This window comes from Ruditapes philippinarum, unplaced genomic scaffold, assembly GCF_026571515.1.
Source record: "Ruditapes philippinarum isolate M1 unplaced genomic scaffold, ASM2657151v2 ctg1388_1_1_1_1, whole genome shotgun sequence".
Taxonomy (NCBI): Eukaryota; Metazoa; Mollusca; class Bivalvia; order Venerida; family Veneridae; genus Ruditapes; species Ruditapes philippinarum.
This window is the reverse complement of record NW_026853097.1, coordinates 147,050-208,812: the sequence shown is the minus strand read 5'-3', so window position 1 is coordinate 208,812 and position 61,763 is coordinate 147,050. Positions and strand designations below refer to the sequence as shown.

At 31.7% G+C, this 61,763-nt stretch overlaps 4 protein-coding genes across 4 annotated transcripts; 2 read left to right on the top strand and 2 right to left on the bottom strand.

The window, feature by feature from the left end:
* Positions 1-1,966: 1,966 nt before the first annotated feature.
* Positions 1,967-8,806, top strand: LOC132733877 (uncharacterized; the record flags this gene model as incomplete). Its single annotated transcript, XM_060720606.1, is given in 5 exon segments — positions 1,967-2,067; positions 3,542-3,649; positions 5,247-5,414; positions 6,101-6,219; positions 8,549-8,806. Coding segments are annotated over 5 exon segments (661 nt in total), but the record flags the coding sequence as incomplete, so codon positions are not given.
* Positions 8,807-9,058: 252 nt separating this feature from the next.
* LOC132733940 (uncharacterized) lies at positions 9,059-29,528 on the top strand. The gene is made up of 21 exons (XM_060720638.1): positions 9,059-9,095; positions 9,624-9,632; positions 10,418-10,584; positions 11,001-11,131; positions 11,755-11,893; positions 16,916-16,993; positions 18,228-18,626; positions 19,593-19,640; positions 20,222-20,266; positions 22,408-22,521; positions 22,859-23,191; positions 23,657-24,400; positions 24,587-24,709; positions 24,875-25,009; positions 25,407-25,502; positions 26,229-26,375; positions 26,671-26,875; positions 27,200-27,267; positions 27,575-27,670; positions 27,988-28,300; positions 28,741-29,528. Exons 1-21 carry the CDS (start codon positions 9,059-9,061, stop codon positions 29,058-29,060), a joined length of 3,747 nt encoding a protein of 1,248 aa, XP_060576621.1. The 3' UTR covers positions 29,061-29,528.
* A 16,043-nt stretch (positions 29,529-45,571) lies between these two features.
* Positions 45,572-51,998, bottom strand: LOC132733835 (uncharacterized). Its single transcript, XM_060720554.1, has 7 exons — positions 51,749-51,998; positions 49,588-49,768; positions 49,179-49,285; positions 48,181-48,285; positions 47,510-47,683; positions 46,362-46,477; positions 45,572-45,768 (listed from the first exon to the last, which is right to left on the bottom strand). The coding sequence occupies exons 1-7, from the start codon at positions 51,801-51,803 to the stop codon at positions 45,634-45,636; spliced, it is 873 nt and encodes a 290-aa protein (XP_060576537.1). The 5' UTR covers positions 51,804-51,998; the 3' UTR covers positions 45,572-45,633.
* A 536-nt stretch (positions 51,999-52,534) lies between these two features.
* On the bottom strand, positions 52,535-55,241 carry LOC132733927 (uncharacterized). The gene is made up of 5 exons (XM_060720630.1): positions 55,219-55,241; positions 54,810-54,913; positions 53,714-53,824; positions 52,936-53,121; positions 52,535-52,566 (listed from the first exon to the last, which is right to left on the bottom strand). Exons 1-5 carry the CDS (start codon positions 55,239-55,241, stop codon positions 52,535-52,537), a joined length of 456 nt encoding a protein of 151 aa, XP_060576613.1.
* Between the last annotated feature and the right edge of the window lie 6,522 nt (positions 55,242-61,763).

Sequence of the window (61,763 nt, the reverse complement as noted above, 5' to 3'; positions counted from 1 at the left end):
CCCCTTGATCGGGACCCATGCTTTTCGTTAAGCCCCTTAAAAAGAAAAGAAACTGAACGAAAGATGGATCCTGATCAGACTGCTCGGATGCGATCCATGCTGGTCGCAAACCCATTATGTTGGTTTTGTCGTGACGCGGCTCATATCATTTATATTAATCTTTCACATTACAATGCAAACTTCTTATCTAAGTGAAAAAAAAACTTGACAAAAAAGTCTTTAAAATAGGCACCATTGTAATCATCTTCCACCGATTTGAATTCGATCTTTTCGCAGACTAGGTCCAAAATGTGAAACCTAACTATTTACCGGAAACATTCGCGCTTTCTCTTTTCACGGAATTGCATGGAATAGTGTCCCGTTGAGTTTCCATGATAGCCACCGAATGACACAGTCACCAACGTACTTCTGAATGTTCATATGATCAATGATCCTTATTTCAGTGTTGATTTTTTTTCCAAGCCGGTGCTAGGGTGCCATCGCTTTGCAATCATTTATTATTTTCATCAAGGCTCACTCAAATCGTGTCTTCTACATTTGTTGTTATGACAACACTTGCTCTTTCCAATTAACTATCTTAAATATAAGTTTTTCTTTTTTAAAATTCAATATAATGGTATGCAATGTTAGAAAAATTAGTTCTGAACTTAACGCAAAAATGTTAGAAAAATTAGTTCTGAACTTAACGCAAAGTTTGACAGAAAATGATTTATTGAATAAGGTATTATTCAACATCTCCTGAAATTTAAAATATATTTAAAGCTGGCTACAACCAACACATTTGAATCGATAACAAATGACTTCCAATGTAAATACTGTCCTTTTATAAGAAATACAAGATATATGGGAAAAAGGTTAATATATAAGAATGTATTAAATAAATATATAATTTCAGAATAATATGGAGGCTATCTTGACAAAACGCATAATGTTTAAATGCCTAGTTTATTTAAAATTCTATTCAATTTTTTTTACAGCCTGACAAATAAACTCAATAGCATTGATTTCAGACGTGAAAGGAATATAATCGATAAGTTTATATAAAAAAACAAAATGTAAATTTTAACTTTTACAGTTGAAAAAGGACAGTAGACACCAGTATAATGTATGCATTGTAATTGAAAAACCAAATAGATTTGTGACTCATTTATATAGTGTGCATTGCAAAAAAAAACCCCGTCTATTGCCACTTTATAATTTTGATAAGTCCATATTATGCTATAAGAAAAGTTCAACATTTAAATCAGCAAAGAATGAATCCTTTTGTCACCGAGGTGAGCAAAATATTGCAAGCTCCTACCGTCCACGCCTAACTCCCCTAACCGCACCCCTGCACCGGCTAACGCAAAATTCAATATCTGAATTTTGTTTAAAGGTATAATTGAAAACATATGAAACATTTGAAGATGTATAGATACAGTGGTAATGATAGAACTGTCTATAAGATAAATAAAATAACGATGTTAAGTTATGTGCAATCTATAAACAATTGCAAATAGACAGCAATTATGCAAAAATGTTTTGCCTTGATATGTATATTAAACAGAACATTTTAACCTTCTACATTAAAATTCTCAAAGGTCGATGAAGGGTGGCAAAATTGAAAATGTCTGTGCCTGATCGGTTTGATTCAGCCTTTTTAGTGTCTAAAGAGGCTTGTTCAAGGTACCACCCATCGCCTTGAATGAAATTACAAATTAAAATTTAATTTAGTAGAATTATAAAAAAGCATCATCATATTTTTATACGGTGGTTAATTGTCATAGAACTTTCATGTTGACAATTTTGTGTCAGATTGTAATTAGGAATTAACAGAATATGTGTACCTAAAACAATAAACGCTTGAAAAGAATATTAAAAGTGTGCCAGAGGATATGCTGTATGTACAGTGTGTTTATTCAACACTCTAACTGATCTACCATTTCCACTAGCCATATATTCATTGACTTTTTTTGTACATTTTCAGATCGGAAGAATTAATTATAGTCGGTGGTCAAAGGTCGTTATATACATGCATAGATATCAGACAAACAACTGACAACAAACTTGTCTACTACCAAGCAACACGTAATTTAACTTTTTATATTATCCAAATATAAATATAGTTTTAATGTGTATCATCCAAAGTATTTTTTCAACTTTTTATCCATTTTAAAGCATTTTAATATGAATTGCCAATGCGACATTAGAATACATGCCTATTTCTTTTGATTTTTTGAATCTTAAAATCAAGCATTTCTTTGCTTCTATTCTATTTGCAATTGTGATCTCACAAAATTAAGGAAAAGAAAGAGCATCGAAACACGAGGTACGAGGGGGCGTAGCCCTCGAGTATAAATCAGATTACCAAGTGTTTTGATGTTCTTTCTCTTTTGTATCATAGTCAAACATAAAAACACGTTCCTATTGTCACAATATGAAACCCCGGGAAAAAGTAACCAATGAACGAGCATCTGAATATGATATTTCTGTCGCTTTCCCTTTCTCTTCCGTCACAATAAATAAACCCCAGCCAAAAAGAGCCAATAAATGGGCATGCTCTGAAGTGCGGGTAACTTATACCTGCACTCCAGTTAACGCACTGTGCATGTATATGTATACGATTTAACCCTGACACATTTTCAACAGAAAGGCCCCCAAACTATGATACAATTAAAAAAAATTACTTGTATGTTGCTTGTTGTTTTGTTTTACCTTATGCATACAAAACAACTTCTTGCGTATTGGGCGTAACATGTGTTAAGTTTTTTTTATGAAAGGAACAGAGTAAAAAAAAATGTTTATCAAGTATCAGGTACATAATAATTATTTATTTGTACATATATTGTACATGTTAATACATAAATAGTACATATTATAAATCTTGACATTGGAAAAATAAGCACATTATCGCAAATTCTTATTTGCGAGGATAACTGTTTTTTTAATTATAAGCAATATGAAATATCAAATTAAGCAAAGTTTTCTCATCCAATCTTCACAGCTTCATTTTGAAATAGCTCAATAATATCGTTTTTGTCCCAAGTAACTATGATTACTACTGTTCAGGTAATATAACCGATGGTTTTCTGTTCAGGTAATATAACCGATGTTTTTCTGTACAGATTATATAATCGATGGGTTTCTATTCAGGTTATATAACCGATGATTTTCTGTTCAGGTTATATTACCGATGATTTTCTATTAAGGTAATATAACTGATGGTTTCTGTACAGGTTATATAACCGATGGGTTTCTTTTCAGGTTATATAACCGATGATTTTCTGTTCAGGTAATATAACCGATGGTTTCTGTACAGGTTCTATAACCGATGTGTTTCTATTCAGGTTATATAACCGATGATTCTGTACAGGTTATATAATAACCGATGATTTCTGTTCAGGTAATATAACCGATGGGCTTCTATGCAAGTTATATAACCGATGATTTTCTGTTCAGGTTATATAACCGATGATTTTCTGTTCATGTTATATAACCGATGGTTTTCTGTTCAGGTAATATGCTTACTACACCATTAAATTGCTTTGTTCTGTTATTGCAGAGGCGGACCGGTCCGGTTTTCAGTTTACAATACAATCTGTGTATGACAATGTATGCAACACTGACTCTTATGTACAGCCATACAATTACCATATCGCTCTAAAATCAGGTAAGATAAGACAAACAAAAATATATGCTATGTTTATTTTCATTTTATAATGATGCATTGACACCTGAAAGTAAAAAACAGCACTGTCTATTAACGACATAATGAGAATGAAATAAGATAAAAGTCAGACAAATTTTATTTGTTCAGTATAACAATAATAACAGAGTAATATAATCCGCGTTGAGAGCATCTATATATAAACTTACATGGATTATAATGTATTTCAATAGGTTATAATGATAATATTAATCCTTAGCATTTAAAGGAAAGTTTGCATTTCGGAAGGCTATGTCGTTCGCATCTTTTTAACTGCATATATATACACACAGTATAATATAAAGTGAGCTTATCTAAATGTGATTAAATCTGACAAAAACAGAACATTGCATTACATTTCATTACATTACATTACATTACATTACATTACATTACATTGCATTGCATTACATTACATTGCATTACATTACATTACACTGCATTACATTACATTACATTACATTACATTGCATTACATTACATTGCATTACATTACATTGCATTACATTACATAACATTACACTGCATTGCATTACATTACACTGCATTACATTAAATTGCATTACATTAAATTACATTACATTGCATTGCATTGCATTACATTACATTACATTGCACTACATTACGATGTCCTTGAATGATTGGTATACGCGCATGTATTCAAACATACAACATTCACGTTTACGTTGAGATAAAATTCAGATTAGTGTGTTAAATTTTAGACAAGTTTGGATTAAAATATCAATCGGAAAAAAGCAAATATTTGCATCGATTCCATAACAAGAAAATATATGCTTCAATAAATAAGAATGTAATTATGCATACGTATTATTTAGGATACTGTATTGTATGTTCACGTTATAAATCGATTATAGATTGTACGTTTACCCAAATGGTATAAAATAGGAAATCGGATATTACAATTATGTTTGTATTTAGAGCTGCTATCGATTTTGTAATATTTAGTTAAAATAAATTTGTACATACCACTTTATAAAGTCTTTATTTGATTTTATTGCTCTTTAAGTTTTTATAGTATGGTTCTACCAATTCTAATATATAGCTCTGAGGTATAGGGTGTTTATAAGGCACCTGACATTAAAAAGAAACATTCATTTGAAAAATTTGAAACAAAATTTGGTGCACGCCAAGCCTACAGACAGTTGCAGTTGTTGTTGATTTATCATTCTTTGATTGATTCGCCAAAATGTTACAAAGCGATGATTATGAAACTTACGTTTTTTGCCAATAAAATATTCCACTTAATTTGGCTGCCTAGCTCGGATAACTAATATCATTTGGCACACAATAATTATTGGAGAGAAAAACAAAACAAAACATAAAAGCACATGTCATGCAGTTGACCAAAAACGAAGTTAGGTAAGTTATGTATCCAAACCAAAATTCCACAAACCATTATATTAAATGGACAACGAACATATAGATCAATTTGCAAATAAAGGTTTCTGATTTTAGTCTCTCTCACTCATTTCTTTTTCTATTGCTTGAAGTACAACAAAACAGACCTAGATGAGTGATGTTATCCATTATTTTATTCTAGGTTCGGAGACAAGTGCGCTGCAAAACTGTCCAGCTGATTTGTTTGGGTCATACAATTATGACACGTGCATTGATGTTAATTCCAACAGCACGAGTTTAAACGTTTGTGACACGAGGCAACAACTTATCTTTAATTACACGTTATGCAACACACCGCAGATGTTTACATGTAAGTAAAAGTGTCTTAAACATATATATTTATCTTATTACTATTGAATATTTGAATGAATTTGGCACTGTTCATTAAAAGTTAAGGAGTTTAACCATCTAAATACATGTAGTCACCACAGGCATGTTTGATTTTTGTCGTTGCCTGTGCTCGCTAGTATATCAAGCTTCGACGAATTAGCAATATTTTAAATACTGCAGTCAAACCTTTTTTTTGTATTTAAGACCACTTTTCTGTAAATAAAAACACTGTTCGACAAACCCATAAAAGCCATGTATGGTCTATCCTTTGGATTGTCTTGATTCACAGGTTTGACTGTATATTGAAATGTTGATATGAATCCTCGGTTTCTACATTTCAATTCCACGAGAGAATACTGCATGCATTTATTTCTTAGACACTTATTGTATTTCAAGCAAATTTATATTCCTGTAACAGTTTTGTGTACGTTTTGTCCGGATGTATCTGAAAACAGCCAACCATGCGATTCATATATAGTTCATATTGCTTTCTTATTAAATTTTAAGACATGTAATAATCTAAGTTTGAAGATAGAACTCAACTCTAGTTTAAATTCAAAAATGTATTGTTTTATTTGAAATAAAAAGAAAACACAACGTTTCGACTTAAAAGTCTTCATCAGGTATACTTAGAATAGAAATTTAACACGTATATGTATATTTTAGTGGAAGGTGTGTTAGACTGCGTACATCATGAGGAAAGTGGATCTATCTCCTATCTGACACTATACAACAGAGACAGTACTGCACCGGATAATAACAATTACTACCGATTTGTATGTTTGGTAGGTATACAAATCTATCTGTTTTTTATTGTATTTTTGAATCCGTGTTTTAAATCAGTGTTAGGGGGGGGGGGGGGTTGCATTTCCTATTTCCTTTATAACATCCAGTCTACAATTTTCAACTAAATGTTTTTTTTCCTTTTCGCAGCCTTCAATTCCATGACTTATCTGAAATTACTGCGCCCAACACCGTTAAAGGTTGTTTTTTTGCGCATAAACACGTTCACATAATGATGAGAAGCATATTCTGCTCGCATTTTCTCGTGGGAGGCTGTGTACAGCACGACGAGGTTTAGAATAAGTTGTATTTCTGTATCATTTTTTTCTAGTCCGTTATCATATAGAAAAGGAAAGATACGAGGTATGATCAAAAAGTTCTCGGCCCGATATACTTCTAGCCACTACACTGACATTTACACACGATACGTCGATACCGATATCTTATTGAAGATTACTGACCGAGTTACACGGTTTTACACAGATTAAGTAACATAAAACACACTTTGATCAGTAGAGGGGTGTGTCATTTAGACCAAATGGAGAAAGTTGAAATCAGAGCCGTCATTAAGTACCTCTGTAAGAAAGGGATGTCCCCCAAGGAAATCCATGAAGACTTCATGGATACACTTGGGAAAGAGTCCCCTTCCTATAGCACTATGAAAAATGGGCTACTGAATTTAAGAGGGACAGGGAGAGCATTGGAGAAGATGAGCGACCTGGGCGGCCAAAAAAGGCCACCGAGGAAACTGCCGAAGCTGTGCAAGATCCGATCTGGTCATGTGCGACAGGAAGGCGAGACCTGCAATGCTTTGCTCTAGGGAAGTGAGTATAAGCAATTCTGACTGGTGTCTATGGCATGTCAAAGGTTTCCACTAGATGGGTCCACAGACAGTTTACTGACGACCAGAAACGGAACAGGCTTGACATTTCAAGATATCTTTTGTCTCGCTATGAGAATGAATCAGATTTTATCTACTGGATCGTAACTTAGGATGAAACATGGGTTCATCACTTCGATCCATAATATAAAAAACAGAACATGCAGTGGATGCACCCTGGCTCACCCCCTCCGAAGAAATTCAAGAGGGTGTCATCAGCAGGGAAGATGATGGCTTCATTTATTTGGGATAGTCAGGGGATAATCATGATTGACTATCTTAAGCAAGGTCATACCATAAACGGTACGTACTATGCAGACGAACCGACACATCTGCGTCAATAAATGACGCGTAAACGGAGGGGCAAATTGACTCAAGGCGTTCTGCTCATGCTGGGCAATGCACCAGTTCACACATCCCAAGTTGGTTTTGATGGCTGCTGCAACTGACTGCGGCTTTGAAATTCTTCCCCATACCTCATATTCTTCGGACTTGGCCCCCTCTGACTTCTACCTGTTTCCAAAAATGAAAACCAAGCTTCGTGGTAGACGTTTTGGAAGCAATGAAGGCGTGATGGAGGCGGTCAATGAGTTCTTTGAGGACCAAAAAAGAGAGTTCTATTTTGAAGGGTTAAACAAGTTGGAGCACAGGTGGGCAAAGTGCATTGATGTAGAGGGCGATTACATTAAAAAGTAAGACCATTAGTTGGGTTCTCTGACTACTGGAAGAACATCGGGCCAAAAACGTTTTGATCAATTTGATCAATCCTCGTATTATTATATCTTTGTTATTGGGTCACTCATAAAACCTTCCCAACTTTATGCATAGACAGATTATTTTCTCTCAAAAAAAGGTACCAGAAGTGTTTTATTAAACTTCAACTAATGATTTAAACTCACTACACACATTACCCCTTCAAACCATAACCTGCTGGGGCTGAAAGTGATCAGCAGGTGTCATCAGTATAGAGCCAGGTCAAAATACTTCTCCAAACAGTGTACCAAAGCCTTACAATATTTGTAGCCTTTTTAAAGATTTGCCTTCGAACTCCCTTAAACTGTGCAGTAACAGTTCATAGTTTAAAGCAATGAACGTTTACCAGATTAGTAGTTAAATTATAAGGTCACCATTTAAATTAAGAGACTTTTCTGACATGCAAGAAATGAAATAATAACATTCTTTTACACCCTTTTTTTAATTTTTTCATACGTTTGAAATTGATTCTGAATATAAAAACATGTTTGCAAGTTTGGTCTTGTAACAATTTATTGTCGCCCCATTTGATTTAACTTACCGTAAGTTTGACTTAATGCTCATGTTTTCTCTTACTTGACAGATGTAATGTTATCGTGTTGGTTTATTGTAGGCTGTTGTGCTGTCTGTAGGTGTTGTGTACGTGACACCTAGTCCTAATTGAGCTAGTTTGCTTAACTTGTGTTGATAATTTTCAGGCTGTTGTGTTGTCTGGCGGTGTTGTGTACGTGACAGCTAGTCCTAATAGATGTAATGATAACCAGAACGCTACTGCAATAGCTAGTCCGGGAGAGACGCTGCAACTTACGTCATACTGTAAGCTTATTATAAAAATATTTCTATGCAGGCTTCATAACCTCTGATCCTTTTTCAAATTCCATTTTGTTTAGTTCAGCCCATTGTTTTCTCGTTCAGTGCAAACGCTTTCTATTACTTGGGGATCATACGCCACTTTTCATTTGGAATGGCACTTGGTGTAACATTAAAGGTTCATTGATAATCGCCGTATGATTACATCTGCGAATGTTTCGAAAATCAAAATTTCACCATTTTCATGTTTAAATGTTGAATTTTGCATAATCCGGTGCTAGAGGGCGTGAACGGTAGTTTACACTTGACAGTACCGTCCATGAACAGGTTCAATCAAACCGAACCTGCATCATTTTCAATTTTGCCCGTTTGGACTTTCTTTAGGTCTTTATTCGATTATGCTTTACAAGGAATTCGTTTCATGTGTGGATACAGGTCGATCTAATCATTTTACTTACTATTTATCTTATTGCAGAAGTTCATAGTGAGTCGGAGGAACATTTTAACGATGCAATTTATAAATGGAAGACTTGCGTTTCAGCAAAAAAAGAACAAAACAAAAAAAAAGAAAGAAAAAAAAACATATCCTGTGTAAAATTGATATAATTATACTTGTGTTCTACTTTGAAATCTTTCAATGATTGATCACTTTATCTAAAAACGTTATATTTCTTGAAAAATTACTTCTAATTTATAGTTGGCAGTAATCGTCTTGATCTTTTTACTTATTTAGTAGTAACTATGAATCGTTTCTGGGCATATCGGACTCTTATTACACATTTTCTTTAAAATGTATTCAGATAATTGCCAATTCGATAGCTTCATAATACTGTTATATGTTTAATGAACGAGCTTTTTACATTATATTGAGCATTAAATTTGTATTTATTTTATTAGGACTCATTGTTTTTGTTTTAGCCATCTACAAAATTACTAATATATCCTCTTTTTCTTCAATTTCAGACCTATGCCGTGAGTACAGTTGCCTTATTTGCCATATAGTTATTTTAAAATGCAACTTTTAGCAACCTTTAAAAATATAATGAAAATTTATCATCTTTTGGCATTTACTTGTTTCATTTTACTGACTTATGTCTATGGTATGTATCTATCATAATAAGTAGTTTTATTATATATTGACTTTTAAGTAGAGGTGCACATTGTTTTCTAAAAAGACACCTCGCATATAAAAGTTAACGAAATTTTACAAAGAACATCGTTGTGAAAGTGAGTGCAAATAATCATACATTAAAAAAGATCATTACCTGTACCCCAGAACTAATGACATTTACTCACGTTGAGTTTCATTGTCAAAAGAACAAATGAATTCATGTGGAGAGCCTTTTCAACAAGCTTAAGCAGAAGTCTTAGGTCACAGAAAAGAAATCTTCATAAGTCTTTGGCTTCCTTTTCAATCCTGTTTTATAATTATATTTTGTATAATCTTGTTGTATAATAATTGTATATGTCTGCATTGTATGAAATAAATACTATTTAAACCCAGTTTTAGGTCGATATACCCGAAATTGTTGCCTCTCTTGTCTCTATTATACAATACAGTGTCCATATCCAACCTCAATCGTTAAAAGTGGAAAATATCCTTAAGATCACGTGGTCCATGACAGATCATGTTAGGTTAATGCTCATTCAGTGTTATAACTCTTGCACAGGACATTTCATATACAGTATCCAACCTCAATCGGTAAAAATGGAAAATATTCTTAAGATCACGTGGTCCATGACAGATCATGTTTGAGTTGATGCTCATCCATTTTACTCAAATATTTCAGCTATTACCACAGAAGAATCATCAAGTACGAACATACTGCCTATTATAATTGGTGTTATTGTGGCATTGCTCATTCTCGCACTCATCGCCCTGATAATCTACTGCTGCTGCAGACGCAGGTGCAAGAAGAAAAAGGTAAGATGAATTTTATATTCACCATTCTAACACGCTTCTAACTAATCCTCTATCAAACAGATGGAGCAATCAAGTGCATTATAACACGATATATATCATAAAAGTCATTACTTACAGACTATATATCGTCATTTGGTTTATTCATGAAAATTGCTTTTACGCTCAATGTAGTTCAACATATTTTTTATCAATTCTCCTTTTAATATTTTTGCATGTAAGACTGGAAAAAGATACTATTCTTTGCATTATAGTATGATAATGCACGGTTTATCGTTCAAATGTTGTCGGACTTCGTGTATTTAGCGCAAATCATGGCATTTTCCTTTTGCTGGGTAATATATACACACGTACTGCCTGCTTATTTATACTTCACACGTACAGTAAAAAACAGATTAAACACTATTTATTTACAACAGACTGACGAAGAACAAGCGCTGTCAGACTCCGAGAGTGAAGATGAAGACCAGAAGAAACAAGATAGCCGAAGATCTTCTAAGTCTAGTCAAGACCAAGATGAAGAAAACAAATCCATCGACTCTGGCATAAGGTATTAACAAGATAAAATAATTTCTAGTATGATTGTTAACACTGCGCATTGAATGGTTCGCCGATTATAGTTACAGGGGAAATAATCGACATGCAGTCGATTGGGAAAGAAACTTTAATTTATTCCCTTGCTTTTGAAATCGATTTGTTTCTCCGAGTTAAGATATTTTGCGTTTATTCTATTATTATACATCAAGAGATAGGTAAGATAAGTGATATAGCAGCAACATTTTAACGATTATTATAGGTATATCATGTAGATGGATTCATAGACTTGTTGGTCAAAACAAGACGGTAAGGAAAAGAATTGTATACACAGTGCTTCGGATGAACCCCAGATTATATCACTTGTGCTTGACAACATAATTATATAAGAAGGTGTAACGAATTCTCTCGACGTTAGAATTTATATATAGACTTTGCGGCAGCTAATAAGATTGTCCGTGAAAACAAAATTTTACATATCCATAAGAAAATGCATGATTTTTTTTATCTATTTGATATATTTGTTGATTAAAACACATAATTTATTACAATTTAGACAAACGGAATGATATTTATTATTTTATATCGTACGACTTTGCCTTGTCGATCTTTATTCTCGGTTGTTGTTTTTTTTTACAGTGAACCACCTGTTACTGGAAGGACTGATTATAACAATGAGTTTGATGGTGATACAAAGGACGAGGAAAGAGAATTGGTAATAAATGCTGAGGGTGATAAGGAAGTTGAAGATAAAAATTCGAGACCATGTTCAGGACAGGTACTTAAACGAATGCAATGCAGTGGTTTAATATGCGCGGTATTGAATCAGTAAATTTTTTTTAAAAAATCATATGCGGAATCAATGTATTTTGTTTCAATTGGAAGTTTCAATACCGCGCGAACCAAGTTTTAGCTAACCCTTTTAGCACTGTTTTGAAGAAATCTTGTTTTAGTTTGGCTTGCAATGGAGTGTTTTTTTCTAATGCATCTTAATGCTTTCTTGTATCATATTGATTTTTTAACTTTGTAACCAATCCCCACCATTCAGTTTATCTACCTATTTTGTGTCTTTGTTATTATTATTTTTCATAAATTTTTCCTACATTAAACAAGCATTAAAAATATGTAATTGGTCATGTTTGAAAGGGATATTTTTGTAAAATCTATTTGATAGTGTTTTTTGCAATTCTGTTGATTTAATTAATTGATCGATATCTAAATCAATAACGATACTACGCAGTACATTGTACAATGTTTCTTTTTTATCCAAACCGAAAGAGGTGGATCCACCATGCTAACCGTACAATTATAATTCTTACAATTTGATGAGAAAGAGCCATATGTTTTACTAATTCTCTTCCAAACATGACCAAGCAAATTTTAATTAAGGATCCGAATAAGAGGAAAAAGAAAATAACGAAAATATCTTTTTTGAAAGCCAATAAAAGTTAAGTTTTATTTCAATTACTTTTCAGCGGCAAACTGATGTAGGTAGCATGTCTAAAATATACATGTACATTTGGCACTTATAATAAGATATTTTATATGTAGAAGTCGGAATTATTTATGTTTAGTTTTATGTGTTATTCGTTTTTTTTATATTTACAATGCATGTTATAGATAATGTTTGCTAACTGTTTTAACCAGAAAATAACAATAATTGCAATTGATAGGTTTTTAGTTTTCTATCTTTATAGTTTCCCGGATAACATATGGAAAAACTTACATATTTTTGAAACCATTGTCACCTTTTAACAAACTTTTAAAAAATGATATAACTTAAATTATTTTCAAATATAAATATAAATTTTACTTATCCACCCAGAAATATCATTATCTGACACAAATCCCAATATATAATAATTGCACGTATTAATTTTACAATTGTCATAATAAAGTGCAATTAATTAAACTACAAATCAAAACATATTAGCCATTTCATGAAATGTCAATGTCACTTTTCTACAATATAAAATGAACTTAGAAATATGAAGACCACTCAAAAGATTACCACGGCTCTTTCCTGGGATAGTTTAGGCAAATGCAAGAAGGTCAAATATTTTTTCTGGAATATCAAAGTTACTACATAGAATATCTTGGACATTTTCTATATGACCAATTGATATCTCTTTCTAAATGAATCAGTCACAATCCTGAATGGTGTTATTGCAAAAGGGAAAAATTGCCATAACTCTTAAGAATAAGACTTCCTACCAATCAAATTAGAGACTATTTCTAGCTTGTTTCCGGTGGGTAAACTTAGGAAGATATAAAAGAGTATATGTTTCCATAGCTGGCCCAAATGATGCTTTGAAGATTTTGACAAGTTTGTTGAAAAAAACAGCCCGATAAATCAAAAGTGTAAAATTATCTTTTATGTCAATGTATGATTTTAATGATATTAAAAACTAAACAAACGATGTCTTGCAAACCTTACATTTTTACTTTGTTTCTTGTCGTTAAGTTTGATATCATTTCTAATTGATTTTTTAACTACACACATTTATGCATAGCTTTATATCTTGCCATGTTAATGTTTTCTTCCAGCAAGATAGCTTTTTTACACTTAATACAATATGTATACTTGTTAACATTTTTCATATTGTTTTTTTAGTATAATTGCTTGTTGTATATTCATAATTGCATGGTATGTACATGTATATTTGCATTGCACATTTTTTGTTACACTGTAACCCATTTTGCACTTGCATCATACATGTATTTGATTTGATTTTGATTTTCGTGTGTATTATATTTTGAATGTATAATTTGTTTTGCTGTGTTACATAAACTATAATATACGCCTTTTTATCATATACTTATAAATGAAATATTTAGAGATAATAATGAAATAATGTGCGTATTACCATTTTCCGTATTTTCACTGTAAAAATTATTTTTCACTGCAGTGAATCATATTTTCCGTATTTTCACTGGTGTCTTCTGGGACTGTTTTCTTCTAAATTCAGTCAGAATACAGATTTCAGGGAAGTCTATCAAAATTGTAATATCAAAAAAAAAAACAAAAACAAAAAAAAACAGAAAAATGTATACAATAAAAATAAGTATTTTCTATAAAAAAAAAGATTTATATTAATCTTGTAGTATGAAAAATATGATATTTTACTCGTGGTTACCACCACTCATGAAATATTTATTTTCATGCCACTCGATGAAAATAAATCCTGTATTTATAGAAAAAAATCTTGAATATCCACTATGTATTGCTTTGTATTATAACTTTCTGTATTGAAAAGCCATACATTATAATATACATGTATATATGATCAATATTTTTACAAAATGTTTAGAAAAAAGAAAATTGAACGCCAAATAGATATATGCAACATTCAAAATAGTTCATATGCTCGACATTTATTTGTTCAGGGAATATTTCTTTTGAAAGCATAACTTTGCAACAACAATTTTGACAATTTATGATTACAAATATGATAGATAATGATTGATGAATGCCACAAATAAATCATTTTAAAATCATAATACTCAAATTAAATTAATGTCTACTAAAAATATAACAAGAAATCTTAAAATCTTAGTATTTAGTGAAAGATAAATACTCTGCATTATTTATTTATTTATCTATTTAAGTACTGTAACACACCAAACCTACCGAAAATAAACTGATTTTTAAAATTCTTATCTTTCTTCAGTAGGTACTTATAACTATTTGATTATACTACTTTCAACGGTTGGAAGGTATCGATGCATGATATCATGCGATTAATATCCGATTGCCGACCGCAATCAATGGGAATTGGGGACAGTTTGTTTAAATAGTTACAAAATAGCAATATCGATAATGTTTATCTAAATAGTTTAACAGGTGTATATATCTAAATTGAAAAAAAAAATGAAAACGAGAATTGATCTTGTGTTAATACTAAATCATCTGTGTTTTTATTTGTCAAGCACGTTGATATGCTTTATTTGTTTTTGGTTTTCATTTTCGATTTCTTTGGCCTACTCGAAAATTCATATTGTTTCACTTGCGTACATTGTCGTATTCTCTAGGTGTTAAATTATTTCCTATTTAATAGAAGACTTTTGATGTAGACTTTAAGATATTAGCCCTAGTTATGCAGTCATTATGATTATGTAAACGTAAGGAAAAACACAATTTTTAAGTATCAAAGGCTTCCGAACTTTTGTTTAACGTTTATTATCATAAAATAACTTAATTGTATGCAAGTAAATAACACATTGAATTTGAAAAACAAATCAGTTTATGATTAAATTAGATTTTATTAGCGAGAACAAATGTGTCCACGTGCATTGTGCGAAAAAAATAGTGATTCCGTCCGAGGGATTAAATTTTGTCCAGATTTTTATTGACATGTTTCGCATTGAATGAAATATTAAATTAAGATATTCTAATAAATCTTTCCTTGTTGGCAATAATTCATTCGGCTCCATACGACCAGTTTATACCAAGGTCAGCCGCCACATCCATGTCGTCTGATGATGATCTGTATTTTCGCTACTCAGTCAGTACAATTGTTTCAGTCAGCCTGTACTACGGAAAAATTCTGTCTAATAATGCACCAATGAATGTCAACTCTTTTTTTATGGCGATCTTAAAAGGCATTTTAATCAGCAAAGAAAGTTTCTTGATTAAAAAAAACCTTAACAAGTCCGCACCTTTACATCAGAAGTGTGTTAGTCCGGGTATACTTTAAAGTTGTAAATTGTTGCCTTCGTAAATATATAATGAAACATTATATCTATACTATGGTTTCAGACGCAAATAGTCATTATTGAAAAGCTCATGAATATCGTAAATAAACAAGATTTAAGTGGTCCCTAACGTTTACAATGTTCCCTAAAATATTTCGTTTCAATTCTAAGTGAGATAAGTGATAAATTAGAGGATATTCCACAAGAATTTACAAAAACCGTACACACATCATTATCTCAGGCAGTAAATATATTTAAAATACAAAATGTTAACCTTTCAATTTCAGACAGTGGAAATATAGCTTTATACCTTTTAACATATTAGAAGTATTTGTATATTTAACATGTTTAAAGTACTTGTGCTTTTGTTTTATATTCACTTAATTTATCTCAATAGCCTAAGCAAATGTCGTGTCGGTAAACGTGGAGACGACACGCATCTAATATTTATTGATACCAAATATTTAGAATTTAATTGACGGTTAGACAGGTTTACAATTTTCATATATTCCCTATAACAACGGGGTAATTTCTTTACAATTCGATTTTTATTATTATGCTTTATGATTTCAAGGTTTCTAAATATGCCATTTATGAGATCGATTGATTTATCTTTATCATAGATCCCGTCTATATATATTTGCTCTGGAGTAGTGAATTGAATTAAATTTTCAATAGTGCAGTACATTTTTTCATTGAAATACAGAATACCTAGTATACCCTCATCTATTATCATTATTAAAACCCGGTTCAAGTGGCGCTCACTATATTTTCACTACATATTGAACGTACGTACTTGGGTGTTTTCGAATAAATTTCAATACCGTTTTAAACTTGGATATTGTTAAGAGATTAAACTTCGTTTAAAGATGTTTTAACATACTGTACATGGTTTTTTAAGTAATGGGATGCATTTAAAACATGGATTAAAAAGAATATGGATGTATCTTGTTGCATAAAAGAACATATTTCAGCACGGAGTTTAAATATCTTTAAAAGCTTTTATCTAAGATTTTTACTGACTTTAAAAGTATCAAAAGATTTGTGCATTGATTTGTTTATTGGGGATAAAGATTTATAAGTAACAAAAAGTTTCATGTTTTAGCGATCTAGAATGTCGGATTTGCCTCCCAGCACGATACCCCCGGAGGAAGACCAACCTCTCTCACAGAGAGATGAAGAGGTATGTTGCTATGGAAATAAAAAATCTAACTTTCTGTGTGTAAATCTAAGAATGTCTCATAAAATTCTGTTTGTTCCGATGACTGTAAAGACATGGTAAATTGATGAGTTTTGGTAGAACATATATAATAATACGCAATGATATTATAAAATTAGCTGTATTTGAAACCTTTCTGTCTAATAATTTTATTCTTGGTGCCAAAACTGTCAATGATAACAAGGGTATAGAGGGTTGCTAGGACAACACGGTCCGTGAATCCTTCAAAGAAACACAAAATAATTGTAAATTGTGAAATAACCATCACATGTTACATAATATAAGTTTTGATGTCGAACCGATTTTTATGCATATCATCTATTACATGAAATTTAACTATGTCCTGTCTTCATGTCTAGTATGCTGTATTGTTAATGTATATTATAAAGTTATCATTGAACAGTATAAATTGTTAAAAAAGGAAATTGGTAAGTGTGGTAACGGTATGGGTATGCTACCTGAATGGAAAAGAAGAACTAAGTTTATAAAGTAATTCTGCGCAGTCGGGCCCATCTTTAATATTGTCGGTGTTTTGGATACTTTCTTTAAATCAGCGAATGGGCCATTCTAAATTTTATGTTTGGCAAGTCCTACATGCAAATCAGAAAATAAATTCATTGCATCTCAAATATCATTGACAGCCTATTCAATTGAGGTTCTTTCAATTTTATCAAATAAATAATCAAAACCAATCGTTACAGTCAATTGTCAATTGCTAAATTTTCGTTTTATGTTCATAAAAAAGTTGCTTTCAAATTATGGTACTTTATATATTATTATTACCATCAATCACTAAGTTAATATCAACTGCTTTTTGCTATTAAAATATAAGATACCCTATTACAATGACCTTTGAATACTTTAAATGTTAAACTTTTCTATTGACACAAGATATAAAACAGATTGATTTCCATTCATTTTCCCGTGAAGCGTTCGTACAACAAACCTTAGCGTAATAATAACATAGCACCAATTGCAATTAATCCAAGGTTAAGATTTTTGTCAAACTAAGAAAATGACATTAAAGAGTTAGATAACAATAATCCATGTTTACACAAAATCGCATATTGTATTTGCTGAGCGAATGTAGTCACGACCTGAAATATTTAAAATCAATGTACAAAAATGTATATATATCTGAATACAAATGATATATATAATGGTTTACATTAAGATAAACGTATACATGTGCTAACAGGACCACATAAATGAAGATGATGTAGAAGATAGAGCGAGTGAAAAGACTGGGGATCCTGAACAAACGGAAGATATTGAAGATGAAATAGACCAAAACAAAACTAATGAGGAAGTTGTAGAAGAGGATGATGACGCAGAGCCAGAAGAAGATGATGATGATAAGCAGGAGGAAGAGGATGAAGATGAAGTAGACGGAAAAGAAGAAGCAGGAAAAGAAAGCGATAAAGAGGATGTTGAGCATGATGATAATGATGAAGAAAATGAAAAGGATGTGGAAGAAGAAGATGGAATAATTGTACCTCTTAAAGATCAGGACAATCAAGAAGATAATGCTGATTCTGAACAGAAACAAGCTGAAAGCGACAAAGAAGATCATATTGAGTCTGAAACAGATCAAAAGGTGACTTCTCTTCAATTGCATAAAATATATATGATATCAACAAAATTCATAGCCATAAGCGGTATTGTTGATTGTCCAGTTCATGTTAAATAGTATTTTTGTGTATTTATCTTTTTCTGTATAAATTGCATATGTGTATAAACCATTGCACGCCAAACTTTAACATCGAAATGAACAAATCGTTTACTTTGTGCAAATGATTCCATTGTATCCTGAACATGGGCTATATATTCAGTGATTTATTCATTATCTATAACTACGAGTTTAACAGTTATGTTAAGGCTTTAGTATATACATTTTACTTAGATAATTGAGTGGTAAACTCTTATGTTAATCGAGCAAATATTTATTTAGCATATTGTTTTTCTCTAATGGTCGTTGCGGAAAGTCAAGTGTTAGTTGTTTTCTTAATCACATATTTCTAATCTGAAAATTATTTAGACGAACTTTTGGGTAATTTACAGGAAATCAATAAAAAAATAACATGTATTCATAAGTACTTACTATCTGCCCAAATTTACACCTAAAATGAAGCACTTAGTTGGTTCTTAATCTCAATGGTTAATTCATATTAATGTACATTGTGTTGAATTTGGGATAATGGGCTAAAATATTTTTGTAATTTAGTTAAAATGTATGTTGCTTTTTATTTATGAGATACTTGATAAGAATCTAAAACGTCTTCAAATATCGCTATTCACAAGCTTTTTATCACGCGTTTTTGTAGCTTAACAACTTCGGTTAAATTTTATAGACAATTTAGTATTAGTACGTACTTAATCCGCACGCGTAATATTTTATTTCATTTTGATGAAAAATTGCAAGTTTAGTTGCGCTTTTGAAGACAGCTTTTTAAAAGTGCAGTATTCGTTGTAGGCACTTTTGTTTTGAGTTTTTATTGAAAATATACGCTCGCTTTTCATATAAAATGATTGTATAACTTATTACATGCTACATTCGACATAGGGGGACACAGATCGAGAAAACTCGGATGAAGATGACGCCAAATCTGAGGTAATATTTGATAGATACTTAGAGTACTTGTTTTAAGTATGGAACTTGAGCCAGCTTATAGCAACAATTGTATAACTGTAATAAATTCACATGTAGACAATGTCAACTTTTCGATCGAAAACATGGATTTAAAAATTTAATAACAATAAATTAATGTATGTCTGTTGAGTTAAAAGATTGTCATAATAATGAAACTCAATACAAATTACTCGCAGTGATATGGGTAGATTATTTTTGATTAATAGGACTAGAAAACCTTGATGTTGTTCTCGGTAGTTGAACATTCCTATTTCACAGAAGGTCAGGCATACAATTTTAACACCTAATAACAGTAGTTATTGTCTATTAAAGGACATCTGACCCAGAGTTTGTAATAAAAACCACTTAATAAAGGCGTACATTAAACTGATATCGATATTCCGTAACTTCATAATTTCACTTTAAAATGCCATGTCAACATCGAGCCTTGTTATGTATGGCACATTTGCTTAATTACATTAATATCGTCAAGAGTGTGTTCAAAATGACAAACACTTTTTCAATGAATAAATATGACATTATCATTTTTCTATTTGCTAAAGGATCATGAACAAACGAAAGAAATGGAAAACGCGGCAAGTCAAAAGGTTAACAAAAGTTTATTATTGTTATTCCTCTTTATAATTTCTGTTCATTCTATCAATAGATGCATTCTATGTAGAAGTAGATCATATTGCATGTACCTATTGTAAAAACGAGTCTATGGCTAGGACCATTACCAGTATTTAATTGCCCAGTACATTTGTTTTAATAATATAATGAAGTATTTGACATTATAAAGAAACTGAGCATTTCAAAATGACTGCTTTTGAACCATTCGGCATCAGAAGAAATAAAAATATTTATTTATAAATTCAGCTGCCCAAATGAATAAAAAAATCTCATTGAGACAAAATGTAACCCGTCAATTTTTAAAAGTCTTTTTTTTTAATTTTGATAATCATGAATTGAAATAGGAAACATTAAGTTCAGGCAAGAGAAAATGAATTACTATAAATAGAGAATAAAACTGATGTTGGAATACATCAAGTTTTGAAGTTTGTGATTAGGACAGTTTTCAAGTGTAATAAGAATAATCAAAATATGAATATAACTGCTATAAAGTTTTTCAGCTAAAATTTACTTCTGGTATTAGGCCTATACATGTTATACATGTAAATTAAGTGAAACTTACAACTTTTTAAAGTCTCATACCCTACAGTTGATTTGGATTTTAATTTTCTGATTTTTAAAATTAGGGAATTTATGAAAACACGCTTTTGTATGTTGAAAAAAAGTGAACTTGCCCACTTAATTTCAACTTATTTTATTGTTGTTCTTTATGGTCTACGGGACCATACCTGGCTACCTGCAAGAGAAATATATAGCCTATTACTAAAGTCGTCACAAACATATTCAGAATAAAACAATGGAAAATAATGTACCACAGAAAAGTAATGTAGAAAAGCAAACTAGTTTTTTTTAAGAAATTGTCATCATTTATTTAATATTTTTTCTGTAATGAATAAAGTGACATTTCCATTTTCTATTTCTTCTTAAACCTATAACCCATTAATTTGAAAACATAAAGATGAATTGATATGTAAATTTTACACGATTCGCTTTCCTTTAATAATCACAAATAGAAGCTATATACTCGTCTATCTTCTTTCGTTTTGTTTATGTAGTGAGTAAAAAGCGGGAAAAGGGTAAATAATGTACATAACAATGCTATCTAAGTCAGAACAGTTTTGATTCAATAAATCATTCAGGGCTACTTATTCAATTCATCATTCAGATTCAGAGCTACTGATTCAATAAATCATTCAGAGCTACTGATTTCATTCATCATTCTGGGCTACTAATTCAGTTAATCATTCAGATTCAGAGGTACTGATTCAGTAAATCATTCAGAGGTACTGATTCAATAAATCATTCAGAGCTACTGATTCAATTCATCATTCAGAGCTACTGATTTCATTCATCATTCTGGGCTACTAATTCAGTTAATCATTCAGATTCAGAGGTACTGATTCAATAAATCATTCAGAGGTACTGATTCAATAAATCATTCAGAGCTACTGATTCAATTCATCATTCAGAGCTACTGATTTCATTCATCATTCTGGGCTACTAATTCAGTTAATCATTCAGATTCAGAGGTACTGATTCAATTCATCATTCAGAGCTACTAATTTAGTGCTACCGATTCAATTAATCATTAATAGCTACTGATTCAATAAATGATTCAGAGCTCTTGATTCAATTGATCATTCAGAGCTATTGATTCAATTAATCATTCAGAGCTACTGATTTCATTCATCATTCTGGGCTACTAATTCAGTTAATCATTCAGATTCAGAGCTACTGATTCAATTTATCGCCCAGAGCTCTTGATTCAATTGATCATTCAGAGCTATTGATTCAATTAATCATTCAGAGCTACTGATTTCATTCATCATTCTGGGCTAATAATTCAGTTAATCATTCAGATTCAGAGCTACTGATTCAATTTATCGCCCAGAGCTCTTGATTCAATTGATCATTCAGAGCTATTGATTCAATTAATCATTCAGAGCCACTGATTTCATTCATCATTCTGGGCTACTAATTTAATTAATCATTCAGATTCAGAGCTACTGATTCAATTAATCATTCAGAGCTACTTAATACGCATTATATATAACCTTCGCAATAAGCAATTGTCATGTTTGTTACCATGTATGTTGTTAATTGAATTTCTTTGAAGGAATCGGGTGCCGAATCTGAAACAAGGAAAGTTAAACAGACAGCTACCTCTGACGACGATGAAGCTGAAATTCAACGCCGATTAATTGGTGGAAAGAAAGGGAAGGACTACATTGTATGTATTTGTCAGAATTTCAAGTTAGAACCGCTCCTAATTTAAATCTTAGCAGAAACGTTTTTCAAATTAATAAAGTTGATTTGAATTAGAATTGATGACCAATTATAAGCACTAGTAAAGTAAAATCATGACGATAAGAGATCTTAAAGGGGATGCAAGATTATTAATTTTGTTAATAAAATATAAAAATATGGCACTGTTTATGTTTGTTACTGTATGTTCTTAGTATATTTGATTGCTTTTAAAAATATTTCAACTCTCGTACATATGATTTGTATATATGGAACATTTCGTTTAAATCCAGCAGATATCAACACCTTTTTTAAATTTCCAGACTAAAGGAGGTCTCACAACAGTGCTAGTTTCTAGAGAAGAAGAGGAACGGAAACGACAAAAAATAAACAGCAAGAGCAAGAAGCAAAAAATGAGGAAACTTGCAAAGAAAAAGACAAGAAAGTTTGGTGTCAAGGGTACCAAAGGAGGTGGAAATCAGATAGGTTCTGATGACGACTTTGGATCGTCAGATGACGAAAAGCGAAGAAGAGGTCTCAGGGAAGCTCCATTCTTGAAACAATACGAGGACAAGAAACATATAGAACATATATTAGAAGAGCAACATTACTGGAGCGATCCTGAAGCTGATAAAGATGCTTTCAGAATTGATGACGTACGTATAAAGAATTACTTTAACCTTCGTCTAAAAAATTGTTAGTTCCGCAAATTACACTTATTTTAATCTGTAAGTCAATGTAACAAATCAGATATAGTTTTTATCTATTTATATTTAGAAAATATACCTAAAATTGTTTACTTTTGATATCACATTAAGGCTAAGTAATTTTAGCGTTACGAATATCATAAATGTTATCTGCTTATTTAGATGTGAGCGTGCTTAAAATGTCACTTTTGTACTATACAAGAATTATGAATATGTTAAATTTGTAACATAATTATCACATTTGTTTATCATGTATGTAGAAGATATTCCGTTGAATAACATTCACTGTGCACATATTTGATATTTGATATTTATTTCATATATTATTAAGGACATCTTTTTTTATTAAATTTTCTATCGTTTTTCCCTATACGTATTATCTTAACCATTATTTGATATTAACTATAACTGTAGGAAATGAGCAGTGTATTCAACAGTGACTTTTCATCTGATAGCGAGGAAGAAATTATCGGAGCTGACGGTATTCCAGTACGTGTTAAGAAATCGAAACACGACAAAAGAAGGAAAAGGGGTGACGATGACGACATAAGCAATGCTGATTCTGAGTATTTGAGACTTAAAATGCTAAAACGTGCTGGATCTGTCGACAGCATGATATCTGTAGAGGACCCTGAAACAAAAGATGACAGAAAATCAAAACGAAAACTCAATGAACATGTTATTAAGACGGATAATGATGATGATATAACTGAAGGCAAAGGAAAATCAAAGACTAGAGATAATGATGGTAATAAGCATGATAATAAAGATGATAAAGATGAACAAGAACGCACTGGCGATAAATATATGAAATCTGACACTATTGCAAATACTAAATTATCTTCGAAAAGAACCAAAACTATTCTTGTCAAGGAACATTCTGATATGACTGATGATTCATTAAACGAGAAAGATAGAAACCATAAAAATAAGAATAAAATGGCATCAAACGGTAAAGAAAATGAAGGTGATTTAAGTGATTTCTGTGATACTGATATAGATAAGCTAAGTGACAAAGACAGTGGTATGGACGACGAGGAAGGTGATATAGATGTTCTCTTGACAAATGATCAGCAGCAAATGATTGTCAACATGCTATTCGATGAAGATATGAACTTGAGGCCACAGTTTTATAGGGATGATCATGGGAGAATTGTAGTAAGTTCTTGACATAATTATGGTTTTGGCACTATAATCATGATAAAAAATATTATATTTATCGTATATATGAATGAATAGAAGAACACATGTTACTATATAAAGTGAACATCAGTTCAACAGGCCTGACCAATGAAATCCTTAATTGTTTCTGTTTTATATGAAATGAGTTGTTAACTATTTCAGAGACGCCTAGATAACACTGTTGTTTATGATCCTCATACTGGAAGATTTACCTATAGAAAAAGATTAGGACAAATATTCAAAGTTCCACGGCTTAAAAGGAATGACAAAGGGCGACCACTTGGGGTAAATTTTATTTAAAAAATTCTGTGATTATAAATAGGTACATAATGCGTGATATACCGATTTCTATTTTTTTTGATATATTAGTTTTGAAAGTAATGAAATAAATTTCTGAAACTAAGTCGACCCATTTTTATTTGTTTAATGCTTACATCGTCTTCTATGTAGGGCTATATTGATGATGAATTTGGACCAAAAGCTGATCAGAAAAACACTCGAAGAGTCACTAGTAGTGCTAGAAGATCTCAAAGCGGCAAAAGTGGGAGATTCTCAGTTAACACAAGGTCACCTTCAGCGGACTTAGTAAGTTTCGGCTTGTATTTTAGATATTATATGTTTTCAAGAATGCGTAGTCATACTTTTTCTTCTTTTCAATATTATATCTAGCGTCTTAAGAACCACAGTCACGCAGAAATGCACCGATCAAAAATAGGTAAGGCTCAAATGCCAAAACTAGAAGAGGTATATCAATAATCGATTGCATTAAAATAACGATTATGCCAAATATTAATACATAATGCTGTGAACAAAGAATACCAACCTTGCAATACTGTTTTTGATGTCTCTTGATATTCTTAAAACATTGTTATACCAAACCCAGCCTGCAACATTTTTTAATTGTGTCGTGTTGGACGATCTTCAATGTTTCCTTTCTTATGTCTAGTTCATACTTAACTACATGTATATCATTTTTTTGCAGAAACGAATAAGAACCGACGGACGAAATGTCGGGTTTTCTGTACCTGACGAAGACATTGACACGATTCCAGACGACGATCTTGAATACAACAAAAGGGTATACCTATCTATGAAATACTTTCAGCAGAGTAAAATTTATAAGTTTTTTTTTTCAAAAATGATATCATCACAAATAACGTTATAAATCTCCATGGTAGTTTTTGTGTAAATAGAGTAATGATCGACGTATCTCGCTTTAACTGCCTGGGAAATTAAACTGTCCCACTGAATTTATTTCAAATATTTTCACGGGATTAGATAGTTTTACTTGGATACAAATGTTTATTGTATCTGTTTTTTGTGAAAAGGTGTAAATCTTAAGTCAGTTTAAAGATTGTCTTGAATAAAGGGAGGAAACATTCAAAATAAAATTAATTTAAAACTCATCATTTCAAAAACAGTTGAAGAGGTTACACTAACGGTAACCGAACACAAATCATGCCTACATATTATATTTAAAAGCTCCATATCCGAGTGATTCAGGTTGGTTATCCTGAATCACTTGTGTATATTTCATGCTGATTATATGAGCCGCGTCACGACAAAACCAACATAGTACGTTTGCGACCAGCATGGATCAAGACCAGCCTGCGCATGCGCGCAGTCTGATCAGGATCCATGCTGTTTGTTATCAGTTTCTCTACTTGTAATAGGGTTGGTAAGCGAACAGCATGGCGTATGCTCAGGCTGGTCTGGATCCATGCTGGTCATAAACCCATTATGTTGGTTTTGTCATGACGCGGCTCATATATAATTGAACTTATTTGTTATTATCACTTTCAAGGGACGTAGAGATATTGGATCGGCATTACGGCGACAACTGAATAAGAGGTTGTTTAGAAAGAAAAGAAAACACGGGCCTAGAGGCTCACCTGGGGCCTTACCGGAAGTTAAAGTCAGGAAAGCTTGGGGAGATGAGGACCATCTCGCTGTAGGTTTTCTTTTATCTTTATCAGTCAATTAAGAGGTTTATATGGTCAAGTTCATATTAAAAAGTAAGAAATGCTTACAATCAAATGAAATTATTTGCTAAAAGAAATCATTTCATCACCTATATTGTTTGACGATATGTGTAAAAGCATAAGTATATGATTGATCGTATTAAAATTAATTTGAAAATGACGGTATGTTACATGTACATATGTTTACTCAAACAGATTAAATCAAAATACATGTATTGTTTGCTTATTTAAATAACCCAATTAGCATATTATTCGTATTTGTAGAATGGAAAACTTGTCATGACCGGTTCAGGCGGTGTGAGCCATTTGAACTATCGAGGTAGTGGCAGATTTGGTCAGGGAAGTCCATGGGCACAACGCAAAACGCCGGCCGCTGGAGACGCTGAACAATGGCAAATGTATAGAGATGGCCTTCAGAGTGACAGAAGAATTTTAGAAAATCTTCAAGATAAATTAAATACAGGAGATGGTCAGTTATGCAATGTGTTTAATTTAAGAAATTTAAAGATATTTCTCCTTATTCTACATTAAATTATTTATCAACATTATTTTTTTTTCCAAAGCTGTTCAGTTTTTCAAATGATTTTTAATAGATTTAAATATCTAAACTTTGATGAATACTTAGTTGTAGTGCTCTTTCTTAAAAAGAAAACTAAAAATAACAAAATAGGAACAACAACCACCACCCCTGTAAAACAACTTAATTATGTTTGCAAGCAATGAATCAATGAAGCTTGATTGCTCGTGAGAATTGTTATGTGACAAAAATATTACTTTTCCCTTTTTTTATCAGGACCTTTTGCACCAAGAGAAGCATTTGTTGAATCCAGTACGGAAGTAAATGGTGATCAAGAACATCATGTAAATATTTTTTCTTCAAATATTTCAAGACATATTTTTCTAATAAGAGTGCAATTTTTGTGTTTACAACATATTGCGTGTGCTTCTTTCAGCCGCATAATTAAATTCTCTAATTAATGTCTGACTCATTATTTAAAAAACATACGTATTGCTAACAAGTTATATTTTCTTATAGATACAGCAATTATTTAAATATCACATACAGGGTATTGTAAATTCTTTGGATTTTATCATAAACCAATTGAAAGCATATAAAGCATACAGGACATCATAGTTTTTGTTTTGTTTTTTTATTTCAAATATACAGGGCCATGAACATAATGACGATTACGACAGAGGACATTCGTTCTTAAATGAAGACGGGAAACTTGTAATACGTGAACGTGGTTGTCCTGAATTGAAGGTGGGTATGATTATTTAGTCGGTTTAGCTTTTATTGTTACTAATCCACTCGAAAAATTTCTTTAATCCATTAAGACCGTGAAGTAGTGTTTCAAAATTTTTGTTTGTAGCTCTCAAGTCATATTTTAAAGACACAATGTCATTTAAGATTGAGATAATAAACATGCTATCATCAGTAATTTGTTCAGGTGAACTAAAGAAGTGTTTTGAATTTCATTAGTTAAAAATTAAATTATATAAGAAGGGATCTGCAATATACACAGTGTAACTGTTCAAACTGATGTGTCTTTAAAAATTTATGATCGACTTTTTTTTAAGCAACAAAAAGTACCCTTCTTTACTATCGTTCGACGACCGGGTGATTTGGAATCAAATGAGCACTTAAATGGTACAGTGACTGAAACAAGAGATGTGAAATCGGCACCTTTACAAGTACAAGATTATAACGGTGAACAGAACGAGCATAGTTCGAATGAGGGAAGCAGGTACACGTCTGATAATAACCTAGGCAACAGAAGCAATGATGGACGATATAGTCAGATGACCAGTATTGATGATAATAGGTTGAGAAGATTATTGGAGGAACTGTACAAGGACAAGAAATATTTTGATAGTTATGTTGAATCAAAAGGTATATACTTTTAACATTAGTAAATAAGTTTTTGTTTGATTTCGAGCATTCGAATGCCAAGTACTGTGTGTGTCCCTTTTGATAAGCTCAACTGGCGCTGAGAGATAAACAGAACGGCCAGACAAGGCATAAGCTACAGTCAATTTTAATATCATTTATGATTTAGTTTCTGGAGAAAACTTGGCTGATATTGAAAACTTCTAAAGACTCATCGATTATAAATACCCACATAGAATATTAAAAAAATCACATGTTCTCATTTTGTGCGTTTATCTTTGTACCTTTGTGAAAATGTTTAAATTAAATGCATATAAATGACAAAAGTAATAGTTTAAAGTGCAATATATAAACTTGTATATAAACTAATGATTGACATTATCTATATCTTTGATATTTTTGGATCAAAACCCATTGACACCATTAATGGTAATATTTTACAGATCCACAATCGCAGGAGTTTTTACACTCTCAAGGTCTTGCTGAGCACGGACGTGGATATCTCCTGAAACGCGCCGATTACTGGGAAAGGCGCGGGCCTCTCCCTCCTCGTCCACCAATGACAGCCATCGGTTTGAAGATGCAACGCCAGCAAACACTTGCGGCTTCGAGGCAAGCATCTGAGATGGGCTATTCTACCATGACAGGCACACCTGACATTTCGAACTCATGTATGCCTGGTGTTGTCGAGAGCCCTAGAGAAAATAGAACGATTTCTGAAAGAAATGAATCCAGAAACACCCAAGATGAATCATTTGCATGAAGTGACTTTATTGTAAAATTATTGAGTAGTTTATTATTGTAGAGTATCATGTGTTATGTAACAAGGCATGCAGATAAGGTCAAGTACGAGGTGCAGATCTTGCAAATTGTTGATTTATGTATTCGTTCGACATATGATCAAAGTAAAATGCAATAACACAGTCTTGCTCGTAACAGAACTCTGATGATGTTACAGTTTGGTATAAAAGACAATTTGTTTAATGGTGTTAACATTTCATGTTCAATGTCTGACACATTGCTGACTTACGTTTGAACTTTGTGCTCTTTTTACAATATCTGTGATATTTTTTATTTGCAAATATGTGAAATTACCTATTAGTATTTTATTTAATTACGTATTATCTTCTTGCTTATTCTTTTGTTATTCAATATTTATATTACTGATTTTTTAAGTTGTTCAGCTTTGAAAAATAAAACCATGATCACTTCTGCTGAGTATTTCATTATTTACACTCATTTGCTTACTCCTTTTGCAAGATACTAAATTTCACACAGTCATTCGAAACAGTTTTAGTTCTTTTATCAGAGCGTTATTTAATATATGATATTGTCTAGACAGCACTGGAAAAGAGTTTATTTCATGTAATAGCCATTTAAAATAAGGCATATAAATGTTTACACACATACATGGTTCGTTTATTGGACTTCTCTCTTGTGACAACTAAGTTTTCTTACCTAAAATTAAAACCAATTTAGCATGTACGACTGTTTAATTCTTATTTATTTCTTTTATTCGAAAAAAGTCACGAGTACATGGCAAAATGATCGGATATACTAGTAATCATTTCTAATACAAAGTCGACGTATTCTGAAGCTCCATAAAAATGCACTTTATTATAGCTAATTAACAATATGCATGTTAAAATGATAAAATAAATACGAAGACATATAAAAAAAACAATGGGAATATATACAAAGAATGATTTATGCATTAAAGACTGTACAAGCAAAAAGCATACATCAGTATTCGTTTTTTAAGCAAATAAATTCACTAAACACTTGCTTATCAAACAATTAGTTCGGAAAAAATTAAAGACTTCTTATCGCCTCATGGTGTGACAGATCATCTTTAGATAAAATATCATGTTAATGCACATAACTACCACATTGTTATTCTTGTATCAGTAAAATATATATTCAATCATCACTTCTTTTTCTTCTTCCCGCTCTTTTTATCTCTTCTGCCTCCATCTTTACCCTCTTCCGCTTTTTTTGTTACCTTTCTTATTTGTTCTGTTATTACTTCGTTTCATAGAAGAAACTGGCAATAATGATGGGGGTCTTGTCAACCCGGCATCAGTTTTAGATATACTAGCTTCGGTGGGCCATTAATGATGGTATCTTTAAATGTAAGTCAGTTTTATCCGTAGGAATATAAACTGCAACTTTCACATGTTCAGCTTCTTGCAAGCCCAGTGTCGTTTTCTCCCTTTTTGGCATTGTCTTTGCTCTTTCTATAGGTTGAGTTCGTTTGTGTTTTTTTTTCAAATTCAATATGTAATTTTCAAATATGCATATAACCATTTTTTAGAATGTTAGGACATATACAAGAACATAAACATATACAAGGATATAAAACTTTAAAGACCTATCAATGTTCCATACCATCTGTAAATGTAACTTCGCCATTTCCTAATATATATTTTTGAGGCCCTTTGAGGATAACGCCTTTTATTTTGAACATAGATAAATGAGCCGAGCCATGACAAAACCAACATAATGGGTTTGCGACCAGCATGGATCCAGACCAGCCTGTGCATTCGCGCAGTCTGATCAGGATCCATGCTGTTCGCTTACCAACCCTATTACAATTAGAGAAACTGATAGCGAACAGCATGGATCCTGATCAGACTGCGCGGATGCGCAGGCTGGTCTGGATACATGCTTGTCGCAAACGCACTATGTTGGTTTTGTCGTGACGCGGCTCAAATATTATCATACAGACAAACAAACATACAAAAACACAAAGATATATCATTCGAACAAACAAACAAACACACACACAAGGTTCATTAAACAAGAGCGCGATGATGGCCCAAGATCGCTCACCTGACACATCGAACTCATCCGAACAATTAACTAGACAAGCATTCTGACCAAGTTTCATGACAGGTGAGTCAAAAATGTGACCACAAGAGTGTTAACAAGGATTTTCTATATTTGAGCAGTGTGACCTAGTTTTTTGTACCCAGGTGACCCATATTCGAACTTGACCTAGAAAACATCAAAATGAACTTTCAGACCAATTTCCAGGATACTTGGATCAAAACAGTAGCCACTAGAGTGACTTTTCTTTTTTTAGATCCGGTGACCTAGTTTTTCATGCGAGATGACCCATGTTCTAACTTATCCGAGCAATGACCTACATAAGCATTCTGACCAAGTTTGATGATAATTGAGTCAAAAATGTGACCAATAGAGTGTTAACAAGGTTTTTCCATATTTGGGCATTGTGACCTAGTTTTTCATTCGAGATGACCCATGTTCAAACTTGACCTAGATATTATTAAAGCAAACTTTCGGACCAATTTATAGGATATTTGGATCAAAACAGTAGCCACTAGAGTGTTTATAAGATTTTTCTATTTTTAGCTCCTGGGACCTAGTTTTTCATTCGAGATAACTCATGTTCGAACTCATCTGAGCAATGACCTAGACAAGCATCCTGACCAAGTTTGATGATAATTGAATCAAAAATGTGACCACTAGAATGTTCACAAGGTTTTTCCATATTTGAGCAGTGTGACCCAGTTTTTTTCGAGATGACCCATATCCGAACTTTACCTAGAAATCATCAAAACAAATTTTCAGACTTTTCAATAGGATATTTGGATCAAAACAGTAGCCACTAGAGTGTTAACAAGATTTTTCTATTTTTAGCTCCGGCGACTTAGTTTATCATCCGAGATGACCAATGTTCGAACTCATCCGATCTATCACCTAGACAAGCATCCTGGCAAAATTTAATAATGATGGAGGTAAAAAAATGTAACCGCTAGAGTGTTAACAAGGTTTCTCTATTTTTAGCTCCGGTGACCCAGTTTTTTTATCCAAGATGACCAATGTTCGAACTCATCCAAGCTATCAACTAGATAAGCATTCTTACAAAGTTTGATGATGATTGAGGTAAAAATGTGACCACTAGAGTGTTAACGAACAAGTGTGGACGGACGACGGACGATTGACGACGGACGACGGACATTCAACGATGCTAAAAGCTCACCCTGAGCTAGCTCAGGTGAGCTAAAAATGAGCCTGTGATTAATGTAAAATCTCTTAACTTTTCTACATATAGTTTTGAAGCCTGTAGTCTAATGAATGAAAAGTGTTTCTAGTCATATTGTAAAAAATAATAATAATACATAATCAATAATACAATGTCCACACTAACATACTTATCATGAAATGAAGAAATGAAAATATAGTTCATTTTTTCCTAATTAATAAAATTTAAAGAATGTAGGTTAAAGTCCCTAATCTTTTCACACAAGCTGATGATAAACAGATGTGTTGGGATAAATATGAATATATGAATTCAGAACAGAGCACATGTACACAGCAAGACTGGTTATTGCATTCATCCGATTAAAATCTCCAGAACATGTTACTCATTTAGTTGTGCAACTATTTACCTATTATCAAACATTCTGGTGTGTTTTTGTGTGGGTGTTTTTTTTTTTTTTTGTTGTTGGGTTTTTTTTTTTTGCTTTTATTTCTTTTATTTTATCCTTTTGTTATTCAAATTTTTCTTTTTCATATCAAAATCGTTAATATATATAGAATATATGTGATATAAGTCTATAATTGTAGTTTTTGTTAATAACTGGCGCTTTTCCCGCCTCGTTTAGCCGTCGTTGATTTCTGATATTGTTAGGGTTGTGTTCTGTGATGATATTTTTGTCTCATTTTTAGATATACTCGCCAATAGTTTAAAACATAGGCTTTTTGTCATCATTGTCATCTTGAGACTTGACTTTGATTTCATGTGCAGATGATTTTTCCGACTTCTTGTCAGAGTCTATACTTGTTGTTGCCTGTCTTTGAAAGGAACTTTCCTCCCTAGTTAGTGTCATGGTTGAGGAGCGTGTAATTGCACTTATCGACGTATTTTCTCTCGTCAACTCTGCTTTTGAAGTTTCGTTTATTGTCTCGACATCAGTGCTTGTGCCATCTAATATATGATTAAGAATATGCTACCATTATTTTATATCAAATCGGGCTTTATTTATGCAAAGGTTATACAATATTTCAATATGAAATATTTTAATATATCACAAAACAGAACAAAGGAAGTTTATAATGTCATACTCTGTAATAAAATTTACATATTCTGCATTGTATATTTTGATTCAGCTTGCTATCTGTATAAAAAGATAAACCTCAACAAATTGAACATCATATTTTAAAAATCTGCCAGTTTATATGTTGAACAAAAGTTTGGCTTCCACTCCTATTCTCATTGTTTTTGTTGGTGTTTTGATGAATTTGTTTTGTTCAATTTTTAAGATAATAATAGCTATTACTTACTTGACATAATTGTTTTTTCTGCTTCTAATGTATCAGATTTTTTTACACAACAACAGCATACTTTACTGCGGCAAAATGGCCAACATGGGGTTTTGTCAAGACATTTATCCAAATGACCACAAATTGTTACACAGTGTCCACGTTTGTTCAGGATGATGCTGACCACGACAACGGCAATAATGATGACAAGGAGAACAACGACCACAACGATGATGACAACGTTGCTACTACTATCAGAAGCAGAAGTTGGGGCTGAATAATTATAATAATACTCATCATAAAGTAATGATATTAAATGATAATGATGGTTGTGATGAAGATTGTGGTGATGATGATAATAATAATGATGATGATGATTTTACAAATAAATATATAAATCATCGAATGAAACACATATATAAAAATATATAATGAGATTGGTGAAGTGTAATTCATTCCAAGGAGATAATTTTATATCACCTTAAACTTTAAAAATGTTAAGTAACTTTGTTAGGATGAGCATGCATTGAAATCATTGCTGATTGTCTTTTGAATAAATTATGACTTAATTAAAATGATAAAAGTCAACGATACAACTCTAATATTTAGAAGTAAGAGTTTTAAAATAGCATTTTTAATTTAATGTGTATGCAAAACATTTATCTCACTTATCCAAAAATAAAAATACGATATGATAATTATAAATGAATCTTACCACTGTCAACTGAAAGTAAAAAAGTAAAAAGTAAAATTCAGAACTTCTTTATCTCGCAATGTCAATGTATAAAAACTGACATATTCTAAATATATTAAGAAGGAAAAGTTTTAAAGTAGCATATTTTGAATTTATTGGTCTATGCAAAACAGTTCTCTCAGTTATCCAACAATTAAAATACGATATGAAAAATATAAATGAATCTTACAACAGTCAACTGAAAGTTAAAAATATAAAAAGTAAAATTCAGATTTTTTTTATCTTGCAATATCAATGTATAAAAACTGACATATTCTGAATATATTAAGAAGGAAAAGTTTTAAAATAGTATTTTTGAATTTATTGGTATATGCAAAACATTTCTCTCAGTTATCCAACAACAGAAATACGAGTTATCCAACAACAGAAATACGAAATGATAATTATAAATGATTCTTACCACAGGTAACTGAATGTAAAACAAGATAAAAAGTAAAATTCAGAATTTTTTTATCTTGCAATATCAATATATAAATACTGACATATTCTAAATATATTTAGAACTAAGAGTTTTAAAAAGTATTTTTGAATTTAATGATCTATGCAAAACATTTCGCTCAGTTTCCCTATCAATCAAATTACAATCTATAATGCAATTACTGCAATATAACGCATAAAAAATTCAATTTTTATAATATTTATATATCTATTACACAGTCTATGAACTATTGCACGTGTAAATATTATGTGACCTCATATAATTATGTAAATAGCAAATAAATTAGTATAATCTGAATCTATTACACACCGTGCCAATGACTCGTAATATGTATGATCGTGATATTACTAATTCTTATAATCTGGTAATATATCATTCAATATAAAATCTATTCACTAATCTATTAACAGTAAATTGTTATAATTCTTATCATTGCAACATTAATGCATAAATACTGATACATATCAATAATTATTACTTAGATAATCAGAAATAACATTGTATAAGATTTTATTACTTCAACATATTGTTACAAAATATGCATACATAACAGAAATTTAACAATAAACAAAGATATTTTAAGATTTTATTCTTAACCATATGTTTAGATATGAATCAAGAAATTACAAATACAAAAAGATCATAGTTATCTTACATTGTTAAGAATGATCAAACACAGTAACAAAATTGCCAAGGAGCTTGAAATTCTATCAATAATTTCTCTAACGTCCGATTTAAAAAGTTCCATACCGTTAAAAAATATCTCAAGGAATGAAACAACATTTTTACCCCACCCACTTTAGACAACAGCAATTTACCGCTTACCGCTTTATATCATTTGTCACATAAACATCTGAGCTAAAACAAATTAAGTAAACATGTAAACACTATTAAACCTTTATCAATTTCGGCCTAGTGACGCAGATTCAACACAGGTTCCATTAACCTTGTTGTTGTTGTTGTGCTACGGACTGAATAATAAACTTTATTACATTATTACAATCAAAGCACTGAATGTACTGTTGGGGAGGCTATGACAGAATGTTTCATACTTATAGTTTCTTTTCTTTTTGCTTAAAATGTGTTGTAATTTCAATTATTAAAATAAGAATATCCGTCCATTGCGCCATTTATCCTTACTGTTGTGTTTATCCATTCATATGGTTAATGTGGTGGACTTATCATTTTGCTAATATTCCAGAACTTTCCATTAAGGTCTAATTCGGACTGTTAATTATGCAAATTTTAAAGAACCTAACCTGCCAATATTAAAAGACATACCAGCAAGTATGACGACTGTTCATTATAAGATAACAATACCATTTTACAACTGACGGTTCCTTATCACAATATCCTAGGACTGTTCATCATGCCGGCATAAATACTTTATGTCATTTATCATTGAATGATAATAACAACTGCAAGTAATGCAATATAAATACTTCATGTCATTTACCATTGAATGATAATAACAACTGCAAGTAATGCAACATAAATACTTTATGTCATTTATCATTGAATGATAATAACAACTGCAAGTAATGCAATATAAATACTTCATGTCATTTACCATTGAATGATAATAACAACTGCAAGTAATGCAGCATATAGAGGATATTGAATGAGTGTAAGTTCAATACTGAATTTATTGCACGAGTTGAATGAAATTATATTATGCGAGCCTCTGGCGAGCATAATATTATTTTATTCAACGAGTGTAATAAATTTAGTATTTAACTTACACGAATTTAATATTCTATTTATCACATACCCAAAATAAAGACCGTTTCAAGTGAAATAAGAGTAATTTTTCATTGACGCGCCTATAGTATAACGCTAACATTTAGCGCGTCTTTAAACTATGTTTGTGTAACGCTAATGACGTCACGTCAAAATATATGCACGGCCGTGCAATACCATATTTACGGAGTCGCAAAATCGGCACGGGTGTGTGATAAAAATACTTTATGTCATTTATCATTATACAATTATTGACTAGTAAGCCATTGAATATGATGTGATATTCACCGGCAGATGACATATTGACCGAGGCGATAGCCGAGGTCAATATGACTTTCTGCCGGTGAATATCACATCATATTCAATGGCTCACTAGTCAATAATTGTTTTATTATATGAATAGGCTAAGAAATTAAAAAAAATCACAAAAAGTACAACCTTATATACATGTACAAATATTGCCTCGTTGAAAAGCGGGAAAAACGACGCACGTGTTAGGCGTGTAACGACGCTGCGCATACAAAAGTAATTCAAGTTTATACTCAACATTGCGGTGTAGCCTTTAGTAAAATGGTAATGTATTGATATTTTAATCGAGAATATGCCATAAAGAACAAAAAGCAACAATTATTTTTTAAGTAACACGCGTATTTAGCAGTCTACGGTGTATGATCATTGAATATGAGTCTCAATCTACTTTTAGACTTGGAAAATCCAATTCAGCCAGTGAATATGATACTACACCCAGTAAATATGATTTCATACAAAGGTCTGTAAGTTGACTACTGTTTGGACCAATGAGATTGCAGATATATTTAGATCATATAATAATGAATGATAATAACAACTGCAAGTTATGCAACATTTTTATTGAACATAAAAATTATACCTATTTACATATAACATAATTGAGATCAATAAAGATACTGTCTTGTGATGAGTATCAATATTCATGCTCTACGGACAGAAAGTTGTCTTCTCCCGAAGCAAACCTCGAATAAAATCACGGAAATATTATTCATATTTCAAAAGAAAATTATTCCCATTTCATTACTCGTCGCTGTGGTTGACAGCTTCAGAAATTTATTAAATCTAAATTTTTCTTGCAGTTTATTCAAATTAGTTAAACGTTGCAATACTCAATAGACTAAATTTTTGTTCTATATCCAATATTTATATTGTATAACTCTTATTTTATATTCTATACCATACTATTTATTCAATTCTGCTGAATATTTGTTCATCATAAAAAATATTTGAGTGCGATAATTTTCTATATGTATGTTCTATATATTTGAAATTATATATTGTATATTTAATAATAATTATTGTATATATATATCTACTGAAAATATTTATTCGATTATTTGAATCATGGGATAGAACACTATGTGAGGATATCATGTAAGATGCATTGACATAAAAACACAAAGAACATAAATCGGAATATATCCAACAAGAAACATTAACAAATGAAAATGTTGTGCCGTTAATGCAATGTGCATGTTAAGCGACCCGGTGGACGGTATAACTTTGAAATTTGACGTTAACGACGTCGCAAGCGCATTGTCTTTAACGGAGCAGCTCTTTACTTATTTATGAAGTAGGCCAATACGTGTTTCACACTCTGTATAAGTCGGTATCATGCTGTATTGTAATAGACTGTATGATTATAAATGAGCTCTTATAATGACGCAAACTTCCGTTTTTTCCTTCTATAACTTGATTGCTGGAAAATCGCACATGCAATAATATATTATTTGTCTTATATTAATATAATTTTGCTGCATGAAAATGTATCATACCTACGAGAAAATAAAATAATAGAATAATACAAATAAGTTGTAAGAACAAAATTGTCATTATTTAAAAAAAAATGTTAATAAAGAATTGACAAAACTGTTTACAACGTAGACGGCGGCAATTTGATTGCAACGCAGCGCGTTTGTCCCGATACAAATATTGTCTACTATGAGGGTTTATTTGACATAACTCTTTTTTTCAATAGAGTACAACACTTCTCTTACTCTGACATCAGAGAAACGTGTTTCTTTAGTTTATTTAAAACAATATGATTATTTATTCAAATAGATGTTCGAGTTGCTCTTTCTATACTGAGCCGGGTGTGCGAAGCCTTGGTTTTTATTTGTTTGGGTCGTCAGACCAAACAAATAATGGTAGCGAAATTTCAGAGTTTAATGCTGTTAATTGCAAATGCCGAAAGTAGTCCACTTTTTTGAAGCGGTTACTTCCCTTTATATGTACACTAACGCCGAATTATTCAGGAGAGATCACTGCGTAAAGATGGTCAAAGACAGGCACATTAATTTTCAAGCAAAATAATTCCCAAATGGTCGAAGATTTCTAATATTATCTTATTGTATTTTCTGATCGAAAATAAGTAAATACAAATCGGACATTCAATCTCTGACACAGAAGTTTACGACAAACCTAACAACAAGTAGTTCTCAAAACAGCTAAAATTTAGCGATTTAAAAGAAAGAAATATTTTTATTTTGTTACAAGTATCCAACAAATTACAACGCATTCAAAGTTTAAAAATAGCGTTGGCTTATAGAAATGTCAATAAATGCACAATCACAAATTACGTGGATGAATATGATTTTATCAATGAAAATACTATTTTTAGCGATGTCGATTACCGAATACTACACAAACCGAGAAGTGGTATATATAGATTCTACATGTCGGACTGTTTGGGCGAGAAGATTTTCGCTAAATTATTTACTTCAATTTTGAACAACAGGTTTATCCTGAACAAAATACCTCGAAATTAATAAGGATTACAAAATTCGAAATGCAATGCAAGTTCTAAATTTAGAATGACTTGATGTTATTCAGACTTTGTTTGTGTAACTTCTCCGTGGTGCAGGGGTAACGCGCTCGCTTAGTGAGTGAGAGGTCTGGAGTTCAAATCCCAGTCGAGGAAACCTTTTTTTTTTAAATTCTTTTTTAAGTGTCTTTGTTAAGGAAGTAGCCATGATATGCAAAGATAAAGTGTAGCTGTCGTAAAAAATGAACATAAATGATATTTTGATGCAACTCTAGTTAAGCAGAATTCCGTATGTATCAAACTCTGGTGCCTTGCAAAATGAATTATAATACATAAAAATAAACTTATACAGGAAAATACATACAGATATACAGTACGAATTAGATTGCAAAGATCAGAAAATACCAGAGAACTTGCAGCCCTTTGATTCTTTATAAATATACATGCTTATAGTAAGCTCCAGGATTATTTACATATGTGTTAAACAACAGTTTAAGTCGTTTCAAGCCCTAATTTAGAATAATATGGTTTTCTTCAGGCCGTTCACATATAAATTCACTGTGCCCGAAGGGTTTTCGCGCTCGTTTAGGAAGCCAAAGGTCTGGAGTTCAAATCCCAGTAAACGCAACTCATTTTTTCTTCAAATTGTTTAAGTCAAATAAACATTGGATTGAATATCAGTGTTGCAATTAGTCTTATAGCCAATTTACTATAATTAAAACGCTGGAAAGCATTGGTGGCACTATACATATAATCTCACAACCTGTACCTTTCTTACATTCTGAGACCCACACAAATTCAGCGCCTTCTGTGCTTTGATTTAATTCGTTGCGATATCAGATAAGATATAACATCAGTTAACATAGTTTTCCGATTAATTGTGATATATAACAATAAGTGATAGTTTGAAAATTCTTCAATTGACAGCCCCAGTCCGGTTTATTTTTGTTCATCCCTCGTATGTCCTGAAGACTTTAAAATCTTTTTCCATTTTTTAGACATACATATAATAAAAACGAAAAACGCGGTCTTATAATTAATGACATTATTTTCGAAACTATTTTTTTATCTCATTTTTGTAGAGATTTTCTCTCTGAATAAGATAGTGAAAACTATTTTTAAATCAAAAGGTTATTTATTGAGATATACTTATTTAAAGAACGTCATGTATTTGAACATTTTATTCACATATGACGTCGAAAAAATTAGTTGACGTTTTTTAATTCAAGAATTTTAAAGTGGCAATTTTATTTATCTTAAATCAACTCAATTAGTTTGATCTAACTGTAAAAAGTAAGTTTCATAGTTTCAAATGTTATTTCAGAACTCAATTCATGTATACACATGACAATACGAGCTATAGCATATAAGCATACATTACATAAAGAGGCATAGCATACACATAAAAATAATAATATTAATGCAATTCATCTTAACAAAATGGAGAAGGACACGCATTTTCAAGTACATGATGAAAAAATATGTATAAATCTATTATCAATTTTTTTTACTATTTCCTTAACAAATAAACAAAAATTCCTTTATTCATTACAATGAGTTATATGCATATTCATAATAGATTAAAAAGTTAATAAAATTTAGATGTAGTACATAATTACGATCTAACATTCTTTTTTTAGTTCAAATAATTCATTGCATTCAAAGAGATAATGGAATTCATCTCCAATTCCTCCGGAGCTGTTACAAAGTGTACATTTACGTAAATTTAAATCTATACCATTCCAACTTCCGGTTTCTACAGGAAGGCTGCTGTTTGTTGTTGCATATCTTAGTAAGTTTTTAGGTGTATTTGTTAAATAGGGTTAAAAATGGGTTTTTTCTTTAAATAATTTATAATTTTTACATTTACTCGATTCTGTACAATACCAGTCATTTAGAAATTAATCTGACAATTTTTGCTTCACATTACAACTAACCGCTTATGATTAGGAAACATCCGATAGATCCATACATTGGGGTTTCCACATTTGACAAGTATAATTTTAATATGCTTAAAGCACAGAAATGTCTGTCTGTTAACATTACTACTTGTATTATAAGATTGTTGTAGACGATTTCTCTGTAACACCGGCTAGCTGTTGTAGTTTTTCTAAATCATGTCTACGGAATATAATCTTTAGATGTGCAAATTCCAAATCAACTTAACACCGCGCATGTCCTAAAAAGAAAAGTTTTTAAATGAAAAAGCCTTACCTGCTAAGATTAAAAACGAAACAAATATATGTGCTTTTTAACAAAACTACAGTGTTTATGATACATATTTTGTCATTGGGAAAATCAGATAAGACAGTTAAAAACAGTTAAGATTGCCGAGTACCTGGAAGTAAGTAAGAAAATAAGTAATGAAGGTTTCTTGAATAAGTACCTGGTACTTTCATATGATACCCGATCTTTTCATTCTATCCTTTCATGAAGTGCCACACAAAAAATCGTAATGGTTCTTATTTTTACCTAAAATATAAGATATAGTACAATTATTTCGATGTTATTTATTCACTATGCTATAATTAAAGGTGCATATTCAAAGTAATCTTTTAATTTTGAAGAAAATAATAAGAACAAGTTACGTGACTTACATTTTTAATTGCATACAGATATGTTCTACTGGTACTGCACATTTATTTTGCAAGTACTGTATTGGTACAAATGTACTGTCACTGAATTACTCGCATAAAATAGTTTCTGCTATTTGTACTGGTACTGAATTTTTGTCTCAAAATGTAGTATTATTACCCCACACTTTTTCGTAATGTTAATTTCCCATAGGCCTCTGGGAGTTATTCTCACTGTTAATGCAAGTGTACCAAGTGACTAAGAATTTTGTACTGTTACATAGGTAACAGTACTTTTTAACAGTATAAAATCTGGTCACGTGGTCTATTTTCTAAGTAAAATGAAATAAAATGGCCGCCATTTTTCTCTCGATTCATTCTTATTTTCGAAGTTAACTAGAGTAACTATGACACCCATAAAATTTAGTTCTTTGCACCCTACAGTGCTTTTCGCGTATAAAATATATTTTTGAGTAAACATCCGTTTTCAACGGAAGTAATTGCAATGTGAATAATTATGTGTCAAACTGGAACATGCAGACAATTAAAGCATTAAACAAAGGATCATTTAACAATTTTAACAAGTGAAATGTTATAGATGTGATGGTGGACAAACATAGGATATCATCGTTATTTTGTAAATGCACTTTGTCAAAAACCATGCGAAGAGAGGATTCTGGATACAAAAGATTCAGATTTCATAGATCATAACCGTATAAATGGGTTAGTGTTTTGTTTTCTAAATAAAACACAGCTTATTGTTTGTTTATTACTGGTACATATCATCACTTGCTAAAAGAATAAAAGAAAGAAAACTTCTCAAGTAGGCCTACACTTAAAACTTATAAGGTAAGGACAGTTTAGTAATTGTTACAATACTCTTGGTTTATTTTTGTTAAAGTTAGATTTAGTTGACAATTTCAGATCATCACAGTATTTGTTCGGGGTAATAAATAAATAATACATCGGTAACGCCTCGGGTAACAGTATTTTCCACGGGATGATATTTTTCTGTTACTCACAAACCCATGTGATATATATATATATATATATATACTGGTATTGCATTTATAAAGGACAACTTTGGTTTTCATAAAAAGATTGAAAGAGTAAATTTTTATCAAATATATTATCGTATTTATTTTTATACTTTTATATTAAGAAAACTATGTTGTTGCAATTTATATTAAACAGTCTGTATGCAAAATATGGTGAAATGTAAAAGTACTGTCAGTCTGGTACTTAATTACTTATAAAATAAAAGTACTGGTACAATACTTGTATTTGTACTGATACCGCATAAGTTGACAAGTACTGGTACTGGTATTTAAGTAGTATACTCATAGAACTAATGCATTTCCGATTGTGTAAAATGATAGTTTAGCCATAATAGGTACTATTACAAACCGTTTGACCATTATATAATTGTAAATAGTTTGCTATAAAACTTGCCGATTGTATCGACAAGGCAGGAGTCTGATTAACTTGATTCTGCAATGTCCAGTCTACCATTGGCAACACAACGTCAGGTCCGTTTGTCCCTTTACCATCTGGACCTATCGTTTGACCTTTGTCATTCAGGAAGTTGAGTTGTTGTAGGATGTCATCCAGTCGGGATTTCACGCAGGGTTAAAAAGTATATTTGGGCCCATCTGGTGAGAAAAAAAAGAGAGAGGCAAACTGACATTCTGACTGAAGGGACTAACTTTTCTTTAGTGTCACTTGTGGAAAAACTACGCCGAATAATAATTACCTATGAAATAACAAAAAAGATATCCATAGGTTAATATAAATCAAAATGTAAATGGAGGTGAAAAGGTCAAAGTCAAAACAACTTGAAATTTTTCAATAATACGTTTCAATTTTAAATTATAGATAATAGTCCATGTGAATAATCAATAACCCACATGAATCACAATAATTTCTATAGATATCCTTCGGAATATGCCGATAATGCTCCGTTGATAAAAAGAGTGTGCGCCTTTTATATTTCAGGCAATTTATCATATTTTATCCTAGGCAATTTTCATAATCAACTATTGTTCAATGGTCATTATAATAGTCAATCTTTTTAAATATATAGTCAAATGAACTTAACCTGACAGATCCTTGAAGATAGAGTTAAACACAGCGCATTTGAACCTTATTAAAGCAACGACCTTTATAATAACGTTAAAAAAATCATGATATCACCTAAATAGGTAACATAATATATGTCACTAGTTAATGCTTTTCAATTCTTTAGTATAGGGAGACACAGACAAAATTTTCATTTCTACGATTTGAATTTTTCTTTCAATATTCTATAAATGTCCTCAAAATGAAAACACTAAGCAGTCAGAGGAAAAAACTTTTCTCTTTATAAAGAATAAAATGGTGGTTTCCCAACTTGACCCACGTGGGTGTCAGGTTATAGCATTTAGACATCAAAATAGTTGTTATAGAGAAATATGAAAACGTTAAAGTATCTGTCAAATGATTCATTTATGAATGACTAATACAAAATAATCTATATAGTATTTATACAGAAATCCATGCTAAGACTTTAGAGAATGACATTTTAAATAGCATGATTTGAGTAAATAACATCAATTTACTATTTTTGTCATTCATTTGTCTAAGTTTACCTTAAATTAATTCTATAAAAATGTACTTTATAGATACTAACTTCAAACTCCTCCTCCATCTTATAAAGTTTCCTCAAATTCCGACGTAGGTTAACTTTAAAAACTTCAATAACTCACGATAAAAGGCATTTCCATGATAACATGTGTTTACGCAAGAAGAGTGACGTCATTTAAATCGCTGTAGTACACCTTTTATTGGCGTGTCATTAAGACCGTGCGTCAATTATATTTTTAAAGAGGATTTAGCTATTGCACTTTGTAATAGTTATAGTACATGAAACGAGTTAGTTACGAGAATATAACACTGGCTTGGGCGACATCAAGGGATTTTTCTGCTAAAAAATGGCAAGGCCGTTAGGCCGAGACATTTTTTTGCAGAAACATCCCAAGATGTCGACCAGCCAGTGTTATATCCTGGTAACTAACGAGTTTCATATACTATAACTGTTTTATCGCAATGGCATAATGTTTTCTTTTTTATAATAGAAATAAATAAATAAATAAATCGTAAGCTACATTACAGTTATTTATGATAAGGCAGTTTTTTTTTCAAGCTGTTTTCGCTGCCGCAAAAAAAAAGATGTCCAATATTGATTCAAGATTTAAGGGCTTTTTTTCAATGGAAATGATTTATTCAGCCGATGTACCTTTTGATTAAATGAGAGTTAATTTCATTTAATTAATTATCTTTGTTTATATTTTTCATTGTATTTATTTTATTTTATTTTACTGATTCCATTTTTTTTGCTACTGGGAATGTTCGTTACCACTGTCCCATTAGTGCCTCTGTAAAAAAGCTACATTGATATATACAAGGTGCGAAAAAAACTCAACTGCTATATAGCAGTCGAGTTTTTTTCCTGTATGAAACAATGAAAAAACTGTACTGCTATATATCAATACAGTTTTTCAAATGCTCATTGAAGTGTCCTGAGTATAATGGGTTAGTAATAACAAAGGAAAAGTTCCAAACCATGCAATAATTACAGATGACATTCACAGGGACACTGTTGTGTTCAACATTTCCGGTTGAAATTTACTGAAGATTCAAAGGCATGTTGAAATTGTTTACTGCTTTATTCTAAAATTCTATGTCCATTTCTAGTATGCCATTTGGGTACTAGTACATGTACTCACATTGTGGAGTTAACACAAACTTCTGTCCACCGTAAGGGACTGATGTTGAACTTTGACCTTGAACGCATTCATTAGGGTACACAGTAGCCTTCACCTGGCTGCTCGAACTCACGATTACCTGTAAATAACTCACAAATCTATATTATAATATACTTTGAATATGTTTTTTTTTGTATAAACTCCTTTGTCAATAAATTTCAAAATGAATGACCAAAGTTTTTAGCAAATTATCATTATATTAGTAATTGTATTTCATTCTTATTGAAAATGTGTGGCTAAAAGAAATATTTAGTTATATTTATGGATATTATCATGTTGCATTTGACTCATGTTTGAATAGAATGTATTAGAATACGTCAGTTATACATAATAACCTGTGCTGTAATTAGCAATCGGGAAATTTCGTCAGGTTACGGATGATGCGTATTTGTTGCTACGTCATTTCCGGGTCTAAACGGAAGGTCGGAACAGGAAAGTAAATGAGATATGGCGGAGGCTGATCACGTGATTGCCGAATTATGTCTTGTTTTGAAGGATGTTGCACTTATTCATCATCCCTCATGTACAGACTAAATCAAACCGAGTCTGCAATTTTCATGTAATTTTGTTGTGATTAATGCTTCCGAGGGATTACCTTGTTTCCAGATTTTTTTTTCTGTTTACTGTTATTTTATTGAGAATAAATTAAACTTCAGAAAAATGTCGACTTACCCAGCATGCTATACTATATGTCGTTGGATTTGAAACAGTAGCGTCGGTATTATATGTGTGCACGTAAACACTCGAGCCGGATGTGACGTAATGTAAGGCTAGCAGATTATTACCACCTGAAAAGATAATTCTTATACGTAATGCTCATATATATAACAAGTAAAATGGTTTCCTTTGGGAGGGGGGGGGGGGGTAGATAAACGATTGTATCCAATAATCGATCAATTTATAAGAAGGCCTTTGGAAACTGGTAACCGTTGAAGACCGGAGAAGGTCGAGCATAAAACAATTATTTCTTTTTAAGAAAAAATGATTAAATATGCCTACCATTTTATAAATAATTCCGAGCAAACAAAGACTAAAGCAAACACACAAGTTTACGCAGAAAATATCTCTATTTATTATGGCAGATGCCACTACGAATATTTTTATTTTGTAGATTTTCAGTATAAACAATTTATGGTTTGTAAAATTTGAGATAGATTTTTAAGAAACATTGATAATTTTCAAACACATCATTCAAGTTTTTCCACCTTAAACGGTAAAATAATTATAGAAAATTAGAAATATCACGTAATAGTTTTTCGTTCTTAATTAGGTGTTATTCGAACTAATTCCCTAGAGGTGAATCCGTAACGTACCGGCAAATGGTATTTAGCTAGGTTTTCGAAAAGGTCAATCAACCAATCATGTACGGTTTACAGATCACATGCTCCTCCATGTACCGAAAACAGGTCACGTGCTCCTCCATGCCTCAAAAGTTAAACGCGTACCAATACCCTGCGGTCTCCAGACCGCAGGGAAAAATATACTTACAAATATATGTTAAAATGAAAGTGATACGGACAGATTCGATGCAAATTCAAGGTCTATTTAGCAGTATATCAAATCTTTCACGGGCATATGTATAAGTCAAAAACAAAATAAATATTAGAATGTTCTGTTCTGATTGTTTTATTACATGTACTTTACGAATAATTACATGTTGTATGTCTAAATATTTGTAACATTTTAAATAATTTGAAAAACCAGCATATTTTACAGTAAATATAATGAAATTTCTTTTTCAAATAACTTATAGGATATGTGTTGTTAACTGTATCTGATCTGTATAAATATGTGTTCATATACACGGACAGAAAACTCACTAGTAAAAGCAAGGTTTGTATTTGAGTCTGCATTATTGAAAACCATAAGAGTCTTATTGTCGCAGGAGTCCATGTCCGAACCTGTGACTGTGTTGCCATCTATGTCGGAATATTCGACGGTATAGTTCCCGAGAATAGCATCGGGATAGTTAACGCCGGCGGCTGTCTCGGAACCTAAAGTCAAAGAGTTACATATAATAAGTTATCACAACGCTCATAATAAATTATACTATTTATAGAAATGACAATTTCAATTAAAGCGTGACTATTTTACCACTCAGACTTTATAAAATAAACATATTAAATAATGTCAATAACAAGAGCTGCCGTGAGGAAGCGCGCTCGACTATTTTCAGTGATTGACAAGAAAAACAAGGGGCACAAATCTATAAAAAGGTAATTCAGAGTAAAAGGACCTGTACCCTTCATTACGGATAACAAAGGGAGAACAAGTGTTTACAGTTCCAACCTATTCTCTTCTGTAGGTTTGGAGATACCAACTTGCATGGACTCGAAAGTGATTAATATAAGTTGCAAGAACATGTTTCGCAATCGAGCTAAAATAATTTTGATTAAACTAAACTGAGGTTATAGAAGTACCTTATTATACACACAGAGGGAAAGGAAGCACTCTATCAAGTTATACAAAGTAAATAAAGATTATACTATACCACTTTGAAGAACTATATGTGTATTAATGGCAGTCTCAAAGTTCGAGTTTGTACATGCGCTACTTATATCGCTTGTGAATCGCTCGCCTGTGTTCGATTCCGTTGCTGTGGAAAATTTATATATATAAATGATAAAACATTGAAATATTATTTCAAATAAATTCTTGTATCGCCAAAAGCATCAAAGTTTTGTTGTAACTAAAATATTTTTTCTTCACGGACATAATTTTCTATTTCCCACGGTGATACATTATTGTAAAAAGTAGGTGGCCGAATGGTCAAGTTCATTAACTTAAGACCACATGTCTCACAACTCTGAAAGTTCGAACCCCACAAGGGAATTCGGATTACTTTATGTGAGGAAGCTATCCGGCTAGCTAACGGAACGTCGGTGGTTCTACATAGGTGCCCATTGAGTCTAAAATAAGCACGGAGGAGCACATGAGGTTTTCCTCGAATATAGTTGTTCTAGCAAGCCTTCATAAGACCTCGACTGTGTTGGTACGACATAAACCCAAATAAATAAATACCCCGACTAAAAAAAACACACACAAAAAATACGTGACAGTAATATAGATCCGACAAATACTTAATGGTATCCCTTATATGGTGTTGGACTTGATATATAACTGTGCCAGATACGGTCATAATAAAACACCAATAAGCAGGACCTTTATAAGACACATTATGCTTCTGACACGAATAAAATTTTCATTCTTTATATAGACCAAACATGGGTTTCGTAACGATTAGATAATGGAAGATGATTGTTTTCGGGGAAGTACAGCTATATTTTGATTCCATACAGAATACTAAATCACTATAGTTTTACAAAATGAAAAAAAAGAGCAACAAAGGCAAAAGATGATTCAGGTAACAGGCCTATGAGTAACGTTTTAGAACTTTAAAAGAATACTGAAAATGAAAAGCGAAAATAAAAACATTTCTGATGCATAATGGGCCTTTAAAGTATCTTTAAGAAAAATCAGTATACTTACGCGTGACAATATAGTACACATAACTGTTGGGAGACACTGCTGTTGTACGTATATCTAAACATGTGTACACATCAATAAAGACAGCGAAAAATATTTCAAACCTCGTTCTGAAATATAAAAAAGGAAGCTTTATTTAAAAATAATGGTAAATTATTGATATTTATAGGGGAGTCTATTGTACACATCAATAAAGATAGCGAAAAATATTTCCAACTTTGTTCTGAAATATAAAAAAAATGGAAGTTTGATTTAAAAATAGTGGTAAATTATTGATATTTCAAAGGGGAGGCTCAATTTCTGGCTACATTTGCCGTTTCATCCGCCAATACATGACAAAGACTCATTTGTCGAAAATAAATCGTAAATTTAAGTGAAAACATAATTCTACAAACCGAAGATTGAATCTTACCCGAGAATATACTGCGTCCCGGAACTACTTTTACAGTCGAGCGTGACTGTAGTAAGTGACCTTGAAAGGTCAGCTTTAAAGTTAGATATGGTAGAAAAGGTACCATCATCTGACACCGTCCACGTGCCGCGTGTGCTTGATACCCATGTCCCAGCTGAGAGAGGCAAGATACATCCTTCCACTAAAAATATCCAGAATTAAACATATCATTATCAAATACGAGTACCAATCTAAACAGCTTTATTGAGACACTTGTCTTTACTTTAAATATGATTAAATATTATCATATAGTTCATAAGAAAATAAATACGAGCGCGTACTTCAATCTTCCTTTTAGATAACAAGTTAAGCTTAAACTTTTCATCTTTTAACTAACATAGTTCTGTTGTGTTTAACTAACATAGAGAAGTATGTGCAAAATATGTATTGGATTTTCTCTAATATTTTTGTGATCGTTTTAAGAGTGTGATTTTCTACCTTTACTGGAGAAATAAAAGCTTACATGGTTCTTGTGCATTATTTTAAGCTCCTTGAGTAGAACCATTGACTTTTCGCAAGCAAAAATGTTGAATTTTCAAGTTATTGATATAGTATTTTATAAATACATGTACGAGGAATGATCCACAAATACCCGAAGTTAAGCCATAATTTGAAATCAGATGATATACAAGAACCCACTATGAAAATTAAAAAATGGTAGAGGGAGTATTTCGACGACATGAAGACATTACAATCACTTGTAAATTTGGTTAGTACATGTATATAAATAAGCAACAGCAATTAAGGTGTTATGGCTTTCCTTTTAAATTTTGGTTATGTGTTGGATTTTTTTTAAGTCACACCGACATGGTAGTGGTCATATTATGGTGACTGTCCCGTTTACTGGGGAAAGGAGACTTCAGTTGCCCGTCCGTGCTTTTTTCAGACACGAGCGAGCATCCTAGTATACTTAAGGACAATGAAAACGCACGCCCGCACTAAATGCATTTAATTACATAAAAACAAAACACTAACGACTCCATTAGATATATATCATAACTTTAATACAAAACGCAAACTTAACAACTGAAAATAATTCAAAATGTTTAAAATCTAATGTACACCAGTAAAACGAAGAACCTAAGGTGAAAATCCCAAAATCACACTTTTTCATGACAGTAATGCAAACTTAACTAAGGCAAAAACCAAAATGAAAATCCAAAACAAAGTCACTCATAAATGTCTATTCGTAATGCCACCGTCGGGATCTTAAAAAAACAACAATGTCCTCCATCAGCGTCTCGTACAGATGTACATCGTCGCCTCATAGACCGTACGGTGCGGATAGTCGCCTGTGGAATATGACGCCATTCGGCCAGTAGTGTAGTGCAAAAACGCTGGTGAAGCCGAGAAATTGTAGACCGATGGACACCAAAACGGTTTGCGCTTTGTTTGTAAGATAGACAAGACCGAATCTGTGCTAAATCTACCCAGCGGTTATTTCTTTGTAGAACCATTGCGTACAATTTGCTAGCAAGTCTTCAGTAGTGTTTGAAATTTAGCACCTTTTATAGAGGAAAAGTGTTTATATGCAATGTCTATGTGAGCTTTTACGATTTCTAAAACTGACCATTGGCATAGTTTAATATTCATTTTCATAAAGATTTTAATTGCTCATTTGTGTCTAACATTTCTAAAAAATTGTGAAAAACAAGTTAATAATTATCAGTTTAAAAAAATAAATAATTTCATTTCATTAAGTAACTATGAACTAGTTCAATTTGTTTTCCGTTGTGATCTTATCACAATTAGCCAAAAGTGTTACTTTTGATATTTCGGGTACTGTCTTTATTATGCAATAACTTCATTAAATTGCAATCAATTTTCATAACTTTGGTATCAAAATAACCGGAATACATTCGGTTTTATGAAACTTTGAACAAATATTTTTAAAGAAATATATTTTCCTTGTTAAAATGCCATTATCCTGACCGTGCGTTTTCATTGTCCTTAAGTATAGAACCATTGACTCTCAGTAAGCCAGCTGGATAGTTTCCTTACATAAAACTATAGAAAGTCCATGGTGGGATTCGATCACGTAGCGGTATTTAAGTTCATGAATAAATTAGAACAATAATATCTACCTCCTATTCAAAATAAAACATCATGCTGACAGACCTACCTGATAGTATTGTAAATAATCCATGAAATAGTGATAAAATAATTAATTTGTCCATGTTTTCTCCATTAAAAATTTCATTGGTCTATATCCTAAGGAAACGTATACTGACCCCCCTTAAATGTGTTGCTATTTAGTTGACGTTTTTATCATTTTATTTGTCGGCACATATTTATAAAATAAATCAATAATGGTCATTAAATAACTATTAAGAAAAATAACAGCCTATGTTCAAGGACATTTATATTTGACATGAAATCTATTATTCGTATTTGTTATTTAGTTTTACTTAAACCGATACAAATAAAAGTTCGTTTACAGGACTTCAAATATTTCGCACATTAGATAACGCTTCTTGATGATGCAGATTATTAATGCCTACCCGCGCGAGTAGTGTAGTTAGGAGAGTTGAAGAAAATGGAAAAGGTTTTAAGGAGAATTGAAGAAAATGGAAAAGGTTTAACAGGTATTTTTTTTTCATTATGTCATAGTTAAATCATGTATAAGCAGAATGAAAACTGTAAAACAGATTTTTCTAAACGTTTTTTAACAATATCTTAAAATATGTATTATGATATCATAAAAAATACAATCACGGAAAGGGGTCTGTTTTCAAGTAATCTGCCATTTCTTTTCTTGTCAGTTAAAGGACAGATAACTTAATCCTTAGTCTCACACACCTCATTTATACAATTGATAGAGGATAAAGAGACCGACGATGACAATTCTTTAATAATGGGTATTTGAAAAAAGGGCAAAGATAAGGATATTGAAACAAACTACTTTTCACTAATTACTAATTACGTTTGACAGGAAATCAGCTACATAATAAAAAGTAGAAAAATAAGACTATATGATTATCTTTTTTTTTTGTAATAAGCAGGTTCTAAAACAAGCTCAATGTTTCCCATTTCTCCTCGTTATATGTTTTTGATACTCTTAAAATATTTAAAATGTCCTGTAGGCTATTCTTCATACTGTACAATGTTACCTTCTTAGTTATGAAATAGTGTTTGTATAAGAACAATGTAACCTTCTTAGTTATGACATAACATTTAATTTTCATTGACATTATAAATTTCCATTGTTCCGTTTAGCATCAATATTTTTTCACATTAAAATATTTGATGTTATGCTAAACAATACTTATAGAAATTTGATAGTAATAATATAGATGTATGGCTGTATACCAGAGTAGGCAATTTCTTGTTTGCAGTTTGTATAGTTATTGAATGACAGCGCCGTTTTATCCGTGCACATGTCCATAGTATCCGAGGTGGTATCACAATCCTCTGCCCCCGTACTTGTCATGTATTTATAGTCCGCGGAGAATAACAATTTGTCTGGGAAAGTGATTGCAGCAGAGTCGGCCATTCCTATAGTTCATCGAAGTATATGTTATTGCTATTCAAATATTCAAATAAATATCAAAAGATGGTCAACACTAGAAAAATAGAAAGACTATATAATTATATAAGTTAATCATCCAAGAAAAATATAAACAAGCAAATACCGGTAATGTGTGAAAGCCTAAATTTCAAACCATAGTCAGAAAAGAACATATATAAACAAGATTGGTAAAGATACACATTTATTTGCACAATCAATAATTCCAATGTAATTTTAGCTGTTATTTAGTATTTACTGGTTGTGCACAAATAGAAATACCTGCTTTGTTTGGATGTTGCATTGTTCCTAGATTGATCCTCTAGATGTTAGGTAATAAAGTTGGCCTGAGCGAAAGGATATACGACTACTGTAACTCTAGACTTTGAGATAATTGACTAATAACTTTCGTTTAAACAGGGTTTAAATATACTTACTCTATCCATGCACATTTGGTAAGAAGGAAATATAAAATCTGTAATAAAGAATAGAAGCAGAAAATAAACTGTACGAATTAATTTGTATTCTGTAGTGTTAAAGAATTGATACCGTTGTCATAAGATATTGCAAGCTTAAACATACCTTGTTTCACAAGAACGTGGAACTCTATGGTCGGTATACTAACTGACGTATCACATATTGCACTATCAGCTGAGAACCATAGCCGCTCGTATCCAGCGTTCGGTTGTTGAACTAAAATTTTATTATGCATTTAATATTCTTTTTAAGTAAAGGTTAAAGTTTATTGGTACGTATTTACAAAATTAAATTGGTCAGGCGCGGCGCATTCGCGTGACCAATTTTTTTTTTTAAAAAATACGTACTAATGAATTTTAAACAGCTTAAAATTTTTTATAAACAGTCGATTTACAAGACTGATTAACAGTTTGCCGGTTTACCAAATACTGCAATCCTATTGGACAAAAAATAATTTCAAACACTTAAGGCACATTATGCCACAAAAATCAATATTTATTGAATACTTTAGAAATGTCAAACGTGTGTTTATTAGTGTTAAAATAATGGACTTAAGGCATGTTATATGTTGAACAGGTTGAATCTGCAGTAATGTGTCGTAAAGTAAAAAAATCTTAACAATGTAGTATTTTGATTCCCATGCCAAATGCTAATTCATTATAATTATACCAATAGCAAACCAATTTTCCAATTTCCAATATTATTGCATGAAACATTATACAATGTTTATAGAAAATTAACAATATAAACATATATACATAATACCAATTGCAAACAAATCAAAAGAAAAAAAGATAGTTCGTCTATATGGCCAAAAAGTACATTTTTCATTTTGGAAACGGTAATAAGATACCAAACGTTTTAAGTTTTTGTGATATTAAAATGATTTTATTAGTATTTCTTGGGCATAATGAACCTTTAGAAAAAGAAATCGTTTAAATTATAATACAAATAATACAACAGAATTATATCAGTACATTGCATGCAGCAAAGGCGTGAATAAAAAGGTTATATTAAAAATGGTAATTTATAGAACAAGACAGAAAAGAAAACTCATGTGAAGAAAAAATTTAAATACAATAAGACAGGGAGGAAAAACATATACAAAAGCATGAAAATGTTTATCGAAATAATGATAACATACATTTCATTTTTTTCCAGTTAATAAGTGCAACAGTTTATTGTATACCTAATTACATACCTTGTTGTAACTTATAACTGTATGAGTTTGTAGTTATTTGTGTAAGCTTCATACACGTGTAGATGTAGATCGTCGAAGATGAATACGTTATTGAATTTGTAGATCTAAAACGAGAATAAACAAGTTTTCAATGAAGCAATTTAAAGATCATTACTTAAATAAAATATATTTCATTTCCTGCAATTTCATGTACTAAAATAAAACAAAAAAACTCAAATTTGATGGCTTGGTAGAAGATATATATATCTTCAGTAGTCCGCGGTACTAAAGAATATATGCCCCAAAATGTAGTGCTTTGATCTTTGCAAGGTGAATTGCTTTAGCTTTGCTTCGTTCATTTTGAAAGTTTTAGTGACACACATTGTTTAGGTGATGCAATCATTCGGAAAGTTTTTGGGATACACATTACGACAATATAAACATTGAAGGCATCTTTAATACATAACATTATCACATAAACCGCGACGCGGGAGTGTAATAAAGCCATTTTATAAAAACGATATTACACTAGTGTAATAACACTTTGACGTGACGTCATTTGCGCTATAAAGAAACATAGCATTAAAGCGCGCTAGTGTTAGCGTTACACTATGGACGCATCATTGAAAAAATACTCATTTTAACAGTTCACTGTTCTTATTTTATATATGTGATAAATAGAATATTATATTCGTGTAGATTCAATACTAAATTTATTGAACTCGTTGAATAAAACAATATTATGCTCGCAAGAGGCTCGCATAATATGATTTTATTCAACTCGTTCAATAAATTTAGTATTAAACTTCACTCATTCAATATCCTCTATATATGTCACTTTATTGGCTTAAGAACTCTAGTTATCATAAATCTTGCCTTACTTCAGAACTAGTGTGCTAGAATCTGAACTATCAACACATTGCCATGAGCTTCGCCGCTGATTAAAAACTGTGACGCCCCAACCATTCATTGTCGTCGTGTCGAATGTGATTGTACCACGTGTGCTGTCGAGCCATGTTGAACTTGCAAATGGTGAAGGTATGTTACACTGACCATTAGCTATGTGAAAAGAAACAGAAAGATTAAGTTCTTAACAAGAACCTTGAATAGTTTCGCGCTTTTTTAATTTTGTTTAAAAAAATAATCGATGTGTCGAAATGATTTAAGACAATGCTAACATGCATTAAATTTTGATAAACATCATATCTCTGTTAACTATTTAAGGGGACGTCCATGGCCGACTGGTTAAAGTTGTTGACTCAAAACCACTTGCCCCTCATCGCTGTGGGATCGAATCCCGTCAGGGCCTTTGAATACTTGCATATGAGGAAGCCATCCAGCTAGCTGAGGGAACGTCGGTGGTTCTACTCAAGTGCCAGTTCGTCCCTGAAATAATGCACTAAAGAGCATCTTAGGTAAAGCTGGAACGTCGCCATGTTACTTACACTGTGTCGGTGTAACATAAAACCCAAACAAACAAACTAGTTTTAGTGACTGCAGCTTCAAAACAAAATAATCATTAAATAGTGAAACACAACACACTTTTAATCTGATGCTCAAACTAAACATTTTACCCTTTTACAAGCAACACACAACATTAAGCATCATGACTAAATTATCTTTTTTATTTATTTATTCATCAAACACATTTGTTTTACTGCATGAGTATTTTGCGAAAAATAGCTGTTTTCATTGAAAAGTCTCTTGATACGAGTTCAAATTGATATGGAACTATAAAACAATGTTTCAATACTGTACAAACTGGGCACAAATGTTGGCTGGACCATAGCAATTGTAACGGCATACTCAATCTTAAATTTCCTGTAACCATGGCAACGAGGGTCATCTCAAAATTGCCAAAAATCACTATCCTGCTTTGATTGTTTCCATCCAAACTGATTTCAAAGTGTTGTAACTTCTCAATGTATTGAGATAGAGTCAAAGGCTTTTCTGCATTGGTTGCACATCCCCCTCTCATACCCCCTTGATTTATCTATTTGATACGTAATCGCTTTTTTAACAACATTTCTCAAACAAAAACAAGTGTTTGGTGTCTAAATAGGGCATTTTGTTTCGTTTTTGACGTATCAAAAGGGGGATGAAAAGGAATGAAAAGACGTCTATATGAAGTAATGGGTTAAATCAATCTCGTGGTGAAGTTTATATTGGTATTCTCATAATGAATATTTCTGATTTGCTAATAGAATATTTTTATTGATTCGGAAAAAAATCACAAATGGGATAATGTAAATATATTTCAACACTATTGCCAGTCATTTATTTTTGAATTCAAATACATAATTATAAACAAATAATCATTACATGAAAATAATTTCTGTTTTTCATCGGAGTAACAATTTACAGGAACGTATTGACACAAGAAAGTGAAATAAAAAAATAGTAAAAAGTAAGTTACCTTTTAAAATAAACAGAAACACAATGAATAAGTCTCTCATTTTCTTGTCTTTTGTGTCTTTTGCGGTATCATAAATGACAATATGTAATTTTAATCATAATAAATAAAGGTGGCCATACTGTTTTCACAAAGGTATTCCGTCGACATGGTAGTTATAAACCACAATAATGATAATTCTCTTTATATAATATATTTTCTATTGTGGAAAGCGCAATTATAGCGTGTCAATGTCAAGTAAAGAACAGGTAGGATCGGGAACGTACTGTAATTTAAATAATCGATTTTTATTTTAGTCGGTTTAGGGCTTTTTTTCTAACTTATGCACTCGCAAATTTCTTATAGTCAATTATGACCGTAAAACAGTTTTTCAAAATTGTTCGTTTGTAGCTATGAAGTAATATATTTTTAAAGACGCAATGTCATTTAAGATTAAGATAATGAACATCGTTTCATCAACAAATTGTTCAATAGAATTTCATTAGTTAAAAATTTAAATGATAAAAGAATGGTACTATTATTCAATGTAATTGTTCAAAATTATTTGCCTTCAAGTTTTTGATGGATTTTTTAAGCAACAAAAAGCAACCTTGTTTACTATTGTTCGAAGACCGGGTGATGTTGAATCAAGTGAGCACTTAAATGGTACAGTATTTTAAAGGGCGATATTAACTTATATATAAACTAATGATTAACATTATCTATATCTTTGATATCTTTTTATCAAATCCCATTGACACATTTTATGGTAATATTTTACAGATCCACAATCGCACGGGTTTTTACACTCTCAAGGTCTTGCTGAGCGCGGACGAGGGTATCTCCTGAAACGCACCGATTACTGGGAAAGGCACGGGCCTCTCCCCCCTCGTCGACCAATGACGACCATCCGTTTGAAGATGCAACGCTAGCAAACACTTGCGGCTTCGAGGAAAAAATCCGAAATGGGATAATCCACCATGACAGGCACACCTGACATTTCGAACTCATGTTTGTCTGTTGTTGTCGAGAGCCCTAGAAAAAATGAAAGAAATGAATCCGGAAACACCCACGATGAATCCTTTGCATGAAATGACTTTATTGTAAAATTATTGAGTAGTTTCTTATTGTAAGATATCCTGTGTTATGAAACAATGTATGCTGATAAAGTGAAATAAATCGCAATCATTTGAAGCAGTTTTATTTTTTTCATCAGAACAGTTTTTAATATATGATAATATCTAAACAGAACTGGAAAAGAGTTAATTTGATGTAAAAGCCATTTAAAATAAGGCACATAAGTGTATACACACACACACATGATCCGTTTATTGTTTTTGTCTCATGTGACAACTAAGCTGAAAAAACAATTTAGCATGTACAACTGTAAAATTCTTATTTATTTCTTTTATTCGAAAAAAAAGTCATAAGTACATGGCAAAATGTTCGGATATAATCATTTCTATTACAATGTTGACGTATTCTGAGGCTCTATAAAAATGCACTTTATTATAGCTAATTAAAAATATACATGTTAAAATGAAAAAGAAATGCGATGATATATAAATAAAACAATGGAAATATATACAAATAATGATTAATGCGCTAAAAGAACTGTCGAAGCAAATAGCATTCATCAGAATTCGTTTTTAAAGCACTTTAATTAACTAAGCCCCTGCTTACCAAACAATTAGTTCGGAAATAAATAAGACTCATGGTGTGATACATTAACTTAAGATAAAATACCATGTTAATGGACATAACTACTGCCTTGTTATTTATATATCAATAAAATATATATGTTCATTCATCACTTCTTTTTCTTCTTCCCGCTCTTTTTATACTATTTGCTTCCATCTTTACCCTTTTCTGCTTTTTGTTACTCTTCTTATCTTTTTTGTTATTTCTTTGTTTCAAAGAAGAAGCTGGTCTTGATGACGGGGGTCTTGTTAACCCGGCATCAGTTTTAGATTTTTCTAGTTGTGGTTGGCTATTAATTATGGTATCTTTTAATTGTAAGTAAGTTTAATTCGTAGGAATATTAACTGCAACTTTTACTTGTTCAGCGTCCTGCAAGCTCAGTGTCGTTTTCTCCATTTCTGGCATTGTCTTGGCTCTTTCTATAGGTTGAGGTTCGTTTGTTGTTTTTCCCTTGTCAACGTCATTTTCATTTACACTTTTTTTCTTTCTGCCTCCCTTTCTTCCAACACCTTTCTTTACTGGTTTCTTTGCTGCAGCTGCAGTCCCTTTCTTGGATGCTGCTACTTTTCCCTTGTCTGCTACTTTGGTTTTTCCTTTCGCTGGAACTATCGCTTACGCAGGTATATAAAACAAATTCGTTTTCAATACGAATGCATTGAGCTTATGAGCGATATAATATTCAAAATGCAGAATTATTGAAATATATTTAATCATCATTTTTTATCACCTCCAAATTTTCGTCTTCCGATGGTGGTGGATTCCTGTTGCCAAAAAAGCAGGACTCAGTGGGCTGCAAAAGAAATAAAACATTTATAGAGAGTCTAGTGGTTTCATCACCGTTATTTTCTGAAATGATACTGGAGGTAATCATGATCCCTCAACAATTTATAAAGCACGAGTATATAATCTGTAAATAAATTACGTTTCAATACATTATTTACGTACCTTTTTAAGTACCAATGCTCACATGACTATGTTTTCCAGGTTTCAGAGATGAGATTCCGTAAATTAGGTGGCAATTAAAATTATTCTATAAATCATTAGAATCCTACTATCAAAGTTGCATAGCGTTATACCCTGTCTTGTGGCTTTAGTACCCCTGCTGGTACACTGACAACTCCCTTTTGACCTTTTTCACCCCTGGGTACGGGAGAACTTGTTAGACGCAGATCAGATTTCATTTTTGTTGTAGCTCTCGTTAATGCCCCACTCTCTGGAAATGAACTGTTTTTAACTACATGTACATTGATAAAAGCAAAATATTTAGTACATCCTGGTCCATATTCTAAAAACTGACTACAATATGCATTGTAAAATTAAAATCGAAAACTATTTGTTATGATATGAGCTGTTGAAGAAGATTGTAACTAAGTTCTGGAATATTTTCATAGTTACAAAATGTATTTTATTTACTAAATATTTTATTTACCTACACATTTAAAATGAAATTTTTAAATATGGATATGAGTATGTTTTGTTTAGCGAAATTATTTTTAATGCACACTTGTAAAACAGTTGTTTAGAATGTTTGGGCATATGCAAATATATACACATATACAAGGACATTACACTTCGTGGTGAATTTAAGGCTGAACTTTTGATTTCTTTTTATTCTTTTTGCCACACTTATCCGCTTTTCCCTTTGCCTGTTCGCCACATTCATCCTTTGTTTGTTTAACATCTGATATTTCTTCCTTTGGAACTTTTCCGTTTTCTTCCACATTAACTTCTTCATTTTCAGCTTTTTCTTCTGATTTTTCATATTCTCGTTCCCTTTGCCATCTTTTCTCTTTCCCCCTTTTCGTTTGCTTTTTCCCCTCCTTTTTTATCTGCTTTGTTTCCTCCTTTTTAGTTTCAACTTTTTCAGGTGTCTTTTCTAGTGATAACGGCTTTTTTCTTCACAATCGACTACAAGAGGTTTTCATAGTTAGAAAAAAAATCACTGCTTGTCTAATGCATTATAAGTTTAATGAAATTTTTTGCAATGTAAACTTTGTACTTTCATCAATCACAAAGTTAACGTTTAGCTTTTTTGTCTGGACAGTTCAGAAACAACAGATGAATATTTATTTATATCTAAAAAATTATTTATATCTCGTTAACAAATCGAAATAACGTTAACAACAGTTTCATTTCCTCATTCTCGTTTAATTGTTCCTTTTTTTTGCCAAAGCTTTATTTCCAAATTGATAAACATACCTAGTATGATTGTTTTTACTTCATCCTTTTTCTCGGGACAACACACACGGAACGACAAGTCAAGATTTTGAATAAATTTTTTTGAGGCCCTTTGAGGGTAACCCCGTGTATTTATAACATAGAAAAATATAATCATACAAGCAAACATACATACAAATACACAAATATATATCATTCGAACAAACAAACAAACAAACACACAAGGTACATTAAAAATGAGGCCTGTGATTAATGTAAAATCTCTTAACTTTTCTACATATAGTTTTGAAGCCTGTAGTCTAATGAATGAAAACTGTTTCTAGTCATATTGTGAAAAATATAATAATACATAATAAATAATACAATGTCGAAACTCACATACTTATCATGAAATAAAGAAATGAAAATATAGTTCAAATTTTCCCAATGAATAAAAATTTTAGAATGTAGGTTAAAGTCTCTAATCTTTTCACACAAGCCGATGATAAACAGAAGTGTTGGGATAAATATGAATATATGAATTCAGAACAGACCACATGTACAAAGCAAGAATGGTTATTGCATTCATCCGATTAAAATCTCCAGAACATGTTACTCATTAAGTAGTACATCTGTTTACGTATTATTAAACATTCTGGGGTGTTTTTGTGTTTTTGTTGTTTTTGCTTTTATTTCTTTTATTTTATTCTTTTGTTATTCAAATG

Bases quoted from the DNA above. Each gene is read 5' to 3' on its own strand.
- LOC132733927 (XM_060720630.1), bottom strand. From the start codon at position 55,241: ATGCCTTCAATGTTTATATTGTC. The intron at 54,914-55,218 runs GTAATGTGTATC...TTCTCGTTTTAG, and splicing joins CCTTCAATGTTTATATTGTC to ATCTACAAATTCAATAACGT. The intron at 52,567-52,935 runs GTATACAGCCAT...TTTATTATGTAG, and splicing joins ACAAGAAATTGCCTACTCTG to CTGATTTCCTGTCAAACGTA.
- LOC132733835 (XM_060720554.1), bottom strand. From the start codon at position 51,803: ATGGACAAATTAATTATTTTATCACTATTTCATGGATTATTTACAATA. The intron at 48,286-49,178 runs GTAAGTATACTG...AATTTTCCACAG, and splicing joins TGTGTACTATATTGTCACGC to CAACGGAATCGAACACAGGC. The intron at 47,684-48,180 runs GTATAGTATAAT...CTTTGACTTTAG, and splicing joins ACATATAGTTCTTCAAAGTG to GTTCCGAGACAGCCGCCGGC.
- LOC132733940 (XM_060720638.1), top strand. From the start codon at position 9,059: ATGCTTTACAAGGAATTCGTTTCATGTGTGGATACAG. The intron at 19,641-20,221 runs GTAATATTTGAT...TATTTGCTAAAG, and splicing joins AAGATGACGCCAAATCTGAG to GATCATGAACAAACGAAAGA. The intron at 26,876-27,199 runs GTCAGTTATGCA...TTTTTTTATCAG, and splicing joins TAAATTAAATACAGGAGATG to GACCTTTTGCACCAAGAGAA.